This window comes from Bolinopsis microptera, chromosome 11, assembly GCF_026151205.1.
Source record: "Bolinopsis microptera isolate Bmic1 chromosome 11, MBARI_Bmic_1.0, whole genome shotgun sequence".
In the NCBI taxonomy this organism is placed as follows: Eukaryota; Metazoa; Ctenophora; class Tentaculata; order Lobata; family Bolinopsidae; genus Bolinopsis; species Bolinopsis microptera.
In genome coordinates, this window is record NC_087082.1 from 16,856,758 (window position 1) to 16,928,846 (window position 72,089).

General features: G+C 37.2%; 4 protein-coding genes across 11 annotated transcripts; 3 read left to right on the top strand and 1 right to left on the bottom strand.

The window, feature by feature from the left end:
- Positions 1-6,810: 6,810 nt before the first annotated feature.
- LOC134823209 (uncharacterized) lies at positions 6,811-58,445 on the bottom strand. 5 transcript variants are annotated; one of them, XM_063834600.1, is made up of 6 exons: positions 58,414-58,445; positions 11,941-12,122; positions 11,051-11,801; positions 9,150-10,860; positions 8,250-9,006; positions 6,811-8,063 (listed from the first exon to the last, which is right to left on the bottom strand). In XM_063834600.1, the coding sequence occupies exons 4-6, from the start codon at positions 9,318-9,320 to the stop codon at positions 7,675-7,677; spliced, it is 1,317 nt and encodes a 438-aa protein (XP_063690670.1). In that variant the 5' UTR covers positions 9,321-10,860; positions 11,051-11,801; positions 11,941-12,122; positions 58,414-58,445; the 3' UTR covers positions 6,811-7,674. The 5 variants fall into 5 exon arrangements, with proteins under 5 accessions (XP_063690670.1, XP_063690672.1, XP_063690673.1 ...); XM_063834602.1 differs by having other exon boundaries at positions 11,941-12,115; positions 58,414-58,439; XM_063834603.1 differs by having other exon boundaries at positions 11,941-12,115; positions 58,405-58,428.
- Positions 12,913-15,250, top strand: LOC134823204 (uncharacterized). The gene is made up of 3 exons (XM_063834595.1): positions 12,913-13,098; positions 13,243-13,993; positions 14,184-15,250. Exons 1-3 carry the CDS (start codon positions 12,928-12,930, stop codon positions 14,630-14,632), a joined length of 1,371 nt encoding a protein of 456 aa, XP_063690665.1. The 5' UTR covers positions 12,913-12,927; the 3' UTR covers positions 14,633-15,250.
- On the top strand, positions 15,725-18,073 carry LOC134823205 (uncharacterized). Its single transcript, XM_063834596.1, has 3 exons — positions 15,725-15,908; positions 16,063-16,813; positions 17,006-18,073. The coding sequence occupies exons 1-3, from the start codon at positions 15,738-15,740 to the stop codon at positions 17,452-17,454; spliced, it is 1,371 nt and encodes a 456-aa protein (XP_063690666.1). The 5' UTR covers positions 15,725-15,737; the 3' UTR covers positions 17,455-18,073.
- Positions 19,400-25,743, top strand: LOC134823202 (uncharacterized). Of its 4 annotated transcripts, XR_010161264.1 has the most exons (4): positions 22,547-22,846; positions 22,997-23,699; positions 24,479-25,090; positions 25,634-25,743. XR_010161264.1 is itself a non-coding variant. In XM_063834590.1 (3 exons), the coding sequence occupies exons 1-3, from the start codon at positions 22,676-22,678 to the stop codon at positions 24,925-24,927; spliced, it is 1,371 nt and encodes a 456-aa protein (XP_063690660.1). In that variant the 5' UTR covers positions 21,785-22,675; the 3' UTR covers positions 24,928-25,743. The 4 variants fall into 4 exon arrangements, 3 of the variants coding, with proteins under 3 accessions (XP_063690663.1, XP_063690660.1, XP_063690662.1); XM_063834590.1 differs by having other exon boundaries at positions 21,785-22,846; positions 22,997-23,747; positions 24,479-25,743; XM_063834592.1 differs by having other exon boundaries at positions 24,479-25,743.
- Positions 58,446-72,089: the final 13,644 nt, after the last annotated feature.

The following is a 72,089-nucleotide window of genomic DNA, read 5'->3' on the forward strand; positions in this document are numbered from 1 at the left end:
AGAAATTGTGGAACAGGAATATTAATATATATTTTTAGTTTCATAACCATACAAATTTAGAATCGCATTGGTCAAATATACCAAATAATCTTGTAAAGCATTGAAAATAGCTAAATTTCACTAATGAACATATCAAATCTATACCTGAAAACAGGTTGGTGGTTCCCAGTTTGTCATAACATGGCTGTTATATGACATGATCATGGAAATTAGATCTGAATCTCTTGTCCATCTCCTCAGCTTCAGAACAGATTTTCCGTGTACAGGAGAGTTTTGATGTTTCTAACACCAAAGTTGGCAGGTACTTTAATATTTGGAGGCCATTTAAACATAAGCTGACAAACTAAGATTAAAAAGCTGTAATACAATATAAGGATAGAGATTATATTAGTATTGTGGGACGAAGTTCTAATTTCCCACAAGAGTTTGCAGAAAGAAAAGTACCTGTGGTAAATAAGTATTCGCGGCAAATCGGCATTACTTTACATTGTAAATTGTGGTTAAATTACTGTATCTTTTCGCATCATTTTTATTTTAAAAGATGAATGGATCGACAATATCGAAAAATGTTGTATGAGCCTTCTGTCCAATACAAGAAAGTCGAGTAAGCAAAACTTAAAAACATTAAAACAAGAAAATATAAAACGTACATAGTTAATTTTAATTTGCTCCACCATTTAACTTACCAACATCACAATAACTAAAATAAGATCAAAGTTGGGTACTAAAATCAAAAACCAATTCTACTACTACTACTACTATTCGGAGCTAAGTCCGATCGAACCCATAAAACCCCCTCCATATATCCCTGTCCGCATCAGGGTTCGGCAGTTCTCTTTAGAGTTTGTCCCAACTTCCTTCAGTAACATAACAAGTAGCGTTGTCTTGGTCGGCCTTGCTGTGCTCTACCGTGCGTCGGTTCCCATAAAGACTAAAATCACTGGGCAAGTAGCTCAGGATGTCGGATGCAGTGTCCCGCCATTTTTTAATCTCCTGCTTCGTAACTTGTTTGACAGCCTAGGGAGTGCTACCATACAAAGTATATTGCTGACCTTGTCCTTCCATGAGATAACCCAAGCACATATCAACATCTTTGGTGTATGTCCCGTCCAAAACTTTTCTCTTGAGCCTTTGTCAGTGTCCAGGTTTCTGAATCCGTAGAGCAAAGGGTAACTGATTCCACAAAGCCGCTATGAACAAACCAATCTTTATATTATAATGTTGTGAAAGGACATGAAGCGTTAATAAATTCACTGGAACATCGCGGCCAAACTGAACTCTCGGACAACACACAGCATAAAACTACAAACAATAACACACCCTCATAAAATACATGAATAGATGATCTCAGTAATCAGGGTATAATTAACCACTCTTTACATTCTTCCCTGTTGTCTACTGTTAAACTTACAGAGACACCTCATTTTAACCACTCTTAGACAGAGTCCTCACTCAACAACACATGTGTCTCTGATTGGTACAAACAGGTTTCACTCCTCAAAAACTCTATCCTGTTAGTGCACAGAGTAGTATAATAAACCATCTAAAACTGTACTATAAAATCAGAAGGGTGCCATTTCATTTATTAATCGTAAGAAAATCATAAAACTTAAATAGAGAAAGATAATTGTTAGCTTAATAAAATGGTAAAGTTCAGACAAAGCCAGCTATAAGGATGGAACAGTGTTATATTAAGCATATTTAAATACGATATTAATGATTCTTATTGTTTAAAAAAACAACCTGACTATTAATTTAAAATACAGAATTTTAAAAATAGGTTAATGACTTCCTAACTAAATAGTGTAATAATTAGTAAACCTGCTCATTGTTGGATACAATAATTGCTATAATTAATCTGCAAGAATATACACTGTAATAATGAGAGTTTAGATGTCAGATTGGTAATACTAATACAACAGAAATTAACCGCCTGATTTAAAACAAGTGTGTCACTATTACGTTATAAAGTCGTATTTTTTCGTGCCCCTCCTCAACCAAATATGTGACCATTCTCACGACCTGGGTTAGTCAGTACGAAGTTGAAATTGAGAATGGCACTCTGTTACACCACTACCTTTAGGTGTGGGGAAGTTTTGGTTATTATCCAGTGTTTGAATTTATCAGCTGGTACATTGTTTAGAATATGTTTATTGACTTCCATTGGAGTACATTGATTAATACAATAACTCCACTGATTGGTTCCATCTCTATAAATCAGAATTTGTTCATCACTACTCCCACCTTCTCCAGATAGAGTATAATACACAAATATCTGGTTCACTGACTTTGTAGTGTTAGTTATCACCTGTACTGGTTCGTAGTGTGACAGGGTGTAGCTTCTGTTACTAACACACTGTATCCAACCTAGAAATATATTAAATATTATACATGGAACACTTGATTGATACGTGTTAATAACGTGCAATACTAGTAGTTACTAACTACGTAACTAGTAGTTATCTATTATAAGTTATTACGTTATGTTTACAGAAAAAAAGATTTTGTGAAAGTTTAAGTTTTAAAAAACCTTTATTAACCTATAACATATTATATCATTTACCTGATCCTATTTCCTCAGTTTGATTGCAATATCTTCACAATCCTCACCATCACTGTCTTGTACATCTTCATATTCATCAACTTCTAGCTCATCTGTAGAGCTACTGACTCTTCAGTATTTCTCCTTTTTTTTTTTTTTTAAATTAAATACTTTTCAAATTTTACAGAGTACAGCAATAAGATGACTATAAAAATAGAATCGTTCAAAATAATCGCCCCATCTGTAATATGATGGCCACCCAACACTGTAAACACAATTGAACAATGGTCCGCAGTAACTTGGACCCATTACATCGAATTAATCTAAATCCAAAAATTTATGAAAAACAATTTTAACAAACAAATCCATGTGAATAACTGTGGCTTATAGAGTCAAAATTGGTAATTCAATACTCAAATTCCAGATACATTAGATACAGGTCTGAAAATGGTCATTAATGTGTGAGAAGGAGTCGGGTGAAGTGTGATATGATGTTGAAAGTATAGGAAGGTAGATAAAAAATTAATAAAACAAAATAATTATAATATGGGGAGCAAAGAGACTAGTCTAGACTGTTGTTTCACTAACAATAAACATTATCCAATAGATGCTAGTGACCTCACTTTGAAAAGAACTAGTAGACACAATCTGTCTTACCTGTAAAGCTGTAAAGGAGTCATTCCACAGAATATGGGTTCTGTAGAAAAATGATTTTGCCAGTGGCTATATTGAGGTACATTTGGTTTGTGAATTCTGACTTAACTTAGTAAAATTGAATGAACAATAGACAGAACCTGTCTAGGTGGACTCTTAGTCGAGAAGTGCCCTGATATAAAAAGATAGGTGAGGCACGATACAGGAATTAAATTGTTAAGAACATTGTGGAAACAAATAAATCATTCAAGACCAACCCTTTTTTGAGACAAAGGGGAGAATGTCGACAGCTTGCCTTTTTGACATATTGCTCAGGTGATAAACTGCGACCCTCTTCCAGACAGAATCCATTAATACTCACTTTTGGAGACTTTCTAATTTATCATCACTAAGTGATTTATTACCGAAACGGACAGCATCTATCCCATGATTTTGCCCAAGAAAACGCTTTCATTCACCATTGGTGCGCTAAAGTTAACAAAAAGCATTCTAAAAGGTGACTGGCCAGCACCAAATGGTCAACTCATCAGATATGACCACACCTCATTCGCTCAAAATGGCAGAATTCACTTAAAAAATTGAGTCATACATTAATCCACCATCGGTTTCAATCTGACCATCGGGATTAGATCACAAGCGACTATCAAGCTGTCAATAAGGACCAACATCGACCGACCAAAGTAATCAAGTATGACTGGGAGGAGTTAAAAAAGTAACACTGCAACCTTCAACAGCCATCCAACTCCACTCCATAACAAGTTCACTGCCTCTAATGGATGAAGAGAACGAGACTGATGACCTCTTCAACACAACAGCATGGCATACACGCAACATGATAAGTGCTATTAATGATCACAGCAGAGAAAGGTAGCTTCCCAAAAGGAAGAAACTATCTACACTGCACAATTTCATCTAAACCAGAGTAACCGAGCTGCTGTCAAGGCACGAAGATGTGCGTTGAAAGATAGTCACAAAAGAAAGACACGAGTCGCTACTAAAGCCCACCGTGGATGCACCCTTGAAGCCAGGAGGATCGAAACCAGCAAACAAGAACGTTTTGTTAATCAGACAATTGTTCAAGTAGATCAGCTGTTTATTACTCAACCCGCAAAACCACCCGGGTATGCAGCAATGGCAGACGAAATCAAACAGCTCTCTGTTATGCGTGGTAATCTTTAAATGACCTTACCAATCGTAAGCCTAAACCTATGTCTCCATTACCTGGATATAGAAACAAGGCAGATCGAGCAAAGGCGATGGACTGACCACAACAGCCAACTGCTTTACACAACCTGCTGACAACAACAGCATGGTAGCTTTGAAGTACCAAAAGCCAGAACTACTGCCCAATTGAAACGTCACCTGTTCTCAGCAGAAGAACTATCTACGCTCTCAGCAGACAAAGGACACGTACTGTCATGACGGAATTCCCTTCTCTGCTGTACAAGTGTGTTGACTTGGACACTACTTTTACTATCTCTGTTCAAACAACATACTAGCTACTGGTAAAGCCCCGGAAAGCTCCTTGTCACTCGCCATTCTTCCTATACCCAAAGGAGCAAAAAAGTTCTGTCCCTTAAAATAGCAGAGGCATCTCCATCCTCCCTGTGCCACGAATATCTACAACATGCTGCTTCTAAACTCGAAATTCAGGAGCCACATAGAACTCGCCTCCGAACAACAGAATGGGTTTTCACGGCCTGGAAGAGGACTCGTGAAAATCAGATTCTGGCTCTTAGACGTATCAACGAAGAGGTTGTTAAATTCCAGCTTCCTTGGTCATCTCCTTTAATGACTTCTCAAAGGCCTTGACTGCACATCTTCAATCGCATCTTCCCGACATCCTGGCTTCCTACGGCTTTCCAAAAAAAATCATAAAGCCATTATGTCACTCTACATCAACACCAAGGCTAAAATCATGACCCCTGAAGGTATAACCTTAGAATCCTACCAACCTCGTAATTCTCCAGGCGATGTTCTTTGCACCTCTCATTTTTATCATCGTCCTGGATTTTCATACTAAGACCTAGCAATAGGGACACGTGATGGGTTTAAAGTGAAGTAACTACCATTGCAGAATTGGACTTTCGCCAGATGAACTAGAACAATTACTGACAGCTCAGCGAAAAATGGCCGCTTGCCAAAGCATTTCTGACATTAGCAGCCCGTTATGGTCTACCTCATTAACACCGAAAGACCAAATACATGTCCTATAACAACCCGCGACCTGACCACTCAGACGATCGAGTCTTTATTAACGGCAACCCCCTTAGAAGAAATTCATGACTTTAAGTACCATGGACCTTTAATAGCCTCAACAAGCAGAGACATCAAAGTCATGAAAGGCTCGCAAGAAAAGCATTTACAGAGAGCATCCCTGAGATGCTTTTTGGGAAATCTAATATTCCAGGAAGATCAAGACTAAGATTTTTATCGAACTGCAGTAGAACCTGTTACTGCTGTAATGGTGCGAAACCTGGACTCTTAAAAAGGCTGATATCAGAGCACTAGACGTGTTTAAACTAGAATGCTGACGAAGGTCTTTTGGTATCTCATGGAAATCAGCATACACCTAACTCCGTTCTTTACGAAAGATTCCATTCGGTGACGAGATACATATAAAACACGAAGACTTCGGTTTTGCAGGACATGTCCTACCGTCTACATTACAGACCTGCTCAACAACACCGTTTTCTGGCAACCATCCTATGGCCAGCGTTATCGAGGACGACCACATTCAGACCTTCCCGGACGTCCTACTTGAAGACACTGGATGGAACCTGACAACTGCGTTACCTCATTGTGATAGGGATAAATGGAGAGAAGCGTGACACAAACCTCGTTCCAGATTTCATCTGGATCGAACCCTATGCAGGTAGGCAGGATTATTCCAAAGGGCGCCAGATTAATGGAACAATTTTCGAATTGGCTACGAACCAGGAGAGTAAAGTGCCCGGCGACGGCACCAGAATTACAGCGCTTCAACAAAAACAGTCGACTGCTGGTTTGTGAAAACGTCCATATCTAGCGTGGACTGAAATTGTACAGGATATTAATATATTTTACAGTTCATAACCGGACATCAAATCAAATTGTAAAATTTACCAAATAATCTTGTAAGCATTGAAAAGTAGCGAATTTCACTATATAAACAGTCTCCAATATTTACTGAAACATGGGTGCGAGGTTCTCAATAACAGTAACTGTAGTAGGAACATGAACATGGAATTAGTTTCTGATCATTTGTCCATCTCTCAACTTCAGAAGTCAGATTTCCGTGTACAGGAGAGTTGGATGAGTTCTACACACCAAAGTTGCAGGTACTTTTATTATTGGGCCATATAGTCTGAAACTAAGATCGAAATTGTAAATATAATATAAGGTTTGAGAAATATATTAATAATGGGGGAGGAAGTTCTAATTTATCACAGTTTAAAAAATTTTTTAAACATTATATTGTGGGAGGAAGTTCTAATTTATCACAGATTTTGCGGAAAGGAAAAAGTTGTGGTAAATGGGAATACGCAGCAAATCGAGCATGGTAAATTGGGTCTTACTGTATCTTTGTGCATCAAAAATTAATGCGCAGAAAACTTAACATTGAAACAAGAAAATATAAAAAGTTCAATAAATTAATTTGCTCCACAATTTAACTTACACATCACAGTATCTAAATAAGATCAAAGTTGGAACTAAAATCAAAACCAATCTCTATAATATAATGTTCTAAAAGGACATGAAGCGTTTTAATAATGTCACTGGAACTGAGCAGCTGTTACCACAATATAAAACTACAAACAATAACACTCCTCAGAAAAGAGCATGATAAGATGATCTCAGTAATCAGGGTATAATTACCACTCTTACATTCTCCCTGTGTCTACTGTTAATCTTAAGAGACACCTCATGTTCACCACTCTTAGACAGAGTCTCACTCAACAACACATGTTTCTCTGATGGTACAAACAGGTTCACTCCTCAAATACTCTATCCTGTTAGTGCACTGAGTAATATAATAACTATCTAAAACTATAAAAACAGAATGGGTGCCAGTTCCTTAATTAATTGTAAGTAAATCAGTAAAACTTAAATAGAGAAAGATAATTGTTTACGTTAAATGAAAATGTTAAAGTTTCAGAACAAGCCAGCTATAAGGTTGGATACAGTGTTATATTAAGCGTATTTAAAATACGATATTAATGATGTATTTATTGTTTAAAACAAACACAGCCTGAGCCTATTAATTTAATACTGAATTTTATAAGAAGGTTAATGAGTTCCTAACTAAATTATGTGTAATAATAAGTATACGCTGCTCAGTTGTTGGATACAATAATGCTATAATTAATCTGAAAGAATATTCACTGTAATAATGAGAGTTTAGATGTCAGATTGGTATTACTAATACACAGAAATTAACCGCCTGTATTTAAAACAAGTAAATCACTATCACGATATTGAACAAGTCTTATATTTGTTCACCTTTTCAACCAAATCTGGTGATTATTTTTAGAACCTGTTGTGTAGTCAGTAGCAAAGTTGAAATTGAGAACTGTCACTCTGTTACACGCTACCTTTAGGTGTGTAGAAGTTTTGGTTATTATCCAGTGTTTGAGTTTATTAGCTGGTACATTGTTTAGAAACTGTTTATTGACACTGAGTGGAGTACATCCTACAATATAATAACTCCACTGATTGGTTGTAACATCTTTATAAATCAGAATAAGTTGTTCACTACTCCCATCTTCCCCAGGTAGAGTATAATACACATGAATCTGGTTATATGACTGTTTATTGTTAGTTATCATCTGTACTGGTTCGTAGTGTGACAGGGTGTAGCTTGTGTTACTAACACACTGTATCCAACCTAGAAATATATTAAATATTATACATGGAACACTTGATTGATACCTGTTAATAACGTGTCAATACTAGTATTTACTACTTAACTATTAGTTACTAGCAGTTATTACGTATGTTTAAGGATAAAGAACTCTGAAAGTTTCAATTGTAAAAATATCTTAATTAACCTATTACATGTAATATCATTTACCTGATTCTATTTCCTCAGTTTGATTAGCAATATCTTTACAATCCTCACCATCACTGTCTTGTACATCTTCAGTATTTTCATCAACTTTTAGCTCTTCTTTAGAGCTACTTGACTTTTCAGTTTTTATCTTTTTATTTTTAACAAACTTCTCTACAACCGCTTTCATTTCAGCACATTCAGAATCTTCAGATAAAGCAGCAAGGAAGTCAGTTAACTCATTCAATTCAGATGGGAAAGTACGTCTAATCTTCTGGACATCAAGCTTTTGTAGCATGTACAGAGAATTATCATCCAATTGTTTACAATTCAAGGTTAAGGAAACATAGGATATAAGGCAATTGCTGATCATGTTCAGATCGTTAGCAGCAATAGCTAAGGACATGTCAATACGACGTTTGGGTAGCTCAGAAAATCCAGCCATATATCTCTGTAAAAAGATAAATCTACCGTTACCACTGAAAGTAACATTACTCACAAAGCAGCTGACATATCTGCTGTCTTTCAAATTGTAATGCGCCCTGCTAGCAATCTCGCAAGCAAATAACATCTCTTCGTACGAGTTGTTCTCAAACTTCAGTACTTCTGCTTTGTAAAACTTCAGGCATCTCTTAGTCAACCAGGACACATCGAATACATGTGCCATTTTGTTTACTTCTTCAAAGATGTCTTTTTCCAGTTTATCGACTTCACCAGAGTACAGCGCTTCAACAAAACAGTCGACTGCTGGTTTTGTGAAATCGTCCATTTCCAGCGTGGACTGAAATTGTACAGGATATTAATATATTTTACAGTTTATAACCAGACATGATTTAGAATCGAATTGTCAAATTTACCAAATAATCTTGCAAGCATTGAAAAGTAGCTAATTTCACTATATATAAACAGTCTCAGATCTTTTACCTGAAACAGGTTGGTGGTGAGCTTGTCAATAACAGGACTGTTATAGGACATGATCATGGAATTGGTTTTAATCTCTTGTCCATCTCTCAGCTTCAGAAGCAGATTTCCGTGTACAGGAGAGTTGATGTGTTCTACACCAAAGTTGGCAGGTACTTTAATTTTTGGAGCCATATAGCTGAAAACTAAGATTGAAATTGTAAATATAATATAAGGTTTGAGAAATATATTAGTATTGGGGGAGGAAGTTCTAATTTATCACAGATTTTGCGGAAAGAAAACAACTGTGGTAAATGAGAATTCGCGGCAAATCGGGCATGGTAAATTGGGGTTAAATTACTGTATCTTTGCGCATCATTTTTATTTTAAAGATGAATGGATCGACAATGTCGAAAAATTTCGTATGTGTTTCTGTATCAATACAAGGAAGTCGAGTAAGCAAAACTTAACATTAAAACAAGAAAATATAAAAAGTTCAATAAATTAATTTGCTCCACAATTTAACTTACACATCACAGTATCTAAATAAGATCAAAGTTGGTACTAAAATCAAAACCAATCTCTATAATATAATGTTCTAAAAGGACATGAAGCGTTTTAATAATGTCACTGGAACTGAGCAGCTGTTACCACAATATAAAACTACAAACAATAACACTCCTCAGAAAAGAGCATGATAAGATGATCTCAGTAATCAGGGTATAATTACCACTCTTACATTCTCCCTGTGTCTACTGTTAATCTTAAGAGACACCTCATGTTCACCACTCTTAGACAGAGTCTCACTCAACAACACATGTTTCTCTGATGGTACAAACAGGTTCACTCCTCAAATACTCTATCCTGTTAGTGCACTGAGTAATATAATAACTATCTAAAACTATAAAAACAGAATGGGTGCCAGTTCCTTAATTAATGGTAAGTAAATCAGTAAAACTTAAATAGAGAAAGATAATTGTTTACGTTAAATGAAAATGTTAAAGTTTCAGAACAAGCCAGCTATAAGGTTGGATACAGTGTTATATTAAGCGTATTTAAAATACGATATTAATGATGTATTTATTGTTTAAAACAAACACAGCCTGAGCCTATTAATTTAATACAGAATTTTATAAGAAGGTTAATGAGTTCCTAACTAAATTATGTGTAATAATAAGTATACGCTGCTCAGTTGTTGGATACAATAATGCTATAATTAATCTGAAAGAATATTCACTGTAATAATGAGAGTTTAGATGTCAGATTGGTATTACTAATACACAGAAATTAACCGCCTGTATTTAAAACAAGTGTGTCACCATGATATTTAAGGAGTCGTATTTTCGTGCACCTTTTCAACCAAACCTGGTGACTATTCTCAGAACCTGGTTTGTAGTCAGTAGCAAAGTTGAAATTGAGAACTGTCACTCTGTTACACACTACCTTTAGGTGTGTAGAAGTTTTGGTTATTATCCAGTGTTTGAGTTTATCAGCTGGTACATTGTTTAGAAACTGTTATTGACACTCCCTGGAGTACATTCCACAATTAAATAACTCCACTGATTGGTTGTATCATCTCTATAAATCAGAATATGTCGTTCACTACTCCCACCTTCTCCAGATAGAGTATAATACACACGCATACTGTTCACTGACTCTGTAGTGTTAGTTATCATCTGTACTGGTTCGTGGTGTGACAGGGTGTACCATGTACTCTTAACACACTGTATCCAACCTAGAAATATATTAAATATTATACATGGAACACTTGATTGATACGTGTTAATAACGTGTCAATACTAGTAGTTACTACGTAACTAGTAGTTACTATTAGTAGTTATAACGTTTGTTTAAGAATAAAGAATTCTGAAAGTTTAAGTTTATAAAATACCTTTAATTAACCTATTACATATTATATCATTTACCTGATTCTATTTCCTCAGTTTGATTAGAAATATCTTTACAATCCTCACCATCACTGTCTTGTACATCTTCAGTATTTCCATCAACTTCTAGCTCTTCTTTAGAGCTACTTGACCCTTCAGTATTTCTCCCTTTAACAAAATTCTCTACAACTGCTTTCACTTCAGCACATTTAGAATTTTCAGTTGCAGCGGCAAGGAATTCAGATAGTTCATTCAATTCAGATGGAAAAGTACGGCTAAACTTCTGGACATCCAGCTTTTGTAGCATGTACAGAGAATTCTCATCAAATCCCTTGCATTTCAAGGTTAAAGGAAATATAGGTTATTAGACAATTGCTTATGATGTTCAAGTTATTAGCAGCAATAGCGAGGGACATGTCAATCCGACGTTTGGGTAGCTCAGAAAAACCAGCCATATATCTCTGTAAGAAGATAAATTTACCGTTACCACTGAAAGTAACATTCTTCACAAAGCAGCTGACATATCTGCTGTCTTTCAGATTATAATGCGCCCTGCTAGCAATCTCACAAGCAAATAACATTTCTTTGTACGAGTTGTTCTCAAACTTCAGTACTTCTGCTTTGTAAAACTTCAGACATCTCTTAGTCAACCAGGACACATCGAATACATGTGCCATTTTGTTTACTTCTTCAAAGATGTCTTTTCTAGTTTATCAACTTCACCAGAGTACAGCGCTTCAACAAAACAGTCGACTGCTGGTTTTGTGAAATCGTCCATTTCTAGCGTGGACTGAAATTGAACAGGATATTAATTTATTTTACATAAAATCCGAACATTATTTAGAATCGAATCGTCAAATTTACCAAATAATCTTGTAAGCATTGAAAAGTATCAAATTTCACTATATTAACAGTATTAAATATTTTACCTGAAACAGGTTGGTGGTGAGCTTGTCAATAACAGGACTGTTATAGGACATGATCATGGAATTAGTTTTAATCTCTTGTCCATCTCTCAGCTTAAGAAGCAGATTTCCGTGTACAGGAGAGTTGATGTGCTCTACACCAAAGTTGGCAGGTACTTTAATTTTTGGAGCCATATAGCTGAAAACTAAGATTGAAGTTGTAAATATAATATAAGGTTTTAGTAATATATTGATATTGTGGGAGGAAGTCCAAATTTACCACCGATTTTGCGGAAAGGAAAAAGTTGTGGTAAATGAGAATAGGCAGCAAATCGAGCATGGTAAATTGGGTCTTACTGCACATCATATTTATTTATTTTTAAATGATGCGCAGAAAAAACATTCTTGTGTTTTTGTATCAATAGAATGTGGTCGAGTAAGCAAAACTTTACATTGAAACAAGAAAATATAAAAAGTTCAATAAATTAATTTGCTCCACAATTTAACTTACACATCACAGTATCTAAATAAGATCAAAGTTGTAACTAAAATCAAAACCAATCTCTATAATATAATGATCTGAAAGGACATGAAGCGTTTTAATAATGTCACTGGAACTGAGCAGCTGTTACCACAATATAAAAAATCCAAAAAAATATGATGTGTAAGTTAAATTGTGGAGCAAATTAATTTATTGAACTTTTTATATTTTCTTGTTTTAATGTTAAGTTTTGCTTACTCGACTTTCTTGTATTGATACAGAAGCACATACAACATTTTTCGATATTGTCGATCCATTCATCTTTAAAATAAAAATGATGCGAAAAGATACAGTAATTTAACCACAATTTACCATGTAAAGTAATGCCCGATTTGCCGCGAATACTCATTTACCACAGTTCTTTTCTTTCTGCAAACTATGTGGGAAATTAGAACTTCCTCCCCCAATACTAATATATTTCTCAAACCTTATATTATATTTACAATTTCAATCTTAGTTTTTAGCTATATATGGCTCCAAAAATTAAAGTACCTGCCAACTTTGGTGTAGAACACATCAACTCTCCTGTACACGGAAATCTGCTTCTGAAGCTGAGAGATGGACAAGAGATCAGAACTAATTCCATGATCATGTCCTATAACAGTCCTGTTATTGACAAGCTCACCACCAACCTGTTTCAGGTAAAAGATTTGAGACTGTTCATTACATAGTGAAATTAGCTAATTTTAAATGCTTACAAGATTATTTGGTAAATTTGACAATTCGATTCTAAATCATGTCTGGTTATGAACTGTAAAATATATTAATATCCTGTACAATTTCAGTCCACGCTAGAAATGGACGATTTCACAAAACCAGCAGTCGACTGTTTTGTTGAAGCGCTGTACTCTGGTGAAGTTGATAAACTAGAAAAAGACAACTTTGAAGAAGTTAACAAAATGGCACATGTATTTGATGTGTCCTGGTTGACTAAGAGATGTCTAAAGTTTTATAAAGCAGAGGTACTGAAGTTTGAGAATAACTCGTACAAAGAAATGTTATTTGCTTGTGAGATTGCTAGCAGGGCGCATTATAATCTGAAAGACAGCAGATATGTCAGCTGCTTTGTGAAGAATGTTACTTTTAGTGGTAATGGTAAATTTATCTTCTTACAGAGATATATGGCTGGCTTTTCTGCGCTACCCAAACGTCGAATTGATATGTCCCTCGCTATTGCTGCCAATGATCTGAACATGATCAGTAACTTCCTTACTACCTATGTTTCCTTAACCTTGAAATGCGAGGGATTAGATGAGAATTCTCTATACATGCTTCAAAAGCTGGATGTCCAGAAGTTTAGCCGTACATTTCCTTCTGAATTAAATGAGTTAACTGACTTCCTTACCGCTATAACTGAAGATTCTGAATGTGCTGAAATGAAAGGGGTGGTAGATAATTTTGTTCAAGGGAGAAATACTGAAGAGTCTAGTAGCTCTAAAGAAGAGCTAGAAGTTGATGAAAATACTGAAGATGTACAAGACAGTGATGGTGAGGATTGTAAAGATGTTGCTAATCAAACTGAGGAAAGAGAATCAGGTAACTGATATAATAATATGATAGGTTAAATAAGGTATTTTTACAATTTAAACTCTCAGAATTCTTTATTCTTAAACAAACGTAATAACTACTAGTAGTAACTAATAGTTACGTAGTAAATACTAGTATTGACACTTTATTAACAGGTATCAATCAAGTGTTCCATATACAATATTTAATATATCTCTAGGTTGGATACAGTGTGTTAGTAACACAAGTTACACCCTGTCACACTACGAACCAGTACAGATGATAACTAACACTACAGAGTCAGAGAACAGTATGCGTGTGTATTACACTCTATCTGGAGAAGGTGGGAGTAGTGAGCAATATATTCAGATGTATAGAGATGTTACAACCAATCAGTGGAGTTATTATATTGGGGGATGTACTCCAGGGAGTGTCAATGCACAGTTTCTAAACAATGTACCAGCTGATAAACGGAAACACTGGATAATAACCAAAACTTCTACACACCTAAAGGTAGTGTGTAACAAAGTGACAGTTCTCAATTTCAACTTCGCTACTGACTACACACCAGGTCGTGAGAATGGTCACCATATTTGGTTGAGGAGGTGCACGAAAATACGACTTTATAACTGTAATAGTGACACACTTGTTTTAAATACAGGCGGTTAGTTTATGTAAATTAGTAATACCAATCTGACATCTAAACTCTCATAATTACAGTGAATATTCTTTCAGAATGATTATAACATTATTGTATCCAACAACTGAGCAGTGTATACTTATTATTACACATAATTTAGTTAGGAACTCATTAACCCTCTTATAAAATTCTGTATTAAATTAATAGGCTCAGGCTGTGTTTGTTTTAAACAATAAATACATCATTAATATCGTATTTTAAATATGCTTAATATAACACTGTATCCAACCTTATAGCTGGCTTGTTTTGAAACTTTAACATTTTAATTAAAGTAAATAATTATCTTTCTCTATTTAAGTTTTACTGATTTACTTACGATTAATAAATGAACTGGCACCCATTATGTTTTTATATTTTTAGATAGTTATTATATTACTCAGTGCACTAACAGGATAGAGTATTTGAGGAGTGAACCTGTTTGTACCATCAGAGAAACATGTGTTGTTGAGTGAGACTCTGTCTAAGAGTGGTGAACATGAGGTGTCTCTTAAGATTAACAGTAGACACAGGGAGAATGTAAGAGTGGTAATTATACCCTGATTACTGAGATCATCTTATCATGCTCTTTTCTGAGGAGTGTTATTGTTTGTAGTTTTATATTGTGGTAACAGCTGCTCAGTTCCAGTGACATTATTAAAACGCTTCATGTCCTTTCACAACATTATATTATAGAGATTGGTTTTGATTTAGTACCAACTTTGTTCTTATTTAAATACTGTGATGTGTGATGTGTAAGTTAAATTGCGGAGCAAATTACTTTATTGAACTTTTTATACTAATTTCTTATTTCAATGTTAAGTTTTGCTTACTCGACTTCCTTGTATTGAAAGAGAAACACATAAGTAATTTTTTCGACATTGTGGATCCATTCAACTTCAAAAATAAGAATGATGCGCAAACATAAAATAATTTAACAACAATTTACCCTGCTTGATTTGCCGCAAATTCTCATTTACAATAGTTGTTTTCTTTCTGCTAAATCTGTGGTAAATTACAACTTCATCCCCTAATACTAATATATTTCTCAAACCTTAATATATTATATTTACAATTTCAATCTTAGTTTCCAGCTATATGGCTCCAAAAATTAAAGTACCTGCCAACTTTGGTGTAGAGCACATCAACTCTCCTGTACACGGAAATCTGCTTCTGAAGCTGAAAGATGGACAAGAGATTAAAACCAATTCCATGATCATGTCCTATAACAGTCCTGTTATTGAGAACCTCGCCACCAACCTGTTTCAGGTAAAAGATTGGAGACTGTTCATATAGTGAATTTCGATACTTTTCAATGCTTACAAGATTATTTGGTAAATTTAACAATTAGATTCTAAACCATCATAATATCCGGTTTTTATGTGAAATTTCCCAAATTTATTATTATCCTATACAATTTCAGTCCACGCTAGAAATGGATGATTTCACAAAACCAGCAGTCGACTGTTTTGTTGAAGCGCTGTACTCTGGTGAAGTTGATAAACTAGAGAAGGGCATCTTTGAAGAAATAAACAAAATGGCACATGTATTCGATGTGTCCTGGTTGACTAAGAGATGTCTAAAGTTTTATAAAGCAGAAGTACTGAAGTTTGAGAACAAATCGTACGAAGAGATGCTATTTGCTTGTGAGATTGCTAGCAGGGCGCATTACAATCTGAAAGACAGCAGATACGTGAGCTGCTTTGTAAAGAATGTTACTTTCGGTGAAAATAGAAAATTTGTCTTCTTACAGAAATACATGGCTGGATTTGCTGAGCTACCCAAACGTCGGATTGACATGTCCCTCGCTATTGCTGCAAATGATTTAAACATCATAGGCAATTGTCTTATATCCTACATTTCTTTAGCCCTAAAATGCAAAGACTTAGATGAGAATTCTCTGTACATTCTGAAAAAGCTGGATATCGAGAAGTTTGGTAGTACCTTTCCCTCTGAATTGAATGACTTAAGCGAAGTCCTTGCCGCTGCAACTGAAAATTCTAAATGTGCTGAAGTGAAAGCAGTTGTAGAGAATTTTGTTAAAGGGAGAAATACTGAAGGGTCAAGTAGCTCTAAAGAAGAGCTAGAAGTTGATGGAAATACTGAAGATGTACAAGACAGTGATGGTGAGGATTGTAAAGATATTGCTAATCAAACTGAGGAAATAGAATCAGGTAAATGATGTAACATGTAAAAGGTTAATTAAAGGTATTTTACAATTTAAACTTTCACAATTCTTTATTCTTAAACAAACGTAATAACTACTAGTAATAACTACTAGTTACGTAGTAACTACTAGTATTGACACGTTATTTACTCGTATCAATCAAGTGTTCCATATATAATAATGTTTAATCTATTTCTAGGTTGGATACAGTGTGTAAATAAAGAATACTACACCCTGTCACACTACGAACCAGTACAGATGATAACTAACACTACAGAGTCAGAGAACTATATTTTTGTGTATTATACTCTATCTGGAGAAGGTGGGAGTAGTGATAATTATATTGGGATCTATAGAGAAGCTAAAACCAATCAGTGGAGTTATTGTATGGAGGGATGTACTCCAGACAGTTTCAATAGACAGTTTCTAAACAATGTACCAGCTGATAAACTCAAACACTGGATAATAACCAAAACTTCTACACACCTAAAGGTAGTGTGTAACAGAGTGACAGTTCTCAATTTCAACTTTGCTACTGACTACACACCAGGTCGTGAGAATAGTCACCAGGTGTGGTTGAAAAGGTGCACGAATATACGTTTTTATAATGGTTATGGTGACTTACTTGTTTTAAATACAGGCGGTTAATTTCTGTGTATTAGTATTACCAATCTGACTTCTAAACTCTCATTATTACATTGAATATTCTTTCAGATTAATTATAGCATTATTGTATCCAACAACTGAGCAGCGTATACTTATTATTACACATAATTTAGTTAGGAACTCATTAACCTTCTTATAAAATTCTGTATTAAATTAATAGTCTCAGGCTGTGTTTGTTTTAAACAATAAATACATCATTAATATCGTATTTTAAATACGCTTAATATAACACTGTATCCAACCTTATAGCTCGCTTGTTCTGAAACTTTAACATTTTCATATAAGGTAAACAATTATCTTTCTCCGTTTGAGTTTTACTGATTTACTTACAATTAATAAAGGAACTGGTACTCATTCTGTTTTTATAGTTTTAGATAGTTATTATATTACTCAGTGCACTAACAGGATAGAGTATTTGAGGAGTGAACCTGTTTGTTCCATCAGAGAAACATGTGTTGTTGAGTGAGACTCTGTCTAAGAGTGGTGAACATGAGGTGTCTCTTAAGATTAACAGTAGACACAGGGAGAATGTAAGAGTGGTAATTATACCCTGATTACTGAGATCATCTTATCATGCTCTTTTCTGAGGAGTGTTATTGTTTGTAGTTTTATATTGTGGTAACAGCTGCTCAGTTCCAGTGACATTATTAAAACGCTTCATGTCCTTTCAGAACATTATATTATAGAGATTGGTTTTGATTTTAGTACCAACTTTGATCTTATTTAGATACTGTGATGTGTGAGTTAAATTGTAGAGCACTGAACTTTTTATAGTGTGGATCCATTCATCTTCAAAAATAAAAATGATGCGCAAAGATACAATAATTTAACACAAATTTACCATGCCCGATTTGCCGCAAATTCTCATTTACCATGTTTGTTTTCTTTCCGCAAAATCGGTGGTAAATTAGAACTTCCTCCCCCAATACTAATATATTGCTCCAAGCTTATATAAAGATATAATATTTACAATTTCAATCTAAGTTTTCAGCTAAATGGCTCCAAAAATTAAAGTACCTGCCAACTTTGGTGTAGAACACATCAACTCTCCTACCTCAACACTACACTCAGCAAAAACAGACAAGATTACAGAACTGCAGTTCACCTCATCACGGGTCACTGCGGCTTGAACAAACACCTTCACACCATTTGCAAATCAAACACCAGTGCTTGTCCTATGTGCGGCGACGGAGAGGAAACTGTCTCACACTTCCTTGGACAGTGTCCAGCTATTGCCCAAATTAGAGGTCAATATTTCCAGGACTACTACCTCTCTGTCAATGACATATTCGACAACCAACACATCACCACAATTGTCAATTTCGCAAACCGCACCAAACGCTTAATTGTGCCGGAAGAGCTGGATCAGACCGGGGTGACTTAAAGTATTAGCTCATATGCTGTCTCGTCTCGTTTTACTTTTCCAAACCCAGCTGGCATTTAAGCGTATCATTTTGACTCATATATCATCTTACACCATCCTCCACCAATCACTCTGATTTCACCGGCAACCTTCCCCAAGGTTGCCACACCCCAGAGGTAGGCAGAGCATCTCAACGCTATCCTCTCGTGGGCTATCTTGGCCCAGCCTCTCTTTTAAAAAAAAAAAAAAAAAAAAAAAAAAAAAAAAAAAACATCAACTCTCCTGTACACGGAAATCTGCTTCTTAAACTGAGAGATGGACAAGAGATCAGAACTAATTGCATGATCATGTCCTATAACAGTCCTGTTATTGACAAGCTCACCACCAACCTGTTTCAGGTAACAGATTTAATACTGTTTATATAATATAATAGCTTAATAGTGAAATTCGCTACTGTTGAATGCTTACAAGGTTATTTGCTAAATTTGACAATTCGATTCTAAATTACATATGTCCGGTTATGAACTGTAAAATATATTAATATCCTGTCCAATTTCAGTCCACGCTGGAAATGGACGATTTCACAAAACCAGCAGTCGACTGCTTTGTCGAAGCGCTGTACTCTGGTGAAGTTGATAAACTGGAGAAAGACATCTTTGAAGAAGTAAACAAGATGGCACATGTATTCGATGTGTCCTGGTTGACTAAGAGGTGCCTGAAGTTTTACAAAGCAGAAGTACTGAAGTTTGAGAACAACTCGTACGAAGAGATGTTATTTGCTTGTGAGATTGCTAGCAGGGCGCATTATAATTTGAAAGACAGCAGATATGTCAGCTGCTTTGTGAAGGATGTTACTTTTTTTGGAAACGGTAAATTTTTCTTCTTACAGAGATACTTGGCTGGATTTGCTGACCTACCCAAACGTCGGATTGACATGTCCTTAGCTATTGCTGCTAATGATTTGAACATTATCGGCATTTTTGCATCAACCTATGTTTCCTTAACCTTGAATTGCAAAGGATTGGATGAGAATTTTCAATACATGCTACAAAAGCTGGATGTCCAGAAGTTTAGCCGTACTTTTCCATCTGAATTGAATGAGTTAACGGACTTCCTTGCCGCTATAACTGAAGATTCAGAATGTGCTGAAATGAAAGCGGTTGTAGATAATTTTGTTAAAGTGAGAAATACTGAAGAGTCAAGTAGCTCTAAAGAAGAGCTAGAAGTTGATGAAAATACTGAAGATGTGCAAGACAGTGATGGTGAGGATTGTAATGATGTTGCTAATCAAACTGAGGAAATAGAATCCGGTAATTGATTTAATATGTAATAGGTTAATTAAGTTATTTTTACAGTTTAGACTTTCACAATGCTTTATTCTTTAATAATGTAGTTACCTTAGTCGGTAATATCGGCCATGGGGTGTCTAATTTGATTCTTTTCGGGTCATAATTATAACAGTCCATATTTTTACCCCCCAAGTGGTTATAATTGCGAAAAAAATTTGATCAATATTTTCGATTTGAGATTTTTTCAAGAAAGGAAAGTCGCAGTTAAAATTGTGGGGCCAAAGAACCATATTTATAACAGTATATATTTTTAACACCCATAATTGTATAATTCCCCCCCCCCCCCCCCCCCCCCCCCCGGCCCCCTCTTCATAATATTACCGACTAACCTTTTTAGTAGTCACACCTTTTACACCTATCGATCAATTGTTCTATACAAAATAATATAACATAATTGACTTATTTCTAGGTTGGATACATAACAGTTGCAGTGTGTTAAGAAAGAATCTTACACCCTGTCACACTACCAACCATTACAGATGATAACTAACACTACAGAGTCAGATAACTATATTGGTGTGTATTATACTCTATCTGGAGAAGGTGGGAGTAGTGAGGAACATATTCTGATTTATAGAGATGCTGAAACCAATCAGTGGAGTTATATAATTGTGGGATGTACTCCATACAGTGTCAATACACAGTTTCTAAACAATGTACCAGCTGATAAACTCAAACACTGGATAATTACCAAAACTTCTACACACCTAAAGGTAGTGTGTAACAGAGTGACAGTTCTCAATTTCAACTTTGCTACTGACTACAAACCAGTTTCTGGGAAAAATTACCAGATTTGGTTGAAAAGCTGCACGAAAATACGACTTATTAAATATGATGGTGACACACTTGTTTTAAACACTGTCGGTTAATTTATGTAAATTAGTAATACCAATCTGACATCTAAACTCTCATTATTACATTGAATATTCTTTCAGATTAATTATAGCATTATTGTATCCGACAACTGAGCAGCGTATACTTATAATTACACATAATTTAGTTAGGAACTCATTAACCTTCTTATAAAATTCAGTATTAAATTAATAATCTCAGGCTGTGTTTGTTTTAAACAATAAATACATCATAATTAATATCGTATTTTAAATACACTTAATATAACACTGTATCGAACCTTATAGCTGGCTGGTTCTGAAACTTCGACATTTTAATTTAACGTAAACAAAATCGTTCTCGATTTAAATTTTACTGATTTACTCACCATTAATTAAGGAACTGGCTACCATTTGTTTACAGTTTTTATAGTTATCATACTAGTTTAGTACTTATATTATAAAATTAGACCATCAGTATTTCGGGGCCTCGACCAATATTGTTCTCCTGGTTCTTCCTAGCCACCACTACTACTAGTAGACGAAGTCCCAAAATCTATCTACTGGATAAGTTATATCACCTACAATGATTCAAGAGTCCGCAGCAATGTGGTGGAGTATTGAAGTACGAGTCTAAGAACCCCCGACTGGAGTACTACCCCCCACGGGATATCCCACCTATCATCCCACCAGGAACTCTGATGTGGTGGAGTATTGATGATGTGTTCGAGCGTGTTATCAACCCTGGGTATGCTCTGTTCGCTACTACAGAGAATGTCAGCGCGTACAGTGAGGTTGATGCTGACAGCGGTGGGGTTGAGGCTGACGATGGGGTGGAGGACGAACATTTCTACAACGATCCTGTGCTCAGGGAACTTTTACAGAGATCTAAGTTTGAAGCGAAGGGTCCGGTAACAAAACAGGATATTTTAGAGTATTTGAGGAGTGAACTGAACCTTTTTGTACCATCAGAGAAACATGTGTTGTTGAGTGAGACTCTGTCTAAGAGTGGTGAACATGAGGTGTCTCTTAAGATTAACAGTAGACACAGGGAGAATGTAAGAGTGGTAATTATACCCTGATTACTAAGATCATCTTATCATGCTCTTTTCTGAGGAGTGTTATTAAATTGTTTGTAGTTAAGTTTTATATTCTAATAATATAATATATACCGGTAACAGATGTGACCATATTTAAACAGCAGTGACTATATTAAAACAGCAGTAACCATATTGAAACGCTTCATGTCCTTTCAGAACATCACATTATTATAGAGATTGGTTTTGATTTTAGTACCAACTTTGATCTTATTTGGATACTGTGATGTGTAAGTTAAATTATGGAGCAAATTAATTTATTGCACTTTTTATATTTTCTTTTTTGAATGTTAAGTTTTGCTTACTCGACCTCCTTGTATTGATACAGAAACGCATACGAAATTTTTAGACATTGTCGATCCATTCATCTTAAAAATAAAAATGATGCGAAAAGATACAGTAATTTAACCCCAATTTACCATGCCTGACTTGCCGCAAATTCTCATTTACCACAGTTGTTTTCTTTTCGCAAAATCGGTGGTATATTAGAACTTCCTCCCCCAATACTTATATATTCCTCCCCCAATACTTGTATTTACAACTTTAATCTCAGTTTTCAGCTATATGGCTCCAAAAATTAAAGTACCTGCCAACTTTGGTGTAGAACACATCAACTCTCCTGTACACGGAAATCTGCTTCTGAAGCTGAGAGATGGACAAGAGATTAAAACCAATTCCATGATCATGTCCTATAACAGTCCTGTTATTGACAAGCTCACCACCAACCTGTTCCAGGTAAAAGATTTGAGACTGTTCATTTAGTGAAATTAGCTACTTTTCAAAGCTTACAAGATTATTTGGTAAATTTGACAATTCGAATATTCGATTCTAAATCATGGTCTGGTTATGAACTGTAAAATATATTAATATCCTGTACAATTTCAGTCCACGCTAGAAATGGATGATTTCACAAAACCAGCAGTCGACTGTTTTGTTGAAGCGCTGTACTCTGGTGAAGTCGATAAACTGGAAAAAGACATCTTTGAAGAAGTTAACAAAATGGCACATGTATTCGATGTGTCTTGGTTGACTAAGAGATGTCTGAAGTTTTACAAAGCAGACGTACTGAAGTTTGAGAATAATTCGTACAAAGAAATGTTATTTGCTTGCGAGATTGCTAGCAGGGCGCATTACAATCTGAAAGACAGCAAGTATGTCAGCTGTTTTGTGAAGAATGTTACTTTCAGTGGTAACGGTAAATTTATCTTTTTACAGAGATATATGGCTGGCTTTTCTGCGCTACCCAAACGTCGGATTGACATGTCCTTAGTTATTGCTGCTAATGATCTGAACATGATCAGCAATTTTGTTATATCCTACATTTCTTCAACCTTAAAATGCAAGGGATTGGATGATAATTCTCTGTACATGTTACAAAAGCTGGATATCCAGAAGTTCAGCTGTACATTTTCTTCTGAATTAAATGAATTTACAGACTTCCTGGCCGCCATTACCGAAGATTCTGAATGTGCTGAAATGAAAGCGGTTGTAGAGAAGTTTGTTAAAGGGAGAGATACTGAAGAGTCAAGTAGCTCTAAAGAAGAGCTAGAAGTTGATGAAAGTAGTGAAGATGTACAAGACAGTGATGGTGAGGATTGTAAAGATGTTGCTAATCAAACTGACGAAATAGAGTCAGGTAAATGATATAATTATATGTAACAGGGGGTCGTTCACATATTACGTAATCAATTTTTATGCAATTTTTACCCGCCCCCCCCCCCCCCCCCCCCCCTCCGTAATCAGTTTTACACATAGCTATTGTGTCAAAATTACTCTAGCGTAATCGTTAATTGGAAACTACTAGTAGTATGGGGGGTCCAAGGGGAACTTTGGGAAAGTCCCCCAAGATTTCTGAAGTTCCCCAAAAAAAAGTTCCCCAAAACTCCCCAAAGTTCCCCAAAATTCCCCAAAATTATTCAAAATTATTCAAAATTATTCAAAATTATTCAAAATTATTCAAAATTATTCAAAATTTCTCTAATATACATTAATACCCATTAATGTTAACATGTATGTTATTATAAGGTATAATCTTAACTTACTTGTTGATACTTGCAGCAAGTTTTTTGGGGAACTTTGGGGAACTTTGGGGAATTTTGGGGAACTTTCTGAAGTTCCCCAAAAAAAATTCCCCAAAATTCCCCAAAATTATTTGTTTCATTGATAATTTTTTGGGGAACTTTGGGAAAGTCCCCCAGGTTTCCTGAAGTTCCCTAAAAAAAAGTTCCCCAAAACTCCCCAAAGTTCCCCTTGGACCCCCCCCCCCCCCCCCTAGTATGTAAAAGTTACGTAGTAACTACTAGTATTGACACGTTATTAACAGGTATCAATCAAGTGTTCCGTATATAATATTTAATATATTTCTAGGTTGGATACAGTGTGTTAGTAACACAAGTTACACCCTGTCACACTACGAACCAGTACAGATGATAACTAACCCTACACAGTTAGAGAACCAGATACGTGTGTTTTATACTCTATCTGGAGAAGGTGGGAGTAGTGACGATAGAATTCTGATTTATAGAGATGCTAAAACCAATCAGTGGAGTTATTATATTGGAGGATGTACTGCACTCCGTGTCAATAAACAGTTTCTAAACAATGTACCAGCTGATAAATTCAAACACTGGATAATAACCAAAACTTCCACACACCTAAAGGTAGTGTGTAACAGAGTGACAGTTCTCAATTTCAACTTTGCTACTGACTACACACCAGGTTCTGAGAATAGTCACCAGGTTTGGTTGAAAAGGTGCACGAATATACGACTTGTTAATGGTCATGATAACTTACTTGTTTTAAATACAGGCGGTTAATTTCTGTGTATTAGTAATACCAATCTGACATCTAAACTCTCATTATTACAGTGAATATTCTTTCAGATTAATTATAGCATTATTGTATCCAACAACTGAGCAGCGTATACTTATTATTACACATAATTTAGTTAGGAACTCATTAACCTTCTTATAAAATTCAGTATTAAATTAATAGGCTCCGGCTGTGCTTGTATTAAACAATATATATACATCATTAATATCGTATTTTAAATACTCTTAATATAAAACTGTATCCAACCTTATAACTGGCTTGTTCTAAAACTTTAATATTTTCATTTAACGTAAACAATTATCTTTCTTTATTTACGTTTTACTGATTAACTTACTATTAATTAAGGAACTGGCACCCATTCTGTTTTTATAGTTTTAGATAGTTATTATATTACTCAGTGCACTAACAGGATAGAGTATTTGAGGAGTGAACCTGTTTGTACCATCAGAGAAACATGTGTTGTTGAGTGAGACTCTGTCTAAGAGTGGTGAACATGAGGTGTCTCTTAAGATTAACAGTAGACACAGGGAGAATGTAAGAGTGGTAATTATACCCTGATTACTGAGATCATCTTATCATGCTCTTTTCTGAGGAGTGTTATTGTTTGTAGTTTTATATTGTGGTAACAGCTGCTCAGTTCCAGTGACATTATTAAAACGCTTCATGTCCTTTTAGAACATTATATTATAGAGATTGGTTTTGATTTAGTACCAACTTTGATCTTATTTAGATACTGTGATATGTAAGTTAAATTGTGGAGCAAATTAATTTATTGACCATTTTATATTTTCTTGTTTGAATGTTAAGTTTTGCTTACTCGACCTCCTTGTATTGATACAGAAACACATAAGAAATTTTTCCTTGCGCCCTTTATTTAAAAATAAAAAAAAAAAGATCAATAAAAACCCCAATTTACCTCCCATTTGCCGCATGATTCTCGTTCACCATTTGACGAAATTTAAAAGGTTCCAAATTTTGAGATCCCAAGAATCGATATAATTGATGGTATTTGCTTGATATATTTCCTTTCTAAAGAAGTTTCGTATATAGCAGCGACGAATGCTCTGCAAATTTGGTTAAGTTCTGCATCTTAATGCTGAGTGTTTTATACAGTAAAATCTCGATTACCCGGGCTCGATTTTTTCGATCGATATTATTCCGTCTTCCAAACACACGCTTCCTGATAGGCCGTTATTTGCGGGTGTACTTTATTCTAGAAAGGGAAACTTAAACTTATAGAACATTTCGGTTACAACTTGGAACAGTTTTCGAAATAGAGAAACAAAAACTTTACACTCTTGCTTAAAATTGAGCTTGCAAATTTCTCTCCTAACTTTCTTTTAATTTCGTTGGTATTTATCGAACGAATGTTCTATGAGATTGACAGTTTACAGTGTTGTTTTTTATCCTTAGGCGTTAAAAATCGAAAAATTATACTTTTCAGCGCTAAATTTATCATTTTGTCACACATGTAATTCAATGCTCAAGTCTACAATCCTTTAAAAGTTCTTCCTTAATCATGAAATCGGGTTTAAACAATTTGATGAAATTACAACTCAGCTCGATGGCATTTAAATTATACATAAACATCATCCATATTTCTGATTGAACGGACAAGATTAATTAAAAATTTCATTAAGTTTAGCGATTTAACAACTGATTGCAGAGCAGCAGCAACTTCGCGAGTCGAGGGCGGGGTCGTGGTGCCCTCGCGGAGGTCGTGGTGGTTACGGTCAGAAACGACCTAGCTGAAATCCTTCGACTACGAAGGACAATGGTTCGGAGGTGGGTTACACCAGAAAGAGGAGATAATGGACGATGTGTCGATCCTAGTGTGAGAGAGGATCTGGTGGGAGTGTCATTGGGAAGGGTGGAGCTCACATTCAGGATGATAAAGGAGGAAGCTAAAGCAGCAGGACTTGAACCATGGTGTCAATCTACGCTCAGGGGTCAAATGGCGCGCCCCCCTGATGGAAGGTGCTGTGGGACAGAGTCATGAGAGTTGCAGTCCACCGGGGACGGATTAGACATGGCGCTCCAAAACTCCATGCCATCAGTGCAAATCCACAAACCACAAATCTTTCAGAAGGGTGGTGCGGAGGGGTTGGAGCACCGGGTCAGAAGAGTCAGAAGTTTAGAACTCCGTCTACTGTGCCAGCTCATGTTGCAGTGGTATCATCGGTAAAGGTGCTCTGTTTATTAAGCGAATCAAAGAAGAGACTAACTCCTACATCCAGGTTTACCTTTCCCATGCCGGGCTTCAGAGGAACATTGCGTCAGATTACAAATGAAGCTCCAGACCTGATTGCGACCGCTGTCAAAGTGTTTGAATCAATCGCAGATTAAAAAGGAAAGAACCCGATAATCATGTACAATCCATTATATATGAGCATGGAGAATACGGTGATACCGGTAGTATATTGACACCGAGTGGTATCAGGAAGCACTACGATCAGGGGTTGCTAAACCCACTCCATTCCAAACAGATACGAGGATCATCAAGAGCCGCCCACACTGCTTCCTGTGCCCCACATGCTGCTTAAACTGGATTGAGGAGGAGTATGGAGTATGGGCTATGAGCCTGAAGGGTACGGTTTTGGGTACGATGAAGGTTACGGTTACGCTGAAGAGGAGTACGTTATGAAAGTAACGCATACGATCCCCAGCAACCGCGCCAAGAGCCCGAGCACGTGGTGCCCCGAGACCGCTCTCTCGAGCTGCTCTCCTCCAGAGGTTACGGAGCCCTCATCAGCCCCAGAGGTTATCTCCTCGTGGTTAGAGGTGCCCCAGAGGAGCTGCCCCCAGGGGTCTCTAGGAGGTTACTCAAGAGGAGCACCACGAGCACGTGGAGCTCCGCGGTAGTAGGAGGTCCTCCTCCAGCTGCTCCTACGCCTGAGGAGGCCGTTCGAATAGAACTTGCTTATATTGATTTTAAACATCATGATCATCTTGACAGAAAGCCATTTATTTTCCCCTACAAGTTGTTTTCTATTGTGAGCGGACTATTAAAACAATTCATTCTTCATACGAAGATGACGTATATATACTTCTAACTGGATGACTCCGGGGGGGATCATACACTTCTTACAGGACATGGACGTTGGTGGGTGGGTCATTTTTCATTCAAACACCCCTGTAGTACATGGTACTAACTGGTGGGTCTACTGCCCATTTTCAGGAAAAACAGTTAGTACATCGTGTACTAAAGGGGGAGTCTAACCCAAAAAAACCCATTTTACCTCTAATTTCAAGTAAGGGAATGGGTTTTGAGTTTTGTAGTTTTTTTTTGGGTTTTTTTTTAATTTTTAAAATTTTTTTAAAAAGTCTTCCTTTAAGTTTAAATGAGTCTTAAAAAAGCAATTTCTGGGTGGGTCTCTTATCTCTATACCAAAAACAGTTAGTACCACGATTTTTCGCCAGTTTGTTGTACGCCAAAAGGCGCAAAAGGGGTGGGTGTCTTACGTATTATCCAAAAAAACAGTTTGTACCGCAACGGGGGTGGGGGGGTCTCGTGAAAAATATCCAAAACTAACTTAGTCGACGTGATGTCCGGCACTTGGTACCTGATCCCCCCCCGATGACTCGAATCTCAAATTTGTAAGGAGCTCCGGAAAATTGGTTTATCGGGACGTGCTAAGAGTGCGTTTGTTGGCCCAAAGCTCTCTAACTCTCTTTACATGTTAATTTATATTCTGATATAATATTCATTTTTAATCCTTCTATATCATTTTCATTATGTGTGGTGTTGGTTATTTTGGTCACCCAGGCCCTGTGCAAACAAATCGTGTAGTAATACGAGATATTACGGCAAAAAAATTTTTATAAAACGTAATTATGAAGGTAACTTCCAAAAAATAATAGGCTCAAACATTTACTGACTTAAACCTCAATATTTAGGGCTGCTCCTTCATGGTGAAGCACCATCAGAGGTCGGGGACGAGGTTGACTCCGCGGTGGTTTTGCACAGGAGCGCTCTGTGGAGTACGATGGATTATAGCTCTGGGGTGTACCGCAAGAAGAGACAGATAATGGATGATGTGTACAGGTTCCTATTAAGGAGGACTGGTTTCGATCAGTGATAGGGAAGGGGGAGAACACAGATTAAAATTATCACGGATGAAGCGAAGGAGCACGGTATTGAAACTAAAGTGTCTATCCTACGCTCAAGGAGGCAAACGGGACGCCTTTAATGGAAGGATCAGTGGACGGGTGCTGGGTGAACAGTCTACGGTTGAGGGATTGGTATGCGCTGGTCATCTTTTACCATCAGTTGGATTCATAAAATCTTCAGAACTGGTACACGGGGCGGGTGGGTCGTTCGGAAGGGGAACGTCAGAAACTAGAGCTGAGAATGTTTTAGCGTGCCATCTCACTGCTTTAGTGGGATTATAGGGAAGGAGGGTCTGTTATCAGGAGGATTTAAGGAGGAGACTACATCTTCATTCAGGTTTACACACTTCCTCTACCACTTTCAGCGGAGTTTTGTGTCAGAATTCAAAACTTTGAAGGCCCGACTTGGTTAATACGGCCGTTAAATTTTTGAATCGATCGTGATACAAAGGAATAGAATCCAATAATCATTGTAATGACCCCATATTCTTCAACCACGGTGGTACGGAGACACAGGAGCTACATCGACACAGAGTGGTATCAGAACGTTTGAGATCGGGAGCAGCACAGCCTACACCCTACAAGGCCATCAGCTCTCAAACTCAAAGCCGATACCCAGCACAACCAGCTTACGAAGTGGCACGTATTATGGGTACGAGGAGTTCGTGCTGTGTACGGGGGTCTGCGAGGGCTATGGGTACGACTGTGGAGATCCTTATTATTACGACTATTACGAGTACCCTCCCCCGGTACACGTGGCAGGAGCCCGCGCACCCCCACGAGGAGGGCCTATCTTAGCGGATCTTGTCTAGGGGCTTCAGAGGTCGGCCTAGTTTTGAGGGCCGGGGATTGAACGACGGGGAGAGAGAGCTCTGTTAAAATAGAATTATGGACTTCACCGAATCTGGAGCGGATACTGCTGGACAGTCTGCTCAAATTTGAAATCATTTTACTATCATTAAAAATTACAATATTTTGCTTCGAAATGTTTTCATTATATTATTATTCCGGGTTTGGTCGATCTGTAAATTTTTGGCTCTTGGGATGTTATCAGACAGTTGAGAAAGTGTACTTTTAACGCAACCTTAGGAGCCCGTAACTACAGTTCGATTAAAAAGTCAAGTTTTGCATTTTAACGAATCTCTAAGCGTCTTCAATCGAAAAACTAATTTAAATCAGTCAAGGCTCGATTTTGACGCTATAAGTATAAATTTCTTCATCAGAGGTTCCAACGGCAGTGTAGTACATCATATAAAAAATAGTGTAGTACGTGTATATATATTCACATTTCAAGCTTTCCCAAATTTGCCGTAAGATTCCGTTTATCGGGGTTTCCGGGGTGTTCTCTGGGATTGTATCTGTTTTTAAAAGAATAATCCTATATCGAGATGGAAAAAAAATAAAATAAAATTCGTCTAAAAAACTTTTTTCATGACCAATGGTAAGTTTTTAGAGGCGGCTTGAAAGTCTACTTGTTCGATCACCCCTTGTGTCGGTTTCTAGAATTAGATATAATTTCCATGCCCCTTTCAGGAATTCTGAAATTATCGTGCGCGCAAAAATATTGGTGTTTAACAATGTACCAGATTGCGATGAAAGTTTGAAACAAATTTTAAGTTCATACAATTTCATTGGGACAGGTATTAATAATTTATTGTTTTGTGATATAGTTTCATTGATTACAAGTGAATAAATAGACTCTTTGACATGGCTATATAATCAATGAAGAGAACAAGCGAAAAGAATAAAATCCAGTAAATTTGAATAAAAATGTGTTACATAAAAGATCACGGTCGTGTCAAAACCCCACCCCCCCCTTGACATAACCCAAAAAGATTTCAGAAAATACAAATCACTTTGATGCTATTCGCATTCAACGTTCCGAAATGTCGTCAATTACAAATTAAGGTAAATTCGTTAAAATTAGAAATCAAGTTGTTATTCGTATTCTCAGAAATTGACAGAATTTCGTGACAATTGTAAAGTCGAAGATCATTTAAATTGTTTTGAATTTTCATAAATTTTAATCATAACAAAATTACTTTTCAGCAGAGCCTCAACTTTTCAAATTTGCAGATATCACAGATAACAACGTTGATAGCTCCAAAATGTCAAATTTGAAACCGCCATCTTGTAACCAAATTTAAAAATGCCAATTACAGATCAAGGTTCAGGTATGTCTATTTTAATTAAAAAATTCCAATTGAAAATTGCTCGTAAATTCAATAGATCGTAAGATACTAGTGATATAGGGGTAATTTTCAAATTAGCTTTTCCAAACCTCAAATTTATGGTAAACTTCTGTCAATTTTATTCATTTTGTAACTATGGTGGTTTGTAGAAATTGGTGGCTATTAATTTAATATAAATATTCATTCAAAAATTGCCTAAATTATATTTTTTTCTTCTACTTTTTCGGAGCGGTTCGGAACAAATTTTAGTCTCCAATAATGGCGTTTTGCTGTTTTTAACTCGTAACTTTATTTTCAGGCGTGTGCTAAAGTCGAACCAAGATCTATCCTTGTGTTGTCTCTCTCTGGACAGGGGTTGTTGTATCTCTTGGACGTGGGTGCTGTCTTCTTGGGTGTCGGTCTCTCTTGGACAGTGGGTGTTGTCTCTCTTGGGACAGTGGGTGTTGTCTCTCTTGGACACGATGCACTTACAAGCTATGCTCTTTCTCCATCCCAGCCTTTTTATTATGGGACTGGTTTTTGACAGAAACTGTTCAGCTATGAATAAAATATTAAACTGGAAATACAAGATAATGTTTAATTTGTTAATACTAATTTGGGTGGCGGGCACATACTTACTGATTCTGCTGGATGATATTAATCTTATGTTCGTTTATTGGCCTATTTCTAATTTGTGCCGAGGTTTCAGTGTCTGTCTTTGAACATTTAACTTTTATTTGGTCTACTTAAACGTTTTAATACAAACTGGAGAATGATTTATGGTGACACGGATATGTTGTTGTGTGCCCCCTTATTATCCTGAACAACATTATCATCGGATTGAAAACTGTGATTAAAATTCCTGATACTAACAGTAATTGTCATAATACAACAATTGAAACGATCGGAATGGTGAGCACTTGAAACTAGCAAACTAATCGTTTGCTCTATAGATTTAGTTTAAGCCATCTGAAGAGACTCCTAGTTATGTTTAATGTCTTGTTGATAACTGTTTTCACATAAATTTAGTTGCTTCTGATGATTTTTAAGATTACAAATTTGTTAAATCCCTTGTTTCATTGACTCCTAGAATAGTTTCTAATTTTCTAAGTTAACTAAGTGTCATAGTTTCATAGATAATTTTCTAAGTGAGCTCTCAAATTGTTTCCCTTGAAGCCTAGTTTCTTCCAAGTTCACTAATTACGTTTAAAGGCACATTCTCAGTTCCCCTTAATGTTCTGATACATGTCTGTAGTATACACTATGCAAATTTACACTTCTTATTTGTCAGTACATGTTTTACTTACGTGTTATTTTTATCGTGGCAGGTCTTAAAATTTAAACTAAGAATCAACCTGAATGTTTCGTAGTTATTGTCAGCTGAGTCCTGTTATGCGGCGATGTAAACTCGAATAGCACAGAAATACTTTCTGTACCAGATCGTGTTCGCAATGCACGTCATTTTGACGGTTAAGAAGAGTTGTTATAAGAAGGTTATAAAATTACAGCCCAGAGTTATAGGTTCGTTTATTAGGTGGGGAAATACCTTCTTTATTCAACCAATAAGACGCAATGCACAGTCTTGTAGTCTTCCATTGGAAATCTGAGGGACTATGATTCTTTCTAAAAAAGGCACCACGGAGAGTTATTTGGTCTCTATAATTCTGTTGTCATCGCTCCGTATATATAAACCGGTAACTAATTGCGGAACGTGCATATTTATGGTAATTCTTCAAATTTATTCGGATTATGTGGAATGCATAATTAAATGATAAATTTTAAAACACCGATTTTATAAACGATGTACGTATTGCACTACTAGAGTTTAATTTGTGGGAAAGGAAAAGCTATGGCTTTTTTAATTTACCTTATCTTGTTGTATACTTAAACTGGACCGCTAAAAACTCTATCAGAGGTTGTTTAAACTTTTCTTAGAATGGCATATCTGGATATAACACTCCGTGAGAAATTTCACCAGCTATATATGTATGCCTATCTGTAATAATATATATATAATGATATAGAATACCGTTTAATATTCAACTTCATCCTGTTACTACCACTTTAACCGTTACATATCGAGGTTTAACCCTGACCAAGTCTCAATTGGGCATGTTGCACGTAACTGGTGCATGACCTGTTACTAATAAACTACGTACGAACATTTTTGCATGCCATGTGAGTATGTTTTTATTCAGTGGTGTACTTTACTCCACATTCATAATATAATGATAGGTCTCCCAGGAGGAAGGGGCACACGTGGTTTTTACAAAATAGTTACTATTTCTCAACAAAAACACGTTTGAGGCAAACCTTATGTGATTTGTTGTGAAATAGTAATCCAACATGCCTGCCTCGTTCCCTGCCGAGTACGGATGTAACTTTAAATACCGGTCTCTGTCTTCACGTGCATCCGCTTCTGGTCCATACATTTTCCATCACACGGCTCATTCTTTCATTATGTGGATTATCTTACATTTTTTTCATGTCTCTACACAATTTCTTGCTCCACTCTCATTCATCATTTTCAATCTCCATCCTTTGTCTGCTGTTCAGGTCTATCTTTTGATTGTTTTATGCTACATGTCTCATGTCTCAATTTTTTTCTCTCATTGTGTTTTTTTGCGGTTCATATGTCTCAATGGTGTTTCTGTGTCTCAATATGACTTAGGTGAATCGATCTTGATTTATCCTTCTCAATCTTAGTCTGTCTCTATTTTCGGTTTATATGTCTCAATTGGGTGCCTCAATCTTTATGGCTCAATCTATAGTCTCAATCTATGGTACATGTACTCCATCTTTGGGTCCATATGATTTTATTGTTCTTTATCTTCGAGTAACTGTGTCTCAGTATTAAAAACGGGTTCCTCTGCCTCAATTTTTAAAACCAAGTCTTAATGTGTATTCGTATGTCTCAAATCTCTGTCATTTGTTTAATCTGTCCAACCTTGGATTAACTTTCTCTGGGTCTTCGGTTCATATGTCTTCGTTCCATAAATCTCAATCTTCTATTCCCGATCTTTTCTTAATATTGATGAATAATGGAAACAGACTGTGGATGACACTATGATGAACATCTAAACTATGTTCCTCTTACCAACAACTCTAGATATAAAGATCCAGACAAACGCATCCACATTGTGAGACTCACATGTCTGCAATATTGTCATTGATGTGAACTGCTTTTGCAAATATTTTGTCAATCAATTAGTCATTGTTGGTATATAAAGAAAGAAGTCTGTTCATATGTAAAGTTTTGATAATCTACGACACTGATCCGTAGAAAAATGTTTCTCAGAAGTTCAAAGTACTTAAAGAGTAGAAGACAGTTGTCTTGAATCTGAGGCGATTCCTTTTGTAAGGTTCTGGTTTCAAAGTAACAAGACTTCATTGACGGAATGTTTTTGCAACAATTAGTAATCCCCAATTAAGATCATTAATAAAATTAACCCTTTAATAAACACGTGTGGTAATGCCAAAAGTTTTTACGTAAGAATTGGTAAGGACCCATTACCTAATTAGATTTAAATTTTCACCTATTATTTTAATGATTCTAATCAGTGAACTAGCCATTTGCTAATGATCATCTATTGTTAGCTGGTCAACGAAACGTTCAACACATTAATTAATCTTGAGTGAGATGGCATGTTAACAGAGGGTAACTCTCTTAGTATTTCTATTAACCGGCGACATTTTCGTACATGGCTAATGGCATGATAACAATTAGTACCTCATCATTGATGGTATAAAAATATTGCCTGTCGTTTATCTTAATAAGATATAAGATTATAGGGATAACCGGAGATTGTATGTATAAACGGAGGTTGCAATATCCTATATAATTGCGAAGTGTTATTGTAGTATCACCATATCTCTAATGTGCAGATGTAGTAATAGTATGACAATATGGTAGTTATATGTAGTTTGTAACCAGCAGTACTGATTCACGTGCCTGATCACGTGACTGTGTCTTACGCTACATGGCTAATCTCCGTCTTCAGAACTTAAGAAGTGTCTGTTAATAAAACTAAACCATTGAGTGATGAAATATTTGATTAGCGGATAATGGAATCTCAACAACAAACTTATTCTCGGAATATAGATGCAGATCTCTTGACACTAGGAATTGCACGGGATTTGTAGATTATATGCAGTTGAGACCAAAATCCTCTCCCACACACTACTTCAATTGATAATTGGACGAAGTGTGTGAGAGATTTTTATTGCTAATGGACCGAACTTAATGGACCCATATAACTAACAACTAATTGATACACTATTCTAGCATGCTTCTACCATGGAATGACCAGAACATTACTCCCAGAGCTGCGTTGACGGAAATAGAATTTCTCATCTCTTGACCTGAACTGGGAATGAAGGTTTGTCCCGAAAATTCCAGAGACATGGTTAATACTCTTATATTTAATAATCATGATAGATTTAATACCCTTCATTTATTCAACACAATGGATCCATTTTAAACAATCTTCTAAAACTTTCTCCTTATTCGATTTTATTGAAACATCAGTATTCGTCACATTCTTTTTACAGGGAGACGATGAAGCGATATCACTGTTGGCTTCATGAAAGGAAGCAACACTTCTATTCCAGAGAGCTATCTACTTAGAGGTGTGAAGATAACGGCCAGTGAGAAGACTCTGGGGACGTACCTTTCAAAGGGTGGTTGGGACCTCCTTAACTCATGGCTTTCAGGTAATATCGCTCAGCAAGTAGTACACCACAAGTTTCCTACAAGTCTTCCTACTTATAATATCTAGTTGTACGGTGGTTCTCTGTGTTATAGATTGTTTATTTAGTCTCCGTGTTAGTAGTTAATCTTACTGGCATTCTAACATTTCTACCACCCTAACACAACTTGTAACGCTCCATATTAACAGGCTCCATTGCATTGTAACGCCCCATATTACAGATGCTAAGAAGACGTCTAAACAATGCCCTGGGCAGGGAATACTTGGAGTTTCTACAACATGGTCCAGAAACACTAGGGTACTGAAAACAAGGCAACATGGGCAAGTTAATGAAGAGTATATAACAAGTCGAGGTAGGAACTCAAGAAGAAAGTGGAGAGTTGATGGCTCGTGATGACGTGGTGCCCACTGCTGGTAGTGGTAAGAAGAAGAAGGTGAATGAGAGGGCTTAACTAGAAGGGACCAACTTGGTTCCAAAGAAGGCTGCCTCTAAGTCTGGTTCATTTTGGGTAAGCGTTTCTTTTCTTATAGCTGTTTGTATTTAAGGTTAAATGTGGTCGTAAGAACATTACAACTAAGTAAAATCAACCCATTGTGTGCCGGTGGTATAATACCTCTTTACCATACTAATATTTAATATACCCTCTTAACTTTACCATTTAGCCGAGGAGGTAGGGGTTCCTGGACGCTTATAATCAGTACTAGATAAGATACTAGGAGTAAGGGAAGAGAAAGCTCTACTGATATCGGAACTTTAAGAGATCTAACAGTTCGTCGGTCCCCCTGAACCTTCACCAGTGCCAAATTAGTAAGGTAAGCTGACAGTCGCCAATTATCCACGCGCAACATGCCAGCATTTATTAAGTGGTTAAAATTTGAAACATTTTCAAACATACTTCGCAAACTTATTCAACAACAATAATGCTTGCCGCTTGCTTCCCATGCCAGTTGGAAAATAAACGAACTAACATCGCAGGTGACAAATTAAGTTGACAAAGATAAGCCAGCGTCTCTAAAGTCTGACACTCCTATCAAGCCAGAGAGTTACTGACTTAAACTCTCCTCCCCCCTCTTCCTGATAAGAGCATGGTAATGATAAGTGTTCTGCTTCAGACGAGCCAATAAGCGGAGAAGGTTCGTACTTTAGTCACAAATATATTTCTCTTATATAATACACGTGATATACACGTGCTCCTTCTCCGTACACCAGTACACGGTGGGGTGGGTGGGTTGGGGTGGGGGTGGGGCATTTTAACACAGGAATCTTAACTGTTCTCCCTCTTACTACCTGAATATTTTAGAGCAAACAAATACTTATTAATAAGTTAATACCATGACTATCTGGACAGGATTAAGATGGAGAGATGAGTTAGAGGAGGTACAATTCTTTGAGTGTGAGGAGAAGTCTGCGAACAACAAGTCCTTCTTCAGAGAGTCTCACAAGAATACGATAAAGAGAGAGCAGCCGTGCTCCGGAGCAGACAAACTTGAGAAAGACATGATGTCGTAAATGGTGAGTAACGTAACTGGGATGGACAGTAAACGACACGGACGGAAGAAAAATAACAAAAGTTACAAAGTGCAGGCATTTCGCCACTGATATATAACTGAAAGTATAGCTAGGTGCTAAGTTCGAAGTTATACAAGTACAGAGGAAACTTTCTAAACATGGTTTTAAGACCACCCAAAGTTGTGTCGATTCAGTTCATCTCAAAGAGAAGCCCCATACAGGATATGTAGTAGCCACTACAGTGCGAATGATATATGTCGTAGCCACATACAGGATATGTAGTAGCCACATACAGTATGATATATGTAGTAGCCAACTCACAGGATATGTAGTAAGCCAGTAGGTGGCTGATACATACAATATGATATATGTAGTAGCCACATACAGTATGATATTATATGTATAGTAGCAAAACTAACTGACAGGCTTCAAGGCATTAAGCACACAACCAAATTATTGAAATAATTTATTGTCAGCCCCCTGGAAACACCCCCTGAAGTTAGATGCCAGTATGTTAACATTGGCAGAAGAAGGGGGCTCTAGTAAGGAAAAGGAGACGAGATGAGAGGAGAAAAGACGTTCTAGCGTTCTAGTGTTCGATCAGAACGCAATGGTGGAGTCTCCAACAGAGCCTGATGCTGAGGTGAGAGCTCGTTAGTAATAAATTATTCAATTTATTATTATTTTTGGACGGCATATAATCTAATTGTTACTATTTCCGAATTATAGCTTTAAAGAAAGGTAGCATATTATTATATATATGATATATAATATATTTTTATATCTATAGGTAACTCAAATTATTGCCGTCATCCAACTTTCAGAAAACAAATGTAAATTAACATATTCCCTCAGGAGCTGACCTACACGTTTGTGACACCAACATCCTTTCCCCTTGGACAGACAGTCACCGAGACAGCCTACCCAGAACAGAACAACCCCGAACACCAGAACTTTCTCCTCCGCATCAGTCCCCACAAACCCCCTGCCGCGAGACACCAGGAACTCAGCAGCTACCTCCAGTACTTGCCAATATAATCCCTCAGCCTCTGCTCATGCCCTCCATGCCCTCTCTGCCGGAGGATGCTGCCCCATCCTAATCAGGCTCTGCTTGCCCCACACCCAGTACAACTTGCCCTTACAGCGGTACCCAAACCAGCAGAACCCAGTACCACCGCAGACCACAACAACCACCGCAGCAGCCGAGCACAGCAACAGCAATACATCCTGTCCCACCGAGCCAACCTTCCTCTTACAAAATACAACCCAGAAAACAACCGCACTTGACCCCCACAGTCGTAAAGGTCGTGATAACTACAGTAGGAGCGGTGAGGGAGGCTGGAACTACAGGAAGGGAGAGTCAAGGAGGGGAGACAGTACCGGGAATGATAGACTCGGACCGCAGGAGGGATGAGAACCCTATTCAGACCGACCCAGGAGACCATGCGCTTACTTTAACACAAACAAACAGGGCTGCAGAGTAAGAGGGCAACACTTGCCAGTTTATACACTGACGACTGGGTTACACGGCTCACTCACGGGACAGTATTAAAGACAGTGGATGAGAGGACAGTAGGGACGGCGGTGACAGAGGGGTCCACATCAGTAGGGGACACAGAAGAATAGGACAAAGTAAGACCTCTGATAAAGACAGCTGAGATCGCTGGAGAATAAATCTCCTTCAGCAGGCCAACGTCGTGACGAAGTGTTTAGAGCACTATAATCAATCATACTTGATCCAATACACTTGTTGGACTTGCTAAATGTGAGAGAGCAGAGAATAAAGAACGGATTGAATTCAGTCGAGCAATCTTTATGTATTTTCACACGAACAGATTATAGAGCATATTAGCAGATCAAATTGGCTGGGCGTGTTTTTGTTGCATGACGGTATTCCAGTAAAACGTATTTCCAGTTTGCTTTCATATAACTGTTTTATATGTTAAAGAGTGGAAGCTTTTACTTTTTCACCCGAATTCCAATTTTGATAATGTTTGATGATCTTTGTCAGAGAATCATAAATAATTTATGGTATATAAAGGATTTGACTTTTAATAAAATTTAAATTGTTTCCGTGTTTCTGCATCTGGAGCGGCTGCTCGATTTAAAAATAAACATATACATTGGGGATCCTGAAACTGTAAGGAACTTACAACGCCTCACCATCGATACATTTGGAGATGTGCCAACTGTGACCACGACTGAGCTTATTCTTGAACTTTGACGTAATTTAAGAAGTGTCAGCTCCCACATAACATTTTATTCTTATTCAGTTCATTCTCATATGACACCTTGACCAGTTTTTGCGTGCTTTGTTCGATTTTTTAGAAGTTGTCACATTTGAAGCACGCACTCTAATCTTAATCCATGATCGCCTTGTTCATCAATGCCATCGATACTGTCAGGTTATTATAAATGATAAATCAATGTTTAGTTAGTACTTTCAATACAAAATTATTAATATGAGTCGGATGATAAATAGTTTATGCACTGAATTCAGGAGTATTGATATATCGCATATGCTTGGCTGCAGACTGATTCGGTTGATCTCATTAATCCACAACAAACAATCTATAGTTTGGAGCCCTCATCATATGAAGGATCATTGCAAGTGAAATATGGCTAGAAACACCGTTTTTTGGTTGACGTGGTATTTAATAAGCCATACTTGTGCCGACATCTCGCTTACATTTTTTTTAAATCAAGACACTTATTTTACTTCGGAGTATTCCAACAGCCACATTGTTACACAAAGTTTTTGGGGGCCCCCCAAAAACCCAAAGGCCCCCCCCAAAAAATTACAGGAAGCCGAAGGATTGTTTAAAGCCAGGTGACGGTTAGGTAGTTTTGTACCTACTTTATTCGCCCGAGACTTTGCTGAAATGGGCAGTTCCTCATTAAACCTCACACCTATTTCTAGAGTATATCGGCTGAGTTGACGGCTGAAGCCTAATAGAATAAATTTCATGCATAAAATGATGAATTAATCAAGGGTTATTCATTTTCTCCTATGAAAAAATTCTCATTTTAGACATCTTAGAAATTTTAAAAATGTAAAAGCCCTACTTTTTTCTACAAAAATTTTGGACAGTTACAGACGAAATAAACAAACTCTTTATTCTCTTATATGTTTTGAAACAAATCCCTCTCCCGGACGAAATAAGTTTAAACAATTTTCATCTAGGAATCTAAAATCTAAATATCATTTCGAACACCAAATAGACAATTTTTTGCCTTTTAGTTTTATCGTATTTAGACCTTCAAAAATTTTTCAGCTCGACACGAGGGTCCCCTTTTTTGGTATTTTTAAAAGTTTTTCGAAGTCCGCACCTAACCCTCGATGACGATTTACCATCTTGAAACGAGGCTTCCCTCTGTTGTCTGTAATGCGATCTCGGCGGCGGCCTCTCCTATTATATGAAACACTTACCTGGGGACTCAGGCCTCTTATGTCATAAAACATAGAGATTCGGCGGAAATGACAGGCCTTAGCGCGGCCAGTAAATGTTAACACTAACTCCAGCTCGGAGCGTGAAGCGTGGATAGGAGTCTGTCTTTATTTAAAGGTAGTCTTTATATTAGAGGTTCGTCTCGAGTAAGTAACAAGTAATTCAATTTTAACGGATGATATAGATACTCGTAAAAATATTGGTTCCAACTCTGCTCGCTTCCTGGTAGGTTGGCTAAACCTACAATTCAAATTAAAAAAAACGTTTTCCTGGAAATCCTTTTCTCCATTACATTATGTGCAGAAAATAATTTGTCGGACCTAGTCTTAGCTCTGAGAATTTGCTGGAACACCACTGACACTTCTATTAATTTGACATTGTTAATGGTTGGCCCGGCGCGCTACTTCGTTAGCACTGCCGTCGGGCCAATTCGAGAAGAAAGCGGCGCGCGCTACTTCGAAGAAATTTAGTACGAGAAATTCCGTCAACTATTAAATAGATCGGCGAGATGCACACTGGGCTCGCCGAGCTGCGAAGAATTGACATCGTCAATTAACTTGTGTCGACATTTATCTTCCGGAGACTTTTGAAAGTCCGAAGCCCACAAACTAAAATAAATCATATAAAGCAAAAAGTAATACTTATGCAAGCGCGCAGATTGGGGAGTGTAATTTAGATTTTTATTTGTGGAGAAGACAAAATGCAATTATATTACTGGGGCGCGCTCAGCCTGTCATTCCGCCCAAATCTTTATTGTTAATGAAATAATAGCTGGGGACCTCCAGGGCAGCCAAAATACAGTTAATACAATAAATAAGTTGTTGATAAATCATTGTTATTGCAGCCACTTTGTGGCGCTAACGACGCGATTCCATCGCAAATCGATAATAAGGAATTTTAAATTTGATTTGGGTGTCATGGTTTTACATTTTGCACAACATTGCCATAATGGCATCCCCATTTCTCCAACGTTATTATCTACCTCAGAGGATCTAACAGTATTTTGAATACGACAGCAAGTCTAGACGTCTGTAAGGAAAGAACCGAGGTTACAAACGGAGAGTGTCCGAAATTATCCATCCAGCGTGTCGACAATGAATATGGTAAAGTGGTAGGAAAGGGTAAGGAAGTAAAAATGTATGATGTAGGTTTTATTACTATATTATATAATAGCTGTATATTATAATTATTTTAAATAACTACGAATACAGAAAACGTGCCACACAAATTAGTCACATTCACAAGATATAGTGTTATTAACATTAAATATAAGCTAAGCAGGTTTGACTAGGTTGTTGTCCCTTGTTAGTGGAATTCGGAGAAATTTAGTGTTTGGTGTTTAGACAAGCAACATCCGTCAAATAAAACTAGGTTGGCGCAGAATTTGTTGACCTACGTTGCATGCCACTTTTCGTTGCATGCCACTTTTCGCGCCGAAGAATTTGTTGTTTCCGAATTTCACAATTTGGTACCAAATTTTGCCTCCAATGTTTATAAGGTGATGCATTATACAAAGACCAAATTCCTCGTGGCAGTGATTGGTGATGCATGATTGGGCTCGAGCTGTACGTGCAACGTTGAACGTGCCACGTTGTGATTACTCAGTGTGCCTCTTACTCAGTGGCCTTACTCAGTGTGCCTTTACTCAGTGTGCCCTCTTACTCAGTGTGCCTCTACTCAGTGTGACTCTAACTCAGTGTGCTCTACTCAGGTGTGCCTCTACTCAGTGTGCCTCTACTCAGAGTGCCTCTATACTCAGAGTGTGCCTTTACGCTGTGTGCCTCAACTCAGTGTGCCTTTTACTCAGTGTTGCTTACTCGTGGGCCTCTATACTTCAGTGTGCCTTCCAGCAAACCCTACCCATAGGGGTATATCTCCAAAAGAAATAAATAGACCTTCCGGTTTTCAACAAAAAATTCCGTCTCAGTGAACTTTACTGATGGCTCCCCAGGAGCCAAAATTGGGGACAACGTAGATTCTGAATTAAACCGAAACGAAAAGTGTGAATCCGAATTTGGGCTAAATAAATGATCACAGCTTTTAAACTTTGCAAAGACAAATGTCGTTGTCATGACTACTAGGTCAATGCAGCGTGTGCGAAAGGTAAACTTACGTGACGCGCGACGCCATACGTGCTGTGAAAATCTTCACCTCTCAGGCAAGGCCAGCAGGCGGTAAGGTTATCTGGGTAGGCAAGAGAGCTGTGCACTGAGAGATTCATATAAGTTCAGCTGCAAAAGAAAGCAGAAGGAAGGGGGCGGAGAATGGCAAAGAGGGGGGGGGGGGGGGGGGGGGGGTTGCAGGGAGGTAGGGGATGTTTTGCGATCTAAGGACTTATATTTCGGCGGAATATGTAATGAGTTTTCTAAAAGTCGATTTGAGGGCGAAGACTGCGTTTTTATCTACCTCCAAGGGGGGCCCTTTCTTGTTGGCGTACTTATCTACTTTCTTTTGATATTTTAAAATTGAGATTTGACTTGATTGGTGGCGGAGTTATGGTTCGTCAAAGTAGTGAACGTTTTAAAATGAAAGTGCAAAATCTTTGAACCGCGCGTAGGTTATAGGCCCAGCAAACCATCCATCTTGGGAGGTATCTCTCCAAAAGTAAAAATAAATAGAACCTTCCGGTTTGAACAAAATTTCGTCTCGTGATTTACAGTTGGCTCCCAGGAGAAATTGGGACACGTCGATTTTGTAAATTAAACGAAAGTTTGATTTTGGGCTAAATAATGATCTCACAGCTTTTAAAACTTTGCCAAGAACTGTCGTTGTTCGTGACTACTTAGGCTCAATTGCGCGATGCGAAAGGTTAAACTTGACGTGACGCGCGACAACCAATACGTGCTGTTGAAAATCTATCATCTAGCAAGCCCAGCAGGCGGTAAGGTTTTCTGGGTTTATCAGTGTGCTCTACTCGTGTGCCTTTACTCAGTGTGCTTACTCAGTGTGCCTTTCTCAGTGAGCTATACTCAGTGTGCCGCTACTCAGTGTGCCTTTACTCAGGTTTGCCTTTATCCGTGGTTCCTTTACTTCAGTTGCCTCTACTCAGCATTGCGCATTACCATTTCCCGGCCAACCTGGCGCCCTTGGCATGTTTAATGATCTGGCCCAGCGCACGCGCTACTTCGTCAGCACTTGCATTTCGAGAGAAGAAACGCGGCGCGCGCTACTTCGGCACGAAATTTAGACGATTAACATCCGTCAAGAGGACCCCTTACTGGGCGGCCGATCAGCTGATATACCGCGAATCTTTCTGGAATAATAGCCCCCACCCCCTGGAGTCCCCATACCAGGTTTTAAGGTTGATCCCTCATACAATGTAGCGCGACGCACTACCACCTTACTTAGTCGAGCCGCGCATCAAATATTGTTACCTGCATGGGGACCCCGGCATTATGTTCATAAACAAATAGAGCTGATTCGCGCGGACTGACAGTGAGCGCGCAGTACCAAACACAAAACATGCTTTACGCAGCCACACTTCTCGCACCTTTGTAAGTCGGGCAAAATGCACTGCACACTTGCACGGGCCACTGCCACTTTTGAAAAATGTTTTCTTTTGGAAAGTGTGTATTTTCAATTTTATTCCATGTATCAAATCATATTGTTTTGTGTACATGTATACGTACCTCTTTCACATACAACAGTCTGGTCACGTGACCAAAAACATTTTTGTTGCCCAGAACTGTCTTGACATACGTGCATGCACTTTTCGCGGCGCACGCGCGCGCGCCGCATAGCCGGGGAAACGGAACATGTATCAAGATTGACCAGGAGAATTAAATTACTTTATACCCGCAGGGCGTTTTCATAAGATTTTTTTCAAAATTGGAGCAAAGCGATTTAGTGGGAGATATATATGTCCACAAAGAGGCTAAACTTAAAATCTTCTGTCCAGGTAGCAGGAGAGATTTGCACTATCGGGTCAAAATAGGAGCGTTTGGTAAAAACTTTGCTCTTATCTCGGAAAAACAAAAACATACGTTTCCTCCTTCAAAGGCAGAGACTAACTGCACTGGATGGTGTTCATTGCTGGGCGCGCCGCCCTAGAGGTGTCTCTATTTGAAAGCTGCTGCACACTCCTAAGTTATCTGCAATAGTAAGCATGTCTTCCGTTTTGACATTGGCACGGATTTCCAGACAACAGATAAATACATTTAATCATTACTAATTTTATTATCAGTAACTCCTTAGTTGACAACATTGCTATTACTAAGGGTTCATATTATGGTGCACTAATAATGACAGCTCGACTGTTGTTTACTGATAATTTAATGACACCCTCAGTATCCGACTCTAGAAATCTGATGACATTTAGAAGTTTGCGTATTTACCGGTTTCGGACTGACAGGACGACATACCTCTGGAACCAACTCAGACGTATGGATGTTGTTTGACATGTTGTACCGCCAGGTAGCACAACATTTTTCTATATTTAGTTTTATCTTTTATATATTTAGACTTTTACATGTCACAACTCTGCCCATCTATTTTCATGAACTTATTTTACGACGCTGAACCACAATTATAATAGTCTACTGGTGGCGCTCAGCTGTCATTCCACTGAAATTCGACACTCTATGCGGTATGTTTCGTCAGTTTCTGACCATGATAGCCTGGGTCCCCAGATAATATAGTCCTCTTTTTATCTTGTATTACAAGTTACAACCTTGTGAAGCTGTCACCCACAATCCCCAACTGTCGAAAATTGGTCAGTTAGCAAACTAATATCATAGTGTACTAGCTTATTGACTCGCAGCTACTAAGGAACTCCCACCGTGTCAGGTTGTGGAGCGACTGGGTGATCAGATCACGTGTTATAGGGTGGTGCTGTACACTAAACACTCTGAGGGGGAGAGTTCTCTCTGGCTCACTTCTATCAGTATCTGCGCTAACACTGCGGCGGCGAGGACCACTTTTCTAAACGCTTCTCCTCGTCAACTCTTATCAGAGTAATTCTCCACAATCAAAACACTCTTTGTTTAAATTCATCCCCATTTGTTCTTATCAAATTAGATCTTTTTCTATAAATTTATTTGATTTTTGATTCACGTGCTCCATATGCATCAATTGCAACTCGAATCTGTTATCAATACGTTAAACTATCTTCTCAGTACACCCCGAACGAAATAAAGAAAGACGTTCAGCGGAAGAGTAGGACGGATGATGATCGTTGTACAATCTATCAGATTAATGTTTTGCTGCCAAATCAATAGGTAGGTTTCTGGACCCTAACCTGGAAATCAAATTACACTAGGATCTTAACATACCAGACAATGTAAAGTTGTAACTCGATGTTTGCAAGTTGTCGTTTCACTAACAAGTTTCAAGAAACATAATACCTGATAGTGATGTTAGCAGGTAGGACACAGCGACCACGGTGTTCACACCTAGCACCGCAGTCAGACAGTGTAGTGTTCACTCAAGCAGACTGATTTTACTACGGTAATTCTGATGTCAAGGAAAGGACGTTCTTCTGAACAGTTCGAGGTAAGGCTCCATGGATACTGATTGGCTAAACTCTTCAAGTTCTACTCTTCTAATTTTTAGTTGAATAAACATGTTAAATGCATGATCTGTAGTGATGATCGAAACAACTATAATATGTTAATATAGTAAACTATAGTAACTATAGTTGCTATAGTAAATATAGTAACTACAGTTGCTATAGTAACTATAGTAACTATAGTAACTACAGTTGCTATAGTAACTATATTGGTAACCCCCCTCAGCTTGAGGAATCTAGTCCACTCCTAGTTGGAGAGCAGTGATACTTATGATACGGTTGTCTGCCTCGGAAGAAGCAAGAGGTTCCTTGCAATTTCTGTTTGCCGAGGCTTACTATCCCAAGTTTCACCTCAAGCAATTGAGGATACCTATTTCTCTTACGGAGGTAAAATCAACTTACAGCTGCTTGTGTGTTAAATCAAATATATTCTACGAGTATAACTTCGCACCAGACAGAAAATTTCTCTAAACTTAATTGTGTTCTAGATTAATTCAGATTCTTGTGACCACGAGGATTTAAGTATCCCAGACGAGATGTTCCACTCTTATCAACTATCTACATTTGACCAAGGTAGACAGTATAGTAATAGAGTTGGGTATGGTGTTTAAATCTGCAGGATCTAGATGGAGATGGTAGGAGCTTTATCCGCAGGGTGGAGGAGGATTCCTCTCTTGGAAGTAAAAAGGTAAATTCATAAATTACCATTCAATCTACCTGAACATTTCCATTGTATTTGATTTTCAAGAAGGTTTAAATCATATAAAGTTTGAAATCGTATAAACTGTTTTATTTGGATTGAAGTCCCATAGGAAATACCTATTATTACAGAGCGCTCGGTACTTTAGATCTGATTCCGGGTCCCAGAGACTCAGCCTCATGTTTTTCAACTGCCAGACTTGAGATTAATTATGAAGATTCCCTCACTCTGATATGGGATTATAGTTCACGTCCCGGCTTGATGGCTCATTAAATAGTTTCGAACTGTAAATGAAGAGACTTATGGAATAATAAGGAATCGAGGCGCTGGAAAAAAGTGTTAAAGATATTTCATAGATAAATATTACTGTCGTGGGTACGTACTACAAATGAACTATCGGTTGTGTCGGGGTACAGAAGTCTGATTCGCGGTAATGATATGTTTTTTATAAAAGTTGAGGTAATATAAGTTAATCGTGGTTAATATTGGCATTGGCAAGACGACAAATCAAAATAAATAATATGTTTATTATTTACTTTACGTTTTTTATTCGTTTGGATATCGCGTGGAATGAAATTATTATTGAAGATAGGCGTTATCAGAATTTTAAACAATGTCATTAACCAAAGAGTGACGATTTTTAAAATAAATTTAACTAAAAATAAATATAATAAATTGGTAAAAATCACATGGAATTTATTTATTCCACCACGGTTCGTTAGCTTTCAAATTATACATTATCGATAATAATCACGAATCCAAACACCCTAAAATTACGCTTATTTAATTTGGAAACCAAAATAAAAACGGTCACATATAAAACACCAGAACTTCATTTTTGTTTGATTTATTTTAAATCATATGAAAAGTAAAATAAATAGATAAAAGAATTATTTTAAATGACAAACTAATCTCTGAAATCCAATAAAGTATTTAAAAAAACATATAAATTAAAAATTGGTCAAATGTTACTCCGTTCAGTTCTCCATTCAATTGCATCTCTTTGATTACAGGTCAGTCATGTGTCGGTTGGTGTCATTAATTACTAATTCTAGTTAGATCTTAATTTGGAAATATTTGTCCATGATAGAGAAAAAAGTGTTACTACATGGTACATGGTTAAGTATTTAGCATTTTTCTAATGAGATGAGTTTGAGCAGACCATGTCTCACAAAATTCTGTCTCAAACATGGGCTTGGAGCAGAAAATGGTTAATTTTGGTGTTGTATTTGGTAATTATTGTGTTATATTTCAATGTTTACGGTACCTTATCGGACGTTATTTGACCGGACATTAAAATGAAACGCTCCGAGGCATTCATTTATGATTTAATGTATTTAATCCTTAACTACCTTGTTGTCGGGCCTTTATTGACTGACATTAAATGAACGTAGGGCCTGCAGGTCCAATTAATGCGCGTTCAAATAAAGTAGAAAAGGTATATTAGGTTATACAGGAAACAAAATAATATATAAACTACGTAAACCCGTTCATGAGGGAAGATTAGGGAAATTTAAAAGTTTTGTTCTCGTTTTTCTTATGAATGACTCACTCAAAACGTTTTAAATTTAACAAAAAAGTTACATTAAAGAATTCCATTTCACTTATTTAAACCAGCAAAAGGTATATTCACAGATGTATTGATTTGCGTTGGTTGAAAACCCTGTAAGCGGTGGTAAACCTTGTCTGGAGTCCTGCTGTGCTCAGCTGCTTCCTGTTCGCATTGAACAGAGCATGACTCACAAAGTATCTGCATCTTGATCTCTTCCAGTAAGTATCCACTATGTGGAGGTAGCCGATCAGTTAGGAAACAAGAAGCTAGAGAGCTGTTCTTCTATTTAACAATATATGTATTATATATGTATGAATGCCACGAATCAAGTTATCTACCGCTTTGAGAGATATGATTGACGAAAGTAGTTGAAACATACGGGTAAGTGGTTTGTTTGCTTGACAACGCTTCCGCTTCTGAGTATCCCATTATTCTTCTGGCTAGAAACAGGATTGCTGCAGCCAACATACTTTGAGGTCCGAAACAGTGACCCTGATACTGGAGTTACTTGGTTTACTCTGGTTACTATGGTTACTATGGTTACTATGGTTACTAGGTTACAGTGACTCTGTTACATGGAGTTACTATGGTTATTCCAGAATGTGATGGCTTAGTAATAGTGAAAATGTGTAACTGTCTAGTAAAAAAACCTGCCGACAAGGTGGAGAGATATTTGGAAGATGTTGATTGTGTCTCCATGTTAGTGCCGCTATATGTTGTACCTTCTACAAACAGCATCAAGTGAGGGGCGTTACCATCTGGGTGGTTACTATGGTTACTATGGTTACTATGGTTACTATGATTACTATGATTACTAGGGTTACTATGGTTACTATGATTACTATGATTACTAGGGTTACCATGGTTACTATGGTTACTATGGTTACTATGGTTACTATGGTTACTATGGTTACTTGGTTACTATGGTTACTATGGTTACTATGGTTACTATGGGTTACCATGGTTACCATGAGATACCAGATTACCATGATAATTGTTAAAATAGTCATCATTTACACTTTTATCCAATTGGACAAAAAAATGGTTCAGTTACATTTCAAAGTTATACGGGAAGTCTGCGAGAATTCTAGATTGACCAATCTGTTAAATTATGTGATAAAAAGTTCAACCAATTTGGTGGGCTCTACTAAATTAAATCGGTACTTTTGAGATTAGCATATCCTTTATCATTAAAGGGTGGATGGATAGCACTTACTTCATAGATAAGAGCTACCAGTATCTTCTTCTTCGTCGCGATTTAAATGGCAGCAAACTTAGGTCCTGGTTGCTATCTTACAATATGTTCTATTGGGATCGCTTGTAATTCGTCCAATCGCAGAGGTTTACTCAGTTGAGAATTGATCTGTTATAGAATATCAGTTTCATTCTATATTTGATTGGTTAGACAAAGTAAAGTCAAACCTTGGCAGCAATAAACGAGACAGGTTCCAGTGAGGGTTGTTATATCATCCAGAGATTATTCAGAGTCCTGAGAGCCTGGGTCTAGGTATAAAACAGCGGTGAAGAAGGTGTCTGTCGCTAGTTCCCCAAAGTGAACACACCTCAGTTAACCAATCACACACCCTACCTCAACGTGCGATTGTCTTGTAACCTGGGGGACTGGACTTGTTAACCAGTTAACTTCAACCTACTCTCAATAAGCAATTGTACTTATCTGGTACTATATCATTCTTGTCTATGTTTATTTTTAATTACACAAACAGGTGTTTTATGACGGCCAGAGTCAGAGCCGTGCGCTAACATGTTTCCCCAATCATATAGCAAAGTCAATTTCTGCTTACTTGTGCCTGGCCATATTACCAGTGCCTGAGCATTTTCCCGAGCCTATACATTCTTCGTCTGCCATAGAGTTTATTCAGATACCCTTATTGAATGATTATTCGATGAAGTTTTCAAATCAAATAGATAGTTTCAAGTTTAAACTTTGTACCATAAAATACCTTGCAGCCATAACCATTTGTCTCTAATCGCCGACTCGTTTTTTAAAAAACAAAAAAAGATTTTCTCTTTACAGTTACTCTCCCACATTACGTCCGGATCATCATTGTCGGCAATAACGGTCTGTTCTGTTCCCAGTCCATAGCTTCAGTCTCCTCTTTGGCCGTAAACGTGGGCTTTGCTATGCATAATTGTCACGTGGTTTTGCATTGGTCAGTGCGCGGCATTTCTCTCCACCAAACCTTTCATTCGTGCCGGCGTTTTTTGGTGGGTTGTGCACTGCAAGGGGAGTTATAGTGCGGGGGGGGGGGGGGTGGGGGGGGGCGTTATTGTCCTGTTATACATCGTCATACTGTTTGCTGTTATATTGTATAACTCATAATTATAACCTCGCCGAAAACTGTTTGTAGCCGGTCAGCCTATTTTTACTTTAAAGTTTTGATAATACAGTATCTTTTATGTTAAGTTATCTCTTCTCAATAAGGTCGTTGGACAAGGGGCGTCTCATAAAGTAAAGAGCCGGTATCAATATAAATTGGCAGAGAAAAACTGTTATGGGCAACCAATAAAAATGTAACACAAACTGTATGGACGGCTAAAACGATCTTTAGATGGTTTTTATAAGATAATAAAGGTTATCAATATCTTTTCGCGTAATCGCACATTTTCCAGTGTAGGTATGTACGTGGGCTTTGGGCTCTTAAACAGAGATCCTTTAAGTTATATCGCTACCTACTTAATCCAGATAAGGACTATGTGCCGTTGTTGCAATATGTAATGTTAGTGAATATCTAGTTAATATCTTGTTAAGCCAAACTCTGAAACTAAATATAAAGAGTTTATGACAGCCAGACTAAGAGAGTTTCGGAAGTGTAAATATATAAATTATACTTACAGGGGGGGGGGGGGGGGGGGGGGGGGGGGGGGAGGGGGTTTATAAATAAATAAAAAAGATGCATTTGTGTTGTATCTCGGTTCAGAAATTTGAAAGAGTAGATTGCGGATGTTGTTGTTAACGGGTGATACTCGTAAATATATGTTTCGACGAGTCAACCCGCGCGCGCGTCTTGGTAGGTTATAAAATCTACTACTGTAGTTGCGTTTTTTCCCTTAAGACACACTCTATGAATATGAAATTGGCCTGGTACAGGGGTTTGAGCCTGTCCTCGCACTAGACCCATGTTTCTCTACGATTCATGGACAGTACCGCCACACTCAAAAAACAATCACTCCAAGTTCATTTTCGAAGAAACCCGAGTATCGCCAAAACCACCAACAAGAGGGACTTTCATATTCACAAACGGTTATAATGAACGAATTCCTCCGCACTACCCAACCATGGTGAGTAAAATATTCATACCCACGTCATTATTAAAAGTTTAAATGTAGCTTTAGAGAATATTTGGGGGGGTCCTGTATCAACCTTCTCGCGAAATTAGAATTTATATCGTTGACCTAAAATCCAAATTCAACAAAGAATATTACCTAGCCAGTGTCATTAAATATGCTGATGCAGGACCGTGCGAATATCCACAAGGAACTAGGATCAGTGCACATCGACCTGAAATTGAAATTGGCCGATATAATCAAACTCCTCGCGAATGAGCGAATCGGGGAACTATCGCTCATTTACCATCGGAAATTTATTGGAGCTATTCAGCGAGCTGGAAATCTCTGTTCCGATATCAGTTGTGGAGGGTCTCTTATAAGAGTTTAATTTCTGGCATTGCAAATCAGAGGGCACCTCATCAATAAGCAGACAGTGCAAAGCAAATTGATTTTCTAGCGACTTTTATTCAGATATTAGGCATAAATAGAAGAATGATATACTCCAGGTGAAAATTATAGCAATATCATACTGAACACCATATTATGTCTTCTCGACATATTACGCAATAACTATGACTAAAATCTACATACACATTGGATGATTATCTAACGTAGATAGATGTTAGTTTTGAATACATAGCACAATACTAAACGAACATTGAAAGTACTCCACTGACTTCGAAAAAAGTTTAATTTTTTTTTCCGAAAAAGGCTGTACCCTGTAGAGTGTAGGGCCTGTACGGTACGTACCTTTAAAAAGTGCTGTACCGTACGCACTTTAAAGCCGGGTACCGTACGTATTTCTCATTATAGGGGGGGGGGGCAATAATAATCCAAACCAATCTCCTCAATTTTTACTTTTTCACGAGGACTGTGGCGACCTTGTTTGCCCTGTCCAGAGATCCCAGGGTTAAAAGACAATTGCTGGTAATCTTATCTCATTAAAAAAAGGCCTGGGGATAACTCCGCATCTCTTCCTCCTGGGGTGGGACGGGGACTTTGATCTATCAGACAGCATCGTTGGGACCCTCAATGCAAACGAAGCTGTGTATCACAGACGTTGCAACGTGCAACATTCGATAACAACCCTAAATTTAAAAATAAAGATAGTAAAAATGCACCCACCTGTTAAGAGGCGCAAGAGAAAATCGATGGGGATCGCGTTGCTTCTTCCATCAAAAGCTGATAATTCACAGAAAGCAAGTGAATCAACCCCGTGAGAATTGGGGCCTGGTCCTCTCCGGCCTCAGTTTTGAGCCTAAAATCACCGTCTATAAACTCGAATAATTCCGCTGCTTTACTATCAATAACTGCCCTACACTGCAGTACACAGAAGATTTATATCATTGAGAGTGATCGCATTATTTTTAGTTCAGAACATGCTGTTAATATGTTTTCTTGCTCAGTTAAGCAACTATGCATCGGCTTGGAAAATATAAAATCTCAACTGTTACCCGCTCAGAGTTCACAATGTTAAAACTGTTAAAAACCCACTGCAGCGAACATTTAACGGTTGTGTCAAATGCTAATGGAAAAAAAGGTTTATTTTTCTCAACAGAAAACTATTCGACGGTCTAGCCCAACTCCACTTCAGTGAAAAAACCTTGGATGACACAGTTAAGGAGGTTACAAATGAGGCACTTGCCATGGAGAATGAGGTTTTTGGTACCTTTAACATTGAAAATATCCGCAATCAATCTCCCGCTGATGATCTTATAGAACTTGTAAACCTACTCTTGTATAGACATCCTGTTAGTAAAGGAGAATCTGCATACATTGATCTTAGTATTGCGAGTGTAATTCAATACAACATGATGAAAAGGATAAAAAATCAGGTAAATGTTATCATTAACAGGAAAAGGACGAATACTTTTGGAAATCAGTAAGCACTCAACCCCAAAGATATAGGTAATTCAATATATTCAAATTCCATCATGTCAATGCATGAAGGTCCATTAGCCAAGACAAGTGACAGTAACACATTTTAAAATTATATCTGAATTACACAACGACAATAAGAAAAAGAAAACGCTAAGTGTAGAAAGGGTATGCGAAGTATAGAACCTGCACTATAATGTACATTAGAACTTGCTGCTATAATATCGTCCTTTAAACTGTATATCTTGTTATGTGAGGAATCGAATGTGAATATACCAACGAAATTGTCATGGAAGGACCAGAGCCATGTTGAGCGATTTAGAAGCTCAATTCACTTTCAAATAGAAACATTGGCTGAGGCCTAAAGCTTGCACAGAATGCGGCACAATACGAACTTTTTGACATCTTGGTAAATTTACCATCGGAAATTTATTGGAGCTATTCAGCGAGCTGGAAATCTCTGTTCTGATGTCAGTTGTGGAGGGTCTCTTATTAGAGTTTGATTTCTGGCATTGCAAATCAGGGGGCACCTCATCAATAAGCAGACAGTGCAAAGGAAAAGAATTTTCTAGCGACTTTTATTCAGATATTAGGCATAAATAGTAGAATGATATACTCCAGGTGAAAATTATAGCAATATCATACTGAGCACCATATCATAGAGGAGTTCACCCAATACATCCTGCCTACTGGTCCGGTTTCGGCCGATGATTCCAAACTGTCGCATTAAAAATGACTGAACAATTATCATTTATAAATTACCTCAGCATGAGTGATGAGGAAGTAACTGAAATGTGTTTAAAATTGGGATCGTCATGTTAGTTCTGACACCGAATTAACCGATTGGAGCGGGGAGTTGCGGATCAGTGGCAGCAGACTAGGGAGACTACCATCCAATCGGTAAGTATTTATAATTGTTATTAATTAGGTATTTATTTGGAATTGGTTTAATATGGATTCAAAGTTATTTCATTATGTAATAAAGTATAACATAATAAAGTATGCTTGACTTAACGCAGTCATTACATGACTTCAAGCAATTCAAATCAATGATGTACAGTTTCAATTACAATTATAGAAACATGGCTCCCGCCACACTGTAACAGAGTTGGAAAGAAGGAGCTTTCTGATGATATAGACCGCGGCAGTGACGGTTGCAGAGGACTCTGTCAACAGAAGTATTGGAGAAGGAACCACTCATACCGGATGGTGGTATTTGTGTGAGAGGTGACAATCGTGCCCACAACAATGCTCAATCTGGTAAGTCATTTGTTTATCTCGCAAAATCTTGCAAAATTAAAATGTGACAGGATTTGTTATTTATCATAACTATACACGGGTATTTATTCGAACATTTGTTCAGGCCATTCATTCCAATAAGATAGTGGCCTTCAAAAGCTACTCCAGAATGTGTAGTTTATGTGCCAGGAGCGGGTTGAAGCAACACAAAGGTGAGTAGAGAGTGCAACAACTCGTTTAGTGGCTCTGCTAAAAGTATGGAGCCTGTCGGCATGGTCGACTGTTTGAAGAATGTAGTTTCTCGCGGTGGGAAGGTCACGAAGCTGATTGTGGATAATGACGGGAACAATTTTGTGATGTATTGTTTTTATATATAATGATCTTTATATTTATAGGATGTCACTTAATACCAGATTACAGTAACGTCCAGTTTCATTCACGTCCAATTAAGTGACAACTCATGGAAAGGATACTACGCCCAGATAGATTGGAACTCGACCCGAGCAATACAGGTACTGGTAGCAAATCACATATTGTTGCATACGTTATGATATAAAGTACAATAAATAGATTATTCGTGCAGAAGTTATATGACCTGCACTGTTCGTTCAATACACTTTTTTAGGCTGCCGGATTCAAGGATATCAACATTTCGGAGATAGGAACCACACTATAAAAAATCTCTAAGCTTCTACAAATCTTCTCACAATCATCACAAGCACGAGTATATTACCTCAAGCAGATGAAAGCTGTTTTGTACTATGGGAAAGATGCAACATGGGTCGGCCGATATTACAGCCCATATATGCCCTTGTTGACCACAGCGGTGGGATCCATGACGGATGCACAGACACTTGTGAAGGTGGTGTGGAGAAGAAGTTTTTTTGCAGGATTTCCATCGAGAAGATGCAGAAACTGCGAGATCTACTGGACATGTGAGCTCTGATGGCTGACTCGCTTAGCAAGATGAAATCCACGACAGAGGTTTACTACCTTATTCATAATTTTTAAACAGTTTAATTTCACCTTTTAAAATCGATGATAACTACATTAAGCATTAAAATGCAAGAATATATAAATATTATCCCAATAATTGTGCATACGTTTATTAAATAAAGTATTATTATTGTAATATCTAATCTTAGCTCTCCTGTGATAAGTGATCTCGCGTAAAACATATTACTGTAGATTGGTTTTTGGAATTCACTATTCAGTTAACGATACCAATATTTACATTTACTTTATAAGGATTTAATCAGTTTATTTTAATTTATTAGCTTAAAACTCGTATTGTGACGACCATTTCTGTAATGAAGGGTCTTGTACTAGAGGTATATTACACCTGTACCTTCGCGTGGTTTTTTTGTTTCGCTATAGAATGCTGACAATTATTATCAACATTCCTCGTTATACTCGGACTTACACCAAAACTGTCCAACCCAAATGACCCCAAAGGAAGTTTAGAAACCATTTAGCGCACCATTTCCACAGCAAATCATATTACATATAATGTTATTTGTTAATAAGGAAAAAAACTAAATCACCCCTAATCATCAAAGTTTGATTTATAAAATAAACCTTTTAGCTTAAAGATCAGGATTAAATATGGCACACCAAGGAGGAGAGATACCCGAGCATGTACCAGAACCAATCCTAGAGGCACCAGAGGATCCACTGAGAAATGCAGCGCACAGGGCGGTTAACTTAATGAGGATGCCTCCGAGATATACACAGAACAATGATATAGACCTGTATATCCGACGATTCCAGAGTTATATGCAGGTAGCAGGGACAATGAACGAGTAAATGCTTTACTGTCTTCGCTCGACGATCCGACAATTCTCGCCATTGTTTTGTTAAGTAACCTGTACAATTAGTTGATACGTTCAACACAAACGGTTGTACGTTTATTTTGATTCTAATTTCTTCATTACTCATATTCAATGTTAATATAAAATAATAAACCTAACCGTTTTATTAAATACATGTATTTAATGTAATAAAATTATTTCTTATGATTTGTCCGTCTGATGAATGTTGATATATTTGTATGGCCCTGAGGGGACAGCACCACTGACATCAAATTTTCTCAGACAATAAGATGAGTCCGGAAAATACACTGACTAGAGGACTAGTCTAAACAGGTTCTACAAGAGAGCCAAGAATAGGAAAGAAAGATAGGAACTGACTTCGCGTAAACTTTTGCGGACTCTTGGTGTAGTTTTGTAATCCTCAGTGTAGGATTTTTTTAATATTTTAATTCACCGTTTTTTTTGCCACGTCTTTATTTTAGTTTTATCTTGTTTCTATTTCATATTCGTATCTACAGTTCTTCCGGCCTTTTGTTTATTTATCAAATTTTTACGAGCCCTTTTGTTAAGAGATAAGGGTTTTGGGAGATAAGGCACTTCTGTAAATGTAACCGAGTATTCGTCCGGTTTTGGAATTATAAGTTTTCGACCGTTACGAGAGCGTTTTATTTGGTAGTAATAGTAGTAATACACTAAATCTAAGTCTTGTTTAAAATACAGAAAAAGAACAACACCTTTCCACGCCTCCTCCTGGAGCTCCCGGAACTTAAAGGGTACAAAACCTTTTATAATATATGTGTTATGAGATTATGGGATTTTCATATTTTTGTTTGATTGTTATATAATATATTTTATTATAGCTTATCTAAAGAGATAAGAAGGTGAGGACTAGAGTCTAGAACAGGAGATCCAGCGAGAGAGAAACATCCCGGCAGAAGGTATGTTGGAGAAGGTATTTAGTGACTAGTAGAAGATGTGCTAGCCTGTGAAGTGTGAAGATTTTAAAAGTTGTAGCTACCACTATGAAACAAATAGCTCGGAAAGAGAATGGTCAGGAATGAATTCTCTGACATCTGAACAAAACAAACTCCTGGTTCGCAAGAAGATAGGGTGTTTACCGTTCATCCAAAATCCTATTACAGAAATTGAAACAGTGTATACTTGCATATTGAACTTTAAGAATATCGCCTCTCAGTTCAAACTGAAACAGAAGGTACTTCCTGTGGTATGCGATGAAGGGGTCTACCATTTGGTCACCAAAATATACTTAGATCGACCCGAATTATTTGACGACTTCTTCATGCTGGGCAGTTTTCATACGGCTAAAACTGCCCTCAAATGTGCTGGCAAGTTTATAAGAGGAAGTGGTGTAGCTGATACGTTTATTGAATGTGGGTTGTTTGGACCAAAATCCGTGGAGACAGTTATAAATGGAAGTCACTACTACCAGTCATTTAATGGAATGGTAATGTTATACTGTAAGTTTTTAGAAAATCTTAAACAGCTACAGTAACGTAGATCTGGGTGTATATGGTAACAATAGAAACCTCAAATTATTTGTTATATAGTAGTGTTGAAAGTATTAAAACAACCTAGATTGTACGACTCACTTTGAAGATTAAACTACGTTAAGTGATGAGTGATTGGGCTCATTAAACATTTTAGTAGCGGAGACATGCGGATTAGCTTCTTGAGGTTCTTATAGTTCATTCAGACAAGAAGTTTTACTTTTCAAATTCAGTCGTTCTTGAAGCTGCCTGAGTTCAGGAAGTTTGCCAAAGGGGCCCAGGTATTCTGGTCACCTTTACACTGGGACGAGAGATTAACTTTTTTTACATAGTGACACTTATAGTTTAGCAGCTCACCTTATAGACTCTCATAACCTTTCCAATAGACCTGATTTTGATGCTTCTTATAATGTTTTTATCCTTAAGAATTCTAGTCCTAGTAATTTAGAAGTTAACGAACATCTACTTATACAAAAACTCAGAACTTTGAAACCATATGGTATTAATTCATGTGATCCTTTAGGTATGCCACTTTTATTTGAAAATAAAACTTTTGATAATGGTCCTTAAATTATTTCACCCTTAATGCAGGAACTAGTATCGAATACGCTAAGTATAGAAAGGGTATGTGAAGTATATAACCTGCACCATAATATACATTAGAACTTGCTGCGATAACAGCGTCCTTTAAAATCCTAAAAAAATCTCATTATGTGAGGAATCGAATGTGAATACACAAACGAAATTGTCATGGAAGGAATCAGAGCCATGTTGAGCGATTTAGAAGCTCAATTCACTTTCAAATAGAAAAATCGGCTGAGGCCTAAAGCTTGCACAAAATGAGGCACAATACGAAATTTTGAACATCTTGGTAAATTTACCATCGGAAATTTATTGGAGCTATTCATTGAGCTGGAAATCTCTGTTCCGATATCAGTTGTGGAGGGTCTCTTATTAGAGTTTGATTTCTGGCATTGCAAATCAGGGGCACCTCATCAATATAATTAGCAGACAGTGCAAAGCAAATTGATTTTCTAGCGACTTTTATTCAGAAATTAGGCATAAATAGTAGAATGATATACTCCAGGTGAAAATTATAGCAATATCATACTGAACACCATATTATGTCTTCTCGACATATAACACAATAACTATGACTAAAATCTTCATGCACATTGGATGATTATCTAAAGTAGATAGATGTTAATTTTGAATACATACCACATTGTTACACATACCATACTTCTTCAATACACTCATTCTGATGGCCAACATTTCTCAGATTGCTTCTGTTCGCTTCTGTTCGCTTCGATCCCTCCGCTGGCACAATCATAGAGGAGTTCACCGAATACATCCTGCCTACTGTATACATCCGGACCTACTGGTCCGGTTTCGGCCGATGCTTCCAGACTGTCGCATTACAAATGACTGAACAATTGTCATGTAAAAATTACCTCAGCATGAGTGATGAGGAAGTAACTGAAATGTGTTTAAAATTGGGGTTCATCATGTTAGTAATGACACCGGATTAACCGATTGGAGCGGAGAGTTGCAGATCAGTGGCAGCAGACTACCATCTAATCGGTAAGTATTTATAATTGTTATTTATTAGGTATTTATTTGGAATTGGTTTAATATGGATTTAAAGTTATTTTATTATGTAATAAGGTATAACATAAATCACAGTTGTGGCTGTTTCGACTGACACGGCAGCAAACATGAAAGCAGCCCGGGCCAGGCTCACAGCCGAGTTAGGAGTATTCAGCATTCCCTGTTTGTGCCATGTTCTCGATTTGGTTGTAGAAGATATTGGAGGGCTGCAGTGGGCTAAGAATATAATAGAACGGTAATTTAATTTACCTGTTACTGTTTCAATTGTTTTGTTTATAATTTGAACTTGAATATTTTAACTTTTTCTATTCTTCATAATAAAATATGCTTGACTTAACGCAGTCATTACCTGACTTCAAGCAATTCAAATCAATGATGTACAGTTTCAATTACAATTATAGTAACATGGCTCCCGCCACACTGTAACAGAGTTGGAAAGAAGAAGCTTTCTGATGATATAGAGACCGGATGGTGGTATTTGTGTGAGAGGTGACTTTGGCTGGCACAATCGTGCCCACAACAATGCTCAATCTGGTAAGTGATTTGTTTATCTCGCAAAATCTTGCAAAATTAAACTGTCACACTCCACAGGATTTGTTATTTATCATTACTATACACGGGGATTGATTCAAACATTTTTACAGTCCATATGATGCTGGTTGCAGAAAATTCCAATAAAGTAGTGGCCTACAAAAGCTACACCAGAATGTGTAGTTTACATGCCAGGAGCGGGTTGAAGCAACACAAAGGTGAGTGCAACAACTCGTTAAGTGGCTCTGCTAAAAGTATGGAAACGCCAACTTATTGAAAACTACAGAAAAAAGGTATCAGAAAATGTAAAAATCGAACTTCTAGAAAAGATACTTAATTCGGGCACTTGCTCTAGCATTCTCGACTTCATATTTTCAAAGAAAAAATGTAAACGCTTATTTACAACATGGTGAAAAAATAAGCTTCTAGCGTTTTCCTGCGCCAAATGAGAGCAATTCAAAGTTTGGACACGAGTCTTGGAACACCCTGTAAAAGAAGTAATAGAAGGTCACGAATGCAATGAGATTTGCAATCGGTTTAATTTTAAATAGAAAGAAAGAATTTTACCAGCAGTTATCAGTTGTCTTTCCCAATCGAAGGTGCATTATTGTTTGAGTGCAGTAAGGAAGAACATGTCAGCATGGTCAACTGTTTGAAGAATGAAGTTTCTCGCGGTGGGAAGGTCACGGAGCCGATCGTGGATAATGACGGGAATACTTTAGAGGCAATACAGGTACTGGTAGCAAATCACCTATTGTTGGCAAATCACCTATAGTTGCATACGTTATGACATAAAATACAATAAATAGATTATTCGTGCAGAAGTTATATGACCTGCTCTGTTCGTTCAATACACTTTTTTAGGCTGCCGGATTCAAGGATATGAAGATTTCGGAGATAGGAACCACACTATCAAAAATCTCTAAGCTTCTACAAATCTTCTCACAATCATCACAAGCACGAGCGTATTACCTCAAGCAGATGAAAGCTGTTTTGTACTATGGGAAAGATGCAACATGGGTCAGCCGAAGACGGATGCACAAACACTTGTGAAGGTGGTATGGCGAAGAAGTTTTTTTGCAGGATTTCCATCGAGAAGATGCGGTAACTGCGAGATCTACTGGACATGTGTGCTCTGATGGCTTACTCGCTTTGCAAGATGAAATCCACGACAGAGGTTTACTACCTTATTCATAATTTTTAAACAGTTTAATTTCACCTTTTATAATCGATGATAACTACATTAAGCATTAAAATGTAAGAATATATAAATATGATCCCAATAATTGTGCATACGTTTATTAAATAAAGTATTACTATTGTAATCACTGATCTTAGCTCTCCTGTGATAAGTGATCTCGCGTTAAACATGTTACTGTAGATTGGTTTTTAAAATTCACTATTCAGTTAACGATACCAATATTTACATTTACTTTATAAGGATTTAATCAGTTTATTTTAATTTATTCCTCTAGCTTAAAACTCGTATTGTGACGACCATTTCTGTAATGAAGGGTCTTGTAGTAGATGTATTTTGCAGCACATACACCTATACCTTTGCGTGGTTTTGCAACGCTTTGTTTTGCTATAGAATGCTGACAATTGTTATCAACAACCCTCGTTATACTCGGACTTACACCAAAACTGTCCAACCCAAATGACCCCAAAGGAAGTTTAGAAACCATTTAGCGCACCGTTTCCACAACAAATCATATTACATATAACGTTATTTGTTAATGAGGAAAAAAACTTAATCACCCCTAATCATCAAAGTTTTAATTATAAAATAAACCTTTTAGCTTAAAGATCAGGATTAAATATGGCACACCAAGGAGGAGAGATACCCGAGCATGTACCAGAACCAATCCTAGAGACACCAGAGGATCCACCGATAAATGCTGCGCACAGGGCGGTTAACTTAATGAGGATGCCTCCGAGATACACACAGAACAATGATATAGACCTGTATATCCGACGTTTCCAGAGTTATTTGCAGGTAGCAGGGACAATGAACGAGTAAATGCTTTACTGTCTTTGCTCGACGATCCAACAATTCTCGCCATTGTTTTGTTTAGTAACCTGTACAATTAGTTGATACGTTCAACACAAACGGTTGTACGTTTATTTTGATTCTAATTTCTTCATTACACATATTCAATGTTAATATAAAATAATAAACCTAACCGTTTTATTAAATACATGTATTTAATGTAATAAAATTATTCCTAGTTTTCTTCAGCTTTATGATTTGTCCGTCCTATGAATGTTGATATATTTGTATGGCCCTGAGGGAACAGCACCACTGACATCAAATTTTCTCAGACAATAAGATGAGTCCGGAAAATACACTGACTAGTCTAAACAGGTTATACAAGAAAGCCAAGAATAGGAATAAAGATAGGAACTGACTTCGCGTAAACTTTTGCGGACTCTTGGTGTAGTTTTGTAATCCTCAATGTAGGATTTTTTTCACATTTTAATATTTTAATTCACCGTTTTTTTTGCCACGTCTTTATTTTAGTTTTATCTTGTTTCTATTTCATATTCGTACATTTACTTTCTTATCTATAGTTCTTCCGGCCTTTTGTTTATTTATCAAATTTTTACGAGCCCTTTTGTTAAGAGATAAGGGTTTTGGGAGATAAGGCACTTCTGTAAATGTAACCGAGTATTCGTCGGGTTTTGGAATTATAAGTTTTCGACCGTTACGAGAGCGTTTTATTTGGTAGTAATACACTAAATCTAAGTCTTGTTTAAAATACAGAAAAAGGACAACACCTTTCCGCGCCTCCTCCTGGAGCTCCCGGAACTAAAAGAGTAACAAAACCTGTTATAATATATGTGTTATGAGATTATGGGATTTTCATATTGTTGTTTGATTGTTCTATAATATATTTCATTATAGCTTATCTAAAGAGATAAGAAGGTGTGGACTAGAGTCTAGAACAGGAGATCCAGCGAGAGAGGAACTTTCCGGCAGAAGGTATGTTGGAGAAGCTATGCAGTGACTAGTAGAAGATGTGCTAGTCTGTGAAGTGTGAAGAGCCTCTCTGGTTGGTTCAGGGAACACCGGTAAGTCCTTAGTCTATGTTTCATCTCTTATATAGTTTCATGATAGTTGTAGGTTTATTTATTTCTTATGTTACAGATGATTTATGCATAGGGTTCATCAGCGTAGCTAAAACCAGTGAGAAGATATTTGAGCTCAAAACCACTTGAGGGGTAAAATTTTACCGTGTGAAAGATCGAAGCTAGGTCAAACTATCGGCTTTAACATGGTCTATAATGGTACCACGTAAAAATCAAAGTGCCTGGAGCCTATCTAGTGCCTCTTACCTCCTACATAATGGGCAGGTTTTCGAAAATGTATTATAATTTATAAATTAATTAATTCATCAATTTATCATTCAATTATTCAATCAATTTATCACTCAATTGACTGTCTCACCCAATCATTATATCACTTCCAGCTATGAATTCACAGAACACACCCAACATGTCATTTCACGAAGCCTATAAGGTGCTCTTGAGCGGTACAGAGAAACTATACACAGCATGACAGCAGGATAGGCTACACGTTCCCGACATATGTACACCTCCCGATAGAAATAAATCTCCAAAGACTGCATGAGAGTTTCCGCAGGCATAAACTTCACCACAAGAGTGCAATGTTTTCCTGTGGTCGATGAAACGTCAGTTTTTTTTGTCCCAGTCGTCAGTGACGAAGAAAAAGAAGAAGAAAAAAACTCCCGTTAGGAAGAAGATTTGCGTGTTTCACTAATTTATATTGAAACATTTTAGTAAACATTTTAGCTTATAACTTGTATCTTATAGAGAATGAGCCACGCAAAGTTGACAATTCAAGACTACTCCATCGTGGAATGGAAGGTGCCGAATGTTAACTCATCTCCAATAGAGATTATTGAGACAAAGGTAACTTGATCGAAGATAAACTTAAAAGTGTATTCCGAATTTTCAATAAGCAAGTGGTGCTATCTACGCATCAACAAAGTAGGGTAATAAAATGAATATCGATGATATAATATAAAACTAAATTGCCATATCTTAACTCTTAAGGCCAGAGGGGGGGGGGTAAATGCTAGAAAGAATTTACAAAACTCTGATTCTTTAAATATATTCATTTTTTTATGACAAAAATTTTGCCGCCATGCACACATTTGTAACTGCTCTATTTTTTTTGTAAATAATAATGAGGTTAACCAATTCTTAAAAAATTGACTGAACAACATTGAAGCTAATAAAATCAAGGTTAAGATGTTATTACACTCTAAGATTTTTTGTCATTTCGGTCAGCAAATGTTAACTCTAAATTATAGATTCCCCAACTGGCCTTAAAACGGGTTATAGGATTTTACTAACAAAAGAATAATTTCTTTTAGAGTTTGAGTTCGTACTGTTGTTTACTGTTAACTAACCAAAACCTGTATTCCTAATAGGCATGTTTATTTAGTACCTATGTGAGAACTACACCCGCTACTCAACATCGTCAGCTACTCAACATCAATCAGACATCAGTGACCTGGTCTCAGTTCATGTGTTTGCAAGAACTATTTGTCTAATTAATGTTTATATTTATTATTTGATCAAACCATTGTTTCACGGTCAATCGTTAGAGTAGGAACAAATTAAACATTGGTAGCAGGAACATTGGTAACGTCACACACCATCATTTTCATTGTCACGTAACCCTCTCCCACAGGTATGGTCAAGCAGATAAAAGCTCCTAAGTGGAATGGAGAATATGACAGATATAAAAAGATGTTGCTTATATACATTTTTATATAAGCAATGAATCTGTCCTTGATATGACTTACCATATAATGGATACGCTAGAGATTGACAAAACATTAGTTGACGTCAGTCATTTTCGGGGCGCTTTTGCGTACGACATTTTACCACCAAAACTTGATGAAGATTTTAGCTTGGTGATTAACACTGGTAATTCGTCGTCACCTGGTGACCACTGGCTGGTGTTACAGCGCACACACGGGAGGATTTACTTTATCGACAGTTATGGGCGAAATTACAACGACGCTACTTTTGAAACTAATTTTACCATAGCAATAAAACGTTACATCGGGGATGTAACAGAAAGTGGTTGCAGCGTTTAACTTCAAACGTTTGCGGCGCTTATTGTGTTTATTTCATTAGAGAACTGAGCAAGCGTAGTTTTAAATCCTGTCTGTCTGTATTTAGTGTAGATTTAGCGGAAAATGATAAGCTTGTTTCAAATTATTTAGACGAAATTCGGTGACGTTGAATCTTGAGTAACAATTTAGCCAAAAACGATCAATATGTTTTAAATTATTTAAAATTAGATTTAAATAATCGGTATGTTGATGTAGTAATATTATTCTATTTTGAAAATCCATAGCTGTGTCCAATTATGGATATTAGAAGATATTAGAAGTGCAGTAGGGTCAGTTTCAGACGAATTAAGCATAAATGACATCATTGCCATGTCTGAAGTGGTTTGTAAATGGGCCATTGTTAGCCCCGCGTTTTGGTCCCTCATTCCTGCCACTCAGCATTGCCTACTGTAAAGTAGACATTTTTCTAAGACAATAGAAAAACTGACCCTGTCTCACTAAATTCCCCTAAATTCAACCACTTACCATAATACAAATACTAACAACCAAATAAAGTTTTTTAAATAAAGAATATTTCCTCAAGTTTACGTCTAGCTAACTAATTCGTGGTTTAAGCTCTTATTTTATTTATGATTAAAGGAATGTAAAATAAAACTTTTCGTTTCATTGAAAACTTTTTGTTTCATTGAATCAGACATCAGTGACCTGGTCTCAGTTCGTGTGTTTGCAAGAACTATTTGTCTAATTATTGTTTATATTTATTATTTGATCAAACCATTGTTTCACGGTCAATCGTTAGAGTAGGAACAAATTAAACACGTACTGTGAGAAGACGACAAAAAAGAAGAGTCAGAGGCTTCAAAACGGGAAGATGTTTGTAAGAGGTGATCTGTGTACGTGGTCATGGATAGCAGCATTAATCCACTGCACTGGGGGTTTGTTTGTTTTCACATAAAATTGGAATTTTCATTTATTTATAATTACCATTATAAACTATAATAAACTTGGCTAATAAACATTCCCTATGGATGATAAGTGCAGTTGCTTTGAGATTCAACACAGCAACTCGCAGGATGGACGAGATTCGCGAGAATTCGTCCAACACGCGACTTCAACGGGCACTGGACAGCCTGGTGTACCTCAGAGACATGGAGAAGACTTTCTGAGAACTCTTTCTTACTGTTTGGATATTTTTATTGTATGTAATTATTTTGATTCACGAGTTTCATTGTTTAACTTCTAATTTGTTACTTGAGACTACGGTATATTTTAGATTTATGTTTTGATTTTGTATTCTCTATTTACCTTTTACACCTCCCTTTATCCGTTTGTCTAACCTTCTATCCCTTTTCTAGTTACTTATTCATCATGTCATCGTCTAGAGATTTGCTGAAGGCAGTCGCATCACTGAGCAACGCGTACACAGATGACCTCAGAGAGCTCGAGGAGTTGAAGAAAAAAAAAAAAAAAAAGAAGGATACGGGACCTGCAGATAGAAATAGAGTATATGGCTGAGCAAGCGGCCAACAGAATGGATACGCAGCCCGGGCCCCCACCGTACTACAACAGCCCCACATCGCCGAGTATGGAGCCGAACTCGAGCCCGCACTAGATGTTGCCATCTCTTTCTCATTGTTGTTCTTTCTCCTTTTTGTTATTGATTTTTACATTTCATTATATGTATAGTGTTTTACTTGTACTCATTCGTATGGAATGGAAATGAGGATCTAAAAATGATCTTAGCACTTACTGCGTCTTGATGGGATCTTGGTATCCAACGCAATAATTAAAACGTCAATTTTAAAACAGTTTACCGCACTTACGTATGCTAATATTTTGAAATGCTATGTGTCATTATTGTTTACCTATTGATCATTATATATACCGGTTTCACTGAAGTTTTCAAGGATGTCTGGGCAATTGGTTGCGGCGATATAACAACTCATAATATTTTCTAGAAACTGCCTATTAGTATTAGTTTCAAAATCATTCGAGCTTACTTCTATACGTATTTGAGCTATTCTAATAAATACAAACTGCAGGATATCATGGTAAAATCTATCAGTGTAGCTTCGTACTCTAAGAAGAAGCAAAAGGCAAACTTAGGGAAGAGGACAGTACCAATTAAGAAGGCTGGGTCTCGGGCCATCACTGAGGACGACAAGAAGGAGAGGGTAGCAGCCAAGGATAAGTTCCTTCGGCTTGTCATGGGGGCCAATGGGTTCCTCAACGTTCAGCAGATAAAATCGAAACATTTAATTTCGATTCTTCAAAGTCTGGGATGTACAGGAAACTCTATATCCGAAAATATGATCAAGAAGAACTTCAAGAAAGGGACCAAGTCGATCGTACCCAGCCAGGAGCTGTATGCGGCGTTTCAGCGAAGCTTTGAGGAGGCTAATAAACACGCACTGAAGCTGCCTCGGAACCAGCAACTCTGATCTTGGGTGCGCTGGTGAACTCTGTTCACTGTTGTATACTGTAAGCAATTGTTGTACTCAACATGCACCAACCATTGCATTCTATACGGCTACATTGCCACTGATAATCAATCCACCATCTTCAATGCACACAAATTTGTTGCAATCACCTCACACAGTTATAGCTTCTCGTTGACAAAATGTCAATCCTTTTTTGTTGTTAATAATAATACGAGACGATGGTAAAATAATAATAAAATTGTATCGATCTTAATGACATATCGTATATTTTCAGGCAGTAGGGGCAGTAGTAGATCATTGCACCGGTAATCACGAGAGATGCATGGATGGCTGCAACCAAGGACCAGCAAAAACATTTTACTCCATGATATATATATATATATATAATGGCCGAGTCTCTTACCAAGATGAAGTCTACCTCAGAGGTTAGAGATAAGTGGAGTTTTAAAAACTTGATGTTCAATATTTCGGCCAGGGTACTTTGGCACAGTAGGGGTATTTGCAGACTTTTTAACCGAACTGCGTGTCCTCTTCCAGATAGAATCTGTTCATCACTCAGTTATATCCTACGTGGGCTACAAAATATGCGTCTTCCCCAAATCTGTGCACAGAAGGGTAGCTTTAGCGATTAGCGTATGCAACGATGTGGTCGAAAAACAGTCACCACTCTACACAGGGAACTTCAGCTACCAAGTCTCTTCCACAAATTTGTGAAGCGATTAGGTTTGTTGAGGGATATATTTGCTAGGTCATATTAATTGTGTGTCTTTTGAACCTAGCAGTTCGCACATTAAAAAATATCAGGTAAATACAAGAAACGGAAACTTTCTTCGACAATCAGGAAAAAACAGAATGACCGGCGTTTACGAAACAAAAAGAAACAGGCCATCCTGGCAGCTTGCTACAAAATGAACGAGTATGACAGAGGAGCAGAGCTCTGTCCTTTCAAACAGGTCACCCTCCAGAAAGACAACTTGGCCAAGAGTGAGGTTGTTTACGACTTGGAAACTGCCTTACTGCCAGATTACGTAAAGAGAATGATATATACTCCAGGTGAAATGTATAGCAATATCATACTGAACACAATATGTCTTTTCTACAAATTACACAATAACTATGACTAAAATCTACATACACATTGACTATCTAAAGTAAATAACTTAATGCAGAACATTAATACAGTTTAGTGTACGTTAATTAATATGGAGGAAGTTTAAATAATTGGGTGCATCATAATATACCATTAGAACTTACTGCCAAAACAGCATCCTTCAAACTTTATATATCAATATGCAAGATTTTGTGACCCTTTAAAATCAATAAAAGCTACATTTAGCATTAAAATGCAAGAATATGAAGATCCAGATGATCCAGAGACGCAAGGAGAGACGCTCTAGCTACAAACCCAGAATCAGCTGGTAAAGGGATTGTGATAAAAACGTCCCGCTAGTTCTCCCAGCTTACCGGTCAAGGTCTGAAATATAATACGATTTTTGGAGAACTGCTGTATCAGCATTGAAAGAGCAGAATTATTATACATTCTTGTTTTACATTTTTATTTCTTTGCCTATTTTCTTTCATTTCATTTCATTTTTCTTTGTATTCTCTATATTTTATTTTTTCCACTTAATTTTCTTTCATTTCTTATTCTGTTTTTCTTGTTTTGAAGTCTCAATAACAACATTAGCAGACGAACTTGAGATAGAGAAGATAGGACGGAAGGAAAAGGAGAAGATAACATCTAAAGAAGAACTATAGGGGGAAATAGCATGGAGGAAGAACAGCTGGAGCTAGAGCAGGAGCTTTGATAAAGTGGTGGTTAATCCTAGTGAGGAGAGGAGAATAAGACTGGGAAGAAAGAGGAACCAAGGAGCAGGGGAAAGCTCGAGAGAATTTAAATACTCGGAAATATTGATGGGTCAGAGCGGTTTGGAGACAAAGGAGGAAAAGCTAAAGAAACAAAAGAAGGAAATGGTTGATGACATGAATGTCAAGAAAGCCACTGCTAATCGACTGTCCATAAGAGAGGTTGAAGTAACGTGTTAAAAAATGTTATTCAAATCTCAAACAAAAACAGTATATTTAATAAAGTATATAAAAGACAATATATGATTGATTAAGTAATCGTTGATTGCTTAGCTTTCCAGTTTCCCTATCTGAACCAGACTAAAAAAAATCTAAACTATCTGTTTAATTTGTTAACCAATAAGTATTAAGTAACCCATGTAATAAAGAGGTATTTTACAGATAATTAACATCGTCTTTTACGAGGAACTGGGACACTGGCACAAAAAGTAGAACAGCTGCCAAAAAACGAGTGGCTGGGCTATTCCACCACGAGCGGAGAGCCCTCGTAACTGCTTGTTACATTCTCCGCTCAGCACGTGCGGAGAGCCACTACAAAAATGCAATATCACTCCGCAGGCCGCGGGGCTTGTATTTACACTTAAACTTTTTATACCTTTTAAAAGATAATGTTACCAAATTCTTTTTATTAATTCTCATCTTTTCGCTGCACTAGTCACAAGTTCCTACTTTTTTATTTGTTTTCATATTTCCAATTTTATGATCTTTTAACAAAATTCTTTCATTACTTAGCTTTTTCTTTCTTTTTTTCATATCGTTGCACTTTTTCTTTTCTTTCATTTCCTTTTTTCTTTGTATCTTAATACAGTATTCCGCCTCTTTATAACACAGTTTAACCCTCTTGCAATCGTGAACTGTCCCATGTTTCCTCAGTCTCTTTTCGTCCCCCGATTTACCGTTCTCACCATATCTCTCCTAGGTGAAGACATCCCTCCATCACCTACATTTAAAGTTTCTATCTGCCTCCAGAACTTGAGAGTACTCACACAAGAACACATAGGTTCCAGGTTCTGTCCCTGCCGCCACATTGTATGATTTTTCTGACACTAAGAAGAAGGAAAACAAAATAGCCACTGCAGCTTTAGTGGCATTTGAGATGGGCAACGCAGCCATTATGCGAGAGATGGGAACTGAAGAGCGAGTTAGGGCTTTAACACGTATATCTCAGAGAGCTCCTTAGTCCTTATTTACTAAGTAATGACGCTGACTTCAACTCTCCGGAAAACTCCAACAAAGCTTTTCAGAGACGCGATCAGGTTTATCGAGGAGAGAATGCGGTTTGGAGACAAAGGAGGAAAAGCTAAAGAAACAAAAGAAGGAAATGGTTGATGACATGAATGACAGGAAAGCCACTGCTAATCGACTGTCCATTAGAGAGGTTGAAGTAACGTGTTTAAAAACGTTATTCAAATCTCAAACAAAAACAGTATATTTATTAAAGTATATAAAATATTTCCAATTTTATGATCTTTTAACAAAATTATTTTATAACTTTGCTTTTTCTTTCTTTTTTTTTTTTCATATCTTTGCACTTTTTCTTTTCTTTCATTTCCTTTTTTCTTTGTATCTTAATACAGTATTTCGCCTCTATATAACACAGTTTTTGGGATGAACGATTTAGCGTAACAAATCTGTGTTGTACAGGGGAACGCATTATATAGGGGTCACTCATTTTCTTTTCATTTCTTTCATTCTTTTTTTCATCTTTTTACAATAACTTTTTTGTCAATTTACTTTTTTCATATCTTTGCACTTTTTCTTTTCTTGGTGTGTGAAATACCTGTTTAAATGTATTAACAAGGGTTACGACTGAGTTGTTACGGTATTTGAGCGGGAAGTTGAGACATATTCTAATGCACGCTACCCTTCAGCTTCTGAGGCGTACTGGAGATTGTATGGATTGGACTTCTTTCATAGAGGTCATAGAGGACTTAAAGTCAGTATAAATTCTAAATCCGTGTCATTTTTTCAGATCTTACGCATCATATCTAAACATAACTATTTCCTTTCTTCCACACTAGAATCTTTGTGGTGAAACATAGGACAAACAAAATCATTCAAGAATACCACAACTGTAAAAGTCAAGTAAGTGACAAACAGAAACTTATTAATGTAGCAGCGGATATAATATGATCCTTGAGGAAACAAGAAACTG

Coding starts and splice junctions, on each gene's coding strand:
- LOC134823209 (XM_063834600.1), bottom strand. CDS start 9,320: ATGGCTCCAAAAATTAAAGTACCTGCCAACTTTGGTGTAGAACACATC. Junction 9,007..9,149: donor TCACCACCAACCTGTTTCAG/GTAAAAGATCTG, acceptor GTACAATTTCAG/TCCACGCTGGAAATGGACGA. Junction 8,064..8,249: donor AACTGAGGAAATAGAATCAG/GTAAATGATATT, acceptor ATATATTTCTAG/GTTGGATACAGTGTGTTAGT.
- LOC134823204 (XM_063834595.1), top strand. CDS start 12,928: ATGGCTCCAAAAATTAAAGTACCTGCCAACTTTGGTGTAGAACACATC. Junction 13,099..13,242: donor TCACCACCAACCTGTTTCAG/GTAAAAGATTTG, acceptor GTACAATTTCAG/TCCACGCTAGAAATGGACGA. Junction 13,994..14,183: donor AACTGAGGAAAGAGAATCAG/GTAACTGATATA, acceptor ATATATCTCTAG/GTTGGATACAGTGTGTTAGT.
- LOC134823205 (XM_063834596.1), top strand. CDS start 15,738: ATGGCTCCAAAAATTAAAGTACCTGCCAACTTTGGTGTAGAGCACATC. Junction 15,909..16,062: donor TCGCCACCAACCTGTTTCAG/GTAAAAGATTGG, acceptor ATACAATTTCAG/TCCACGCTAGAAATGGATGA. Junction 16,814..17,005: donor AACTGAGGAAATAGAATCAG/GTAAATGATGTA, acceptor ATCTATTTCTAG/GTTGGATACAGTGTGTAAAT.
- LOC134823202 (XM_063834590.1), top strand. CDS start 22,676: ATGGCTCCAAAAATTAAAGTACCTGCCAACTTTGGTGTAGAACACATC. Junction 22,847..22,996: donor TCACCACCAACCTGTTCCAG/GTAAAAGATTTG, acceptor GTACAATTTCAG/TCCACGCTAGAAATGGATGA. Junction 23,748..24,478: donor AACTGACGAAATAGAGTCAG/GTAAATGATATA, acceptor ATATATTTCTAG/GTTGGATACAGTGTGTTAGT.